Source organism: Lithobates pipiens, unplaced genomic scaffold (assembly GCF_037356315.1).
Source record: "Lithobates pipiens isolate NorthernLeopardFrog02 unplaced genomic scaffold, aLitPip1_a1.2 Scaffold_3, whole genome shotgun sequence".
NCBI classification, from domain to species: Eukaryota; Metazoa; Chordata; class Amphibia; order Anura; family Ranidae; genus Lithobates; species Lithobates pipiens.
Genome location: NW_027507790.1, coordinates 82,586,359 through 82,658,447, shown reverse-complemented (window position 1 = coordinate 82,658,447; position 72,089 = coordinate 82,586,359). Strand labels below are relative to the sequence as shown.

Here is a 72,089-nt window from a genome sequence, read left to right as displayed (position 1 = left end):
CCACAGATGCACCCCAAAGGATTAAAATCAAATGCCTATGTGTCCGATCCCCTGTAACTAAAAAGCATCCTTTCAAATTATGGCAAAATGTAAATCAATCTGATAATTCATTATATATTCCCCATTTTACAATGCATCGTATGAATATAGATGAATATCAAGAAAATGACATGCTTTAATGGTATGAAAAACCTAATTTAAACCATAATTCAAAATCTAATGAAATTCATATATATGATTATGTGAATACACAGCAACACAAGGTGTAGGAAGGTATATGGCAGATGTTTTGGAACTACATTTCCCATGCACTGCACTGCAGAGTGCATGAGCATCATGGGAAATTTAGTTCCAAAACATCTGGGGTACCAAAGTTCACCATCACTGGTATAGGGTATAAAAAACATGCTGAAGTCTATCAGACTAAAAGGACCTGTGTGCATGGGTGTTAAAAGCAGGCGATAAGTCTGTGCCTGTAGTAGAAGTCGTGGAAACATTTCTCAACAACTGCAAGGTGTATAGGAAGCATTTGAAAAGCATCCAGAGGCAATGACTATAGCTAATCATACACAATACAATCTGATTGTACACTCTCCATTAGGCCCCATTCACATTTGCAAATTGGTCATTTTGCGATTACCCATAGGAGACTCAGTGAGGGATCCCTGCGATTAGCTGTGGGCAGTAAGCCCCACTGAAAGCAATGGGAGCCTGACATTGTGCCTGATTTTATGTAATTGCTGGTAATGTGGCAGTTACCCGCAGATAATTGACCCTGGGTGCAAATTGATGCAAGTGTGAATAGGACCTTAGATCTACCATCAACTATGTATTGCATAAAACTGCCTGATTTGATACTAATTGGATTGATAGTTTAGGTTTGTACTATTGGATAGTTTTGGTAACTCTAAAATGAGATTGCACAGAGATCAGATTGTATAGTGTATGGCCAGCTTAACAAAGCTATCCTAAAAGTCTGTTAAGCACTTGCTCAATGCTTTACAAACCTGTTTCAAAACACAAACACATGGGGTGTATAGCAGTGCCAAATGACCATGTGAACTGGCCTTAACCACTTAAGGACCGCCTCACGCCGATTTACCTTGGCAGAATGGCACGGCTGGGCACAAGCACGTACAGGTTCATTGCCCTTTAAGAGCCCAGCCACCAGCGCCACACTCACGACTTGGTCCTGAGCTCCGTGACCGTGGGACAGAGCTGAAGAACGAGGAGAGGTAAGTGTAAACAAACCTCTCCCCATGCTTCCTAGCGAGCTAGTCACTGATCGTCTGTTCCCGGACCTAGGGAAGGATGATCAGTGATGTCACACGCCACGCCACGCCCCCTACAGTAAAAAAAGAACACACATTAGGTCACACTTAACCCCTACACTGCCCCCTAGTGTTAACCCCTTCCCCTGCAGTGACATTGTTACAGTAATCAATGCATTTTTAATTGCACTGATCGCTGTATTAATGCCAATGGTCCCAAAAATGTGTCAAAATTGTCCGTGTCCACCATAATGTCACAGTCACAAAAAAAAATAAAAAATCGCTGATCACTGCCATTACTAGTAAAAAAAAGAAATAAAAATGCCATAAAATTTTGTAGACGCTATAACTTTTGCGCAAACCAAACGCTTATTGCGATTTTTTTTACCAAAAATATGTTGAAGCATACATATTGGCCTAAACTGAGGAAAAAAAAAGTTTTTTTTATATATTTTTTGGGGATATTTATTATAGAAAAAAAAGTAAAAAATATAGAATTTTTTCAAAATTGTCGCTCTATTTTTGTTTATAGCGCAAAAAAATAAAAACCGCAGAGGTGATCAAATACCACCAAAAGAAAGCTCTATTTGTCGGAGAAAAAAAAAAGACGCCAATTTTGTTTGGGAGCCACGTCGCACGACTATGCAATTGTCAGTTAAAGCGACGCAGTGCCGAATCGCAAAAAGGGGCCTGGTCCTTTAGCTGCAAAATGGTCCGGGGCTTAAGTGGTTAAAGTGGCTGTAAAGACAGAAGGTTTTTTTTTTATCTTAGGCCCCTTTTTTTATCTTAGGCCTGAGGCGCTTCTAAACTGCCAGTAAAACATTTGAGCACTTTCCAGGCACTTTTGAAGAACTTTCCATTAATTTCAATGGAGAGGGGCGTTTTTTCACCGCCCTGCCTGTCCACTGCCCCAGTGAGAAAGCATGCATTGATTTTAATGGAAATTGTTTTTCATGATCTTTTCAGGCACTTTTTTTTTTTTGTGTGAAAGCGCCATTGGCTCCCACTGCTGTCAATCAAAGTGAGTGAACCAATGAGAAGAGGCGGGGCCAGGCCACAGACTTGTGTGTGAATAGACATACAAGCTTGGGCGCCCCCATAGAAAGCTGCTTGCTGTGGGGGCACTTGGCATGAGGGAGGGGCCAGGAACCTCGGCAAGGAGCTGAGAAGAGGAGGATCTGGGCTTCTCTGTGCAAAACCACTGCATAGAGCAGGTAAGTATAACCTTTTTTTTTTTGTGTGTAAAAATACCAAAGAGAGACTTTAGTATCACTTTTATGTAATTGAAAGCAACTGCACACAGTAAATAGTCATCCAAAAAGGCAAGTACAGGCAGAACTAAGAGAGGTTGGCTCCTGGGGAATCAGTGTTCTGCCTTCTATTTGAAGGGCCCTTTCACTGTCTGGTAATGTCCTGTAAAGTGGCTAATGGCATTCTTAAGACTTTTTTTTACATCTGTTTCCCTAGTCAACTTCTCCGGGTTATATCTGTTTATATTTCTTGCATTTATTTCATTAATTTTATACATTAAAATGAAGATTGGAAGTAAAAAAAAAAAAAAAAAAAAGGGACCTATGCTGTGGGGATCATATTATATCTTCTTCATGGGCTTAAATCAAATATGTTTTTGTATTGTTTTGAAAATAAAATTTCCTTTTATTTTTTTTCTTTCAAATCTTTTTTTTTATTGGAATTCCCTTTTATTATGCTCCATCAGTGCAGGTGCCTATTCTGACTTCAGTATTAATGGCCTACTTCTTTTGTGCTGTTCACATCTTTCTGTTAACATCTACCTTTGTAAATAGATTACTTTGTCTTTCATAATAATGAACATGCAGTACAGTTATGATTACAGTTCTCTGATCTTCCCCTGTAATTTTTATACTAGTAAGGCTTAGGAATATTCTCCCATGAGTGATTTTATCTCTGAGGACAGAAAAAAAAAAAAGATTTATATCAGTCTCATTTGGTTTTACCTTGTTCAACGGCAGCTCTAGAACTGAGAATTACAGCTGAAAAAAACCTAATTAGGCAAATTAGCCGGTTGCCTAAGGCCTTGCTTGCAGCGGCCTAATTTGCCTAAGAGCCGACTCTGAGGCTGGCTCACAGAGTACCCATGGTCTGGATGAGACTAAGCCGCGCCTGGCACTCTCTGGCTCCTGTCATGTTTCTAAAAACACAGGCGCGCACGGGCATGGATTATCCTCTCTCAGCTCTTTCTGGCGCTCCCGCTCAGTGTACTCCTGCACTTTTAGCAAAAATCTTACCAAGGGAGCAGGCGGAGCTGCAGTTGACAAATGCTGAGATGGGAGTGAATGGGATGCTGAGAGCTCATAGCGCCGAGATTGGAGATCCCACGGGGAGGGATACAACCAGCGCAAGTTCATTCTGCATGGTGTGCGCAGGGTGGTAAGTTGCCGGGGTTTTGCAAGTTTCCGAGAGTTATTACTATGGTTGAGATGCCGGGGGTGAGAGCAATGTCTGCAGGGAGGTGCGAGGCCAGTTCTGGTGCAGTGCGTGTGCAGCTAGCTTCACTTCCTCACTACATACCAGTGGTCACTCTCTGCAGTACTGGAGCAATGCATTAGGATTTGTTCACACCATACACTTTCAACCCATCTGCACCCCCCTCCTGCACATAACACCCACTCCCAGTCACTCCGTGCCCCCCCTCCTGCACATACCACCCACCCCCAGTCGCTCCGTGTCCGCCCCTCCTGCACATACCACCCACCCCCAGTCCCTCCGTGCCCCCCCTCCTGCACATACCACCCACCCCCAGTTGCGCCGTGCCTCCCCTCCTGCACATACCACCCACCCCCAGTCGCGCCGTGCCCCCCCTCCTGCACATACCACCCACCCCCAGTCGCGCTGTGCCCCCCTCCTGCACATACCCCCACCCCTAGTCGTGCCGTGCCCCCTCCTGCACATACCCCCACCCCCAGTCACTGTGTGCTCCCCTCCTGCACATATCACCCACCTCCATTCACTCCGTGCCCCCTCCTGCACATACCACCTACCCCCATTCACTCTATGCCCCCCTCCTGCACATACCACCCACCCCTAGTCCCTCCGTGCTCCTCTCCTGCACATACCACCAACCTCCATACAATCTGTGCCCCTCTCCTGCACATACCACCCACCCCCATTCACTCCATGCCTCACCGCCATACTACCCTTTTCTTTCCCCCCTCCCTGCCAGCCCATTTGCTTGGATTATACTATGGTTATTCCTCACCAACAGTATTTCCCCCCCCCCCCCCCCATGCCAGCACAAATCCTTCTCCTTTTTTATCCGCATACAGACCAGGATCCCCCATTTTCACTTCAGTTCTCCTCTAAGCATTACTCATCTCCTACCCACTCCCCCATTTTTACCCCCTCCTTCTTCAGAGGCTAAGGAAGGACCCTGAGGCAGAGCATCTTACTACTACTGCTGCTGCTTGTGTGGGTGGGATGTGTACTGCGGTAATCCTTGCTGACCCTCCTCTCCATCCCATGTGATTGGCGCAGTACACATCCCACCCACACAAGCAGCAGCAGTCATAAGATGCTCCACCCCGGGGTTCTTCCTTAACCCCTGCAAAGGGTGTGAGTAGGGCCTCATGTCTAAATTTTGCCTAAGGCCTCACAAAGCCTAGAGCTGCCTCTGTGCACAAGCTAAAACCTGTCAGGCTGCTGGGATTCCCGCAGTGTCCCTGGTGGAGACAGGATGCGCTGCGCTGGACCATCGGGAGAGATCACCCATCGTTGGACCCCGGAGAAGAGATCAGCCATCGCTGGATAGCAAGAGTAGATTACCACCACTGGAATCCTTTTTTATATTTTTAATAAAGGACTTTTCCCAACGGTGTCTGTGTGTTTAACAATTTTTTACCCCTTGTTAAAAGGGGCTTCCAGATTCTGATAAGCTCACCGCACTCAGACCCCCACATCCACCGGCCAGGGTTGCGGGATGAGGCCCTTGTCCCCATCCACATGGAAACATGGTGCTTTGAGGGGTCACAGACCCCCAAAGCATCCTCCCAATGTTGAGGGCATGTGGCCTGGTACGGTTCAGGAGGGGGGGGAGGCGCTCTCTCATCCCACCCCTCTTTTCCTGCGGCCTGCCAGGTTGCGTGCTCGGATAAAAGGGTCTGGTATGGATATTTGGGGGGAACACCACGACTTTTTTTTTTTTTTTCTTTGATTTGACGTGGGGTTCCTCTTAATATCCATACCAGACATGAAGGGCCTGGTAATTGAATTTGGGGGGAACCCCACGCTTTAAAAAAAAAAATATATATATATATATATATATATATATATATATATATATATATATATATGACTTTCAATGACTGTTCTCTGTATTACGGGGAGCCGACAATTCATTATAGCCGCGAGTGCTTTTAAATGACTTTTTTTCGTGCAGAAATGACACTTTGTGCAGGGACAGTTCTAAGCATGGGAAACATGCGCCCCTTTACAGGCATACTATAGACACCCCCCAGGAACGAAATTTAAAGGAATATTACACTTTTATTGTTTCACTTTAAGCATTATTAAAATAACTGTTCCTGAAAAAACAGCCGTTTTTAAAACTTTTTTTGCATTGATACATGTCCCCTGGGGTAGGACCCAGGTCCCCAAACACTTTTTAGGACAATAACTTGCATACAAGGCTTTAAAATTAGCACTTTTGATTTTGAACGTTCGAGTCCCATAGACTTTAATAGGGTTCTAAAGTTCACAAGAAGTTTACGTCTGTTCGCAGGTTCTGGTGCGAACCGAACCGGGGGGGGGGGGTGTTCGGCTCATCCTTACCCTCCACCTGTCACCTTTGCAGCCCTATCTACAGCTCCCCTTAATCCATACCTCTCCCCACAGCTCTCACTGTGCCCAATCTAAATCCCCCCCCCCCCCAATCTTCATCCCTAGCTATGACAACTGCAGAACAACCTCAGCATCTCCACAGCTGTCTCTCTGCACAGCCACCCCTCCCCGCTCTCACCGCTTCAGTTTATAGCACACAGGTTATCTTCACGGCAATAGAACAGTACAGCCAGCTCCGTTCTGTTAGGTAGAACATTCTATTGTGCAGTCTTTTCTGTGCAGCGTCTCCTGTCAGATCATCAGTGTACACAGAGCCAAGGAGGGCTTTCACAGTGCTTCACTCAGATTGTGCTACACAGAATTGACAGGCAGCAGGCGGGGACAGAAGATAACTCTGGAAGCCACAGAAGACAAAACTTTCGGCATCTGGACCCGGGGCACCTATTAACAAGTGCCAGGAAGGTGCCCTGGGCGCCCTAATCACAGATGGTGGAGGAAGCAATATAGAAAACTTCCTCTACCAGCTTCAGTGTTGAGTGACAGCCTAGAAAGAAGAGGGCTATCATAGGTGGCGGAACACCGTTCCGGCTGAAAAAAAAAGCTGCTGAAAAGAATGGTTTGTGCACCAATTATGTGCGACAGTGTAGTGCAGGATACCACACACTAAAAACCAAGAGATGACACCTCCCAGTCAAATAGTTTCATCTGAAATGAAAATTATTATGTAATAAACAAACAAACTGACCCTAACCCATAAAAAAAAAAAAAAAAAAGGAGGACTGCTGAAAGAAAATCAGAACTACCAATAATAGGGCTCAACTATAAATGTCCACTGTGAGATTGCTGTGATAACTGTAACTGGACCTGAACGCTGAAAGGCCCAAACACTCTTTAAAGTGAAAGTAAATCTGGACATTAGCTTTACCTCCGTCTTTGGACTTCCATCATCCATTCGAGAGCAATCAAAAATGCTGTTTTTTTTTTCCCCTTGCACCCGATTGTAAAAAGTACACAAAGTGAAGCTTCACCACATTCACGAAGCTCTGGGGAAAATGAGTTACTAAACTTTGCAAGCACACTTTCAATCAACCCCATTGTTATCAATAATTGTAGATAAGTCCTTCAGCCTGGGTTCACACTACAGCGAACACAGACATCACTGCAGATCTGTGCAATGCGAGTTCAGCCATACATTTGTATGAATGAGCTCGCATTGGTCTTGCAAGGGAGGATTTCATCACTTTTGGAGCTGATCGACACAAACTTGTGTGAACTACACAGTGCAAATTTCTTTCCTGAAAATGTGCATGATTCTCCCATCAACACAGACATTGCTGACAGGGGAATCAGCAAATGTCTTCTCCCAGCAGCAGAAGATAGCAATAACTGCAAGAGAATCTGGCAGGCTGGTTGTACCTAAGCTGATCGATCACCTTGGTACATTCAGCCTGCCCATTAATGGCTTGAATCTCGGCTGGCTCCTGCTAAACCGGCCAAGTTTCAAACTGTGTATGGCTAACCTAAGTGGCACAGGACAGACACTTGCAAAAAAAAAACAAAAAACAAAGGGGTTTAATACAAAATGTCACTGCAACACTCCACTCAAGAGTTTTTTTTTTTTTTTTTGGTTTTAACCTAAAAGTTTGGAGAGAAGGAGAGAAGTTTGTCATTAAACACTTAAGGAGGCAGACTGAAGTTCCACTTTATGTGGCCCATCCCCACAGATGCCACCATGGCATTCACGTGGCCTTCGGTTCCTGGCAGAATTGATCAGTGCATCTGTGTAGGCTCAGTGGAATTTCTACACCCTTGCAAAGACAGGAAAGGTTTCACTCAAGAAGGAAATTCCCACAAGTGTAAAAATGGCTGGGTCCCCCAGTAATTCCGCAGATGTGTTACAGGGGGGTCTCTCGGGAGCTGTGGCCTATTTGCACATGCGCAGGGGACAGGCAACAATCTCGCCTAGTTAAGAAATACGGAAGAACAAATAAAAAGGTAATACATACATTTGAGGGGACAAAATTAGTTCTTTTTTGGAAATACTGTCTTGTAAAAAATAGGATTTTTATATGGCTTTGGACCACGTTTCATCAAGTGGGTTCAACTGCTGTATCAGGCGCCCACGGCCAGGGTGGTGGCCAATGGCTGGCCATCTCGAATGTTTGACCTCAGCAGAAGCACGAGACAAGGCTGCCCTCTTTCACCACTATTATACGCCCTGGCCGCGGAACCCTTGGCCATATCCATCCGAGCTAACCAAGAGATCAGGGGACTGAGCCATGGCGCCCTAACCGAAAAGATCAGCATGTATGCTGATGACACACTGCTATACCCTCTCTACAGGTGGCTCTTCAGACAATCGAGGGGTTTGGGACTTTTTCTGGGCTAAAAATCAACTGGAGGAAGTCCCAAATTCTTCCACTTGACAGCTTTCCACCAACCGAATTTCAGGACAGTCTGCCATTACAACGAGTCAGTGTTATTAAGTACCTGGGGATGTGTGTCTCCGGATCACCGGTGGACTATACACATTTAAATTTAAGCCCTCTAATTTCCCATGTTCAATCCAAACTACGGGCCTGGGCCCGTCTTCTGCTGAGGATTTGGGGTCGGCTAAATCTCATTAAAATGGTCCTTTTACCCAAGATACTCTATATCCTCTGGCACTCCCCGGTGTACTTACCCCTGAAGCATTTTAAATCCCTCGAGGCCCTGCTCAAACCCTTTGTGTGGGGAACCAACAGACAAAAATTAGCTTGGCAGGCACTTAAAAACCCCACGGACCTGGGGGGCACTGCCCTTCCCAATTTTAATCTCTATTATATTGCGTCACAATTATCCCAACTGTATCATATTGACAAGATGGACAGGGAGCAGTTTCTCCAACTGCTCTGCCCGAGATGGACTTGACACACTGAAGACTCAATTTACACGCTGGCGATGGGCTCAAGCCGTGCGGGTCGGGGGACAACAGACAGACCTTGCTATACCATTACAGACGCATATGGGACTTAGCTTCCGCCAAGCTAGGGATACCACTCTATAATGATTATACTCCATTATGGTACAATAAAACTTTGCTGGAATTTCTACGATTTCCTTATACAGACCTTTGGTTTACTTATGGTATTCTCTATATGCACCAACTGTTTGTCGACAGAACCTTTAAAACCTTTGCCACGCTTAGAGAAGAATTTTCACTTCCCAGATCCATGCTCTTTTGATTTTTACAGGTGAGACACGCGGCCCGGGCTCAGTTTTCGGAATCCACCCCACAGTCTACCCCTAATGCACTTATGGCCCCCAGTTTCCACCAAATTGGCATATAAACTCAAACCTCGTTGGGAAAGGGCGATAGGCCCTCTGGAGGATGTGGAACGGGAGTCGGCTTTGGAATCCTGTAAGGTTGTCTCACCCAAACTCGCTGACAGACTGACTCAAATTTATAGTATCCACCAGGCATATCTGACCCCCCTGCGGGTTGCCAAATATAGAAGCTCTCAATCTACCCTCTGTCAGATGTGTGGGAAGGAGGTGGGTACATTCTTTAATTTAATATGGTCATGTCCCAAAATACAAGGCCTCTGGACGCAAGTTGTAACCTTTCTACATGATCACATGGGCTCTCCGGTCACATTGGACCCAAAACAATGCTTACTTGGGGTGCTGCCAGATACCACAGACAAATACACAAAGACATTCCTGCATGAGACATTGTTCTCAGTGTGGAAGGTTATTGCCCGGAGTTAGATGCGTCCCATACTCCCCTAGGCTGGTGGAGTGGAAGGTGGAGGTCAATAATAATTTACCATATAAAAAAGGTTATGTATATTAACAGTGAATGCCCGACCAAATGTGACAAAATATGGGATCGTTGGTTACAAGACTCCGACTCCTGCACGTAAGGCGCCTTGAATCTATGTTGCCAGATGAGTAGTTTGCCCCTCGCTAGGTGTATAGTTAGAGGTCTGGAAGAGCCACATGGTCGGCACCAGATATCACCCTTTCCCTATTCTTGTCCTCTTCTACATATGTTGTTACTCACGACTCTGGTTTTGAAATTTCTGTACATCCTTCTGATATCAGTGACACGTTGGATGTATGTAATATGTATGCACTTCTTGCCTGTTTTTCTATTTTTTTTTTATATATCTACATATACACACACACACACATTTTTTTTTTTAAATTTATAATAAAATTGGTTAAAAAAAAAAAAAAAAAAAATATTATATATATATATATATATATATATATATATATATAAAGATGTACTTATAAGCTGTTGTACCCTACCCCGCCTTGTACTTATTGTACTCTTGGTGCCTATACATCTTGTATTTTTTGTTATACCTCAATAACACCTTTGTAAAACGAAAAAAAAAAAAAATAGGATTTTTTGTACTCACCGTAAAATCCTTCTCTCTGTAATTCACAGACCGACACAGCTCCTCTTAGTCATTGGGTTGTTATTCCCACCACTAGGAGAATACTAGACATTACTTGTTATGCAAGACTCAGAACTTTTCAGTTCCGCCCAGGGGGCGGTCCCTTGGGCAACAACCCTCGAGCCTGCCATGCAGTCATCAGTACATCAACAAGCAGTATAACGTAAAAGAGAAAAAGGGAGGGGCGGGTGCTGTGTTGGTCAGTGAATTACAGAGAAAAGGATTTTACAGCGAGTACAAAAAAATTCAATTTTCTCTTATATTCACCGACCGACACAGCTCCTAGCCATTGGGACGTCCCCAACCAGTGCCAACGAGGGATGGGAAAAACGGCATAGAAAACTTCATCCACCATGGCAAGTGGGAACTAGTGAAACTTTACCCACAAAAAAAACAGTGCGTGGCAAAAATCCACCACAAAAGCAGGGTACCCTCAACAGGAGTGACTACCCATAACCGCACCAAAAACTGCAGAATGTAATGCAACAGCACATTAACTCAACGGTACTGTGTTTTTAATCGAAAAACTAGGAAAAAAAGAAAATATATTGCATATTCAATTGCAACTATACGGCCACCTGCAAGACTTTGCGGCCAAAACAAGCATCAGCCGATGCACTGACATCTACCTTGTAGAACTTGGTAAACGTGTGGACAGACGACCAGGTCACCGCTTTACACACCTGAGCGACAGACGCTTGGTGTCGGAAGGCCCAAGACGTTCCCGATTTCCCTTGTGGAGTGGGCAGTGACCGGAAAGGGGGGCACCTGCCCCTTCAAGGCGTAGGCTTGCACTACAATTTGTCTGATCCACCTGGAAATGGTGGTGACGAGACCGCCATGCCTTTCTTTGGACCAGCCACCGAAACAAACCGCGAGTCTGACATCCGAAAGGGAGCAGTGGCAGACAAATACACATTTAGAGCCCAAACCACGTCCAGAGCGTGAAGGGCCACTTCCTTAGGGTATTTCGGCATAGGACACAGATGGTAATACAATGTCCTCATTGATATGAAAAGCAGAGACCACTTTCGGCAGAAAAGATGGTTGCGGACGCAACACCACCTTATCCTTGTAGATAACCAGATAAGGCGACTTGCAGGACAAAGCCGCCAGTTCCAAAACCCTCCTGGCTGATGTGATGGCCACTAGAAAGACCACTTTGGGAAAGAGTCAACAGGGGAAATCTCCCTGATATTTTCAAATTGAGTTTTTTGAAGCGCTGATAACACCAGATTTAGATCCCACGGCGGTAATGGTGGACGCACCGGAGGGACTACGTGTCACACCCCCTGAACAAAAACAAAACAAACAAAAAAAAGGTACTCACTAATGAGTGAGACGCCAGAGGACGCTGAAAAAAAAATAAAAAAATAAAATAAAAGACAGCCAAGGCTGATATTTGTCCCTTAATGGTGCTTAATGCCAATTTCTGGTCTACTCCTTGAGTGAAGAAATAGCAGGATCCTGGATATAGGAAAGGAGTGCGGATGCCATCCTTTCTCTTCACATGGAGATGTAAGTCTTCCAGGTACGATGATATATCTTCCGAGAACATTTCTATGCCCTCAACATGGTTGAGATTACAGAGTCCGACAGACCCCGGTTCCTCAAAACCTGGCTCTCAATAGCCATGCCGTTAAAGCCAGCGATGGTAAAGCAGGATGGAGAATCGGATCTTCAAACAGAAGGTCCTCTCGTAGCGGCAGTCGCCATGGGGCGTCTGCCACCAGGCGTACTAGGTCTGTGTACCAAGGTCGCTGAGGCCAATCTGGGGCGACCAGAATCACTGGGATCCCCTTGACTTCAAATGGTAACAGTTTCAATGGAGGAAAGGCGTAGATCAGCTGGTACTGATCCCACGGAGCCACCAGCGCGTCTGACCAGGGATATCTTGTCCTGAACACGAATCTCTGCACCTTCCGATTGAGACGGGAGGCCAGAAGATCCACATCTGGTGTGCCCCACCTCAGGCACAGTAGCCTGAATACCTCTGGATGCAACGCGCATACTCCTGGGTCCAGCATCTGGCGACTCGGATAGTCCGGCTGCCAGTTCTCCACTCCCGGGATGTAAATGGCTAACAGGGCTGGTACGTGTTGCTCTGCCCACCGAAGTATGCGAGCGATCTCCCATGCGCGGGCTGAGCTTCTTGCTCCTCCTTGGTGATTGACGTATGCCACCGTGGCGTTGTCTGACTGGATCCTGATCGGATGCCCTCGAAGTCTTATTGACCATGTGGAGAGGCACAGCCTGATCGCTCTTCGCTCGAGCAGATTGATCGGAAAGTTGGATTCTTCTGCCAACCAGAGGCCCTGAGCCGACTGAACCCCCATCACTCCACCCCAGCCGGATAGGCTGGCATCCGTTGTGATCACTGTCCACTTTAGAGGTAGGAACGACTTCCCGGACTGAATCCCCGGGGACCTCAGCCACCAGTTCAGGGAATCTCTGACTGACTGGATCACCTGGATCTGTCAATCCAGTGACAACTGGGATTTGTCCCACTTTGTCAAAATCTCCTTCTGCAGGACTCTGGTATGGAACTGGGCATACGGTACTGCCTCGAAGGAGGCTACCATGAGTCCCAGTACTCGCATGCAGAAGCGGAGCGATGACCACTTGCGGTTCATCAGCAGTTTTACCGCGGATCTGAGAGTCTACAGTTTGTCTGAAGGGAGAAAAACTCACTTCCCTGGAGTCCAGCAGCAAGCCCAGGTACTCCAGACGCTGGGTCAGTACAATCACCGACTTCTTTAGGTTCAACAGCCATCCAGATTCTTGCAGGGTCTGCATGGTGATCGCCACATCCTCCTCTAATTCTGAGGCAGAAGATGCCCTCAGGAAGAGATAGTCTAATTATCCCACGTTGCCGCAGCACTGCCAAAACTGGAGCCAATACCTTGGTAAAGATTCAGGGGCTGATGCCAGACCAAAGGGAAGAGCCACAAACTGGTAGTTGGCTTCCCCGACTGGAAAAATCGCAGAAACATTTGATGCCGAAGGCATGTGGGTATGTGCAGGTACGCGTCCTGGATGTCCAAGGATGCCAGGGAGTCCCCTTGATGGAGTGCAGAGACTACTGAGCGAACTGATTACACTCTGAACCTCTGCACTTTCACAAAGGGATTCAGGGTTTTTAGGTCCAAGATTGTAGTTCCCAAGAAGGAAGGGGTATGTCCAAACAGATTTGAGTAAAATCCCTGGAAACGTTCCGATTCCGGAACCGGTACAACCACCCCGCGACTCAGCAGGTCCCTTACTCCCTCCAAGAGGGCCTCCCGGTGACCTGGGTAATACGGGTATGCTGGGAGGGGAAGAATCTGTTTGGCGGCCAAGAAAGAAAACTATCTTGTAGCCTGTGGAAATCAGATTGCAGACCCATTGGTCGGATAGTCGAGAGGACCACCAGGCTGCAAACTCCCGAAGTCGACCCCCCACCTGAGTCATGGGTGGGGACAAACCTTTATGCGGTAGCACTTTTGTTCGCAGGCTTGTGGTTCCAGGGACGTTTGTCCTTCCGCGGTTGTCCTGTCGGGCTGGGGACGTTTAGCCGAAGCTCCAGGCGAACGAAAAAGCCGCTTGTGAGAGAAAAAGGAGGGCCCTTGCCTACGGCATGGCTCCTTAGCCTTCCTGGCCTGTGGGAGTAGGGTACTCTTACTACCAGTGGCATTCTTAATAACGTCATCCAAAGAGGCTCCAAAGTGCCGGTCGCCAAGGAAGGGAAGATCCGTCAGGGCTTTTGGATGCCTGGTCAGCAGACCAGCATTTTAACCAAATCAGGCGCCTCAGCACCACTGCTGACACTGAAGCCCCGGATAACAGAGGAAGAGTATCCAGGGCCGCATCACAAACGCACTTAAGGCCTTGCACTAGTTGGTCTGCTAGTTCCACGCAGACAGGAGAAGCCTGTTGCTCTCCCAATTCGCGGTGCAACAGTTTTGCCCACTCAGTGTCTGCGACACAAGTGTGGATGCCAATACTGGTCGCACAGCGGACCCTACCACTGTAAACAACGAACGAGCCACTGCCTCAACCTTCCTGTCCGCGGGGATCCTTAAATGCAGGAGTCCCCTCTACTGGGATCGTAGTTACTTTATTTAAGCTGGATACTGGGGGGGTCCACGACCGGAGGAGCCGACCACTTCCTGAGAAGGCTTTCCTCAAAAGGGGTAACGCACCACCATGGATTTGGGGACCGAAAAAGGTCCGTTGCAGGTGACCCCATTCCTTCTAAATGAACTTGTCAAACTAAAACAGATACGGGAACACCTTAGGCGAATGTGCTGGCTTGCGGGACCCAAAAGGGACCGCTACATCAGCAGAGGGATCTGCCGGCTCCTGAATCTTCAGGGTATCACGCACAGCTGTGATAAGTGCTAAAACAAGTGCTTTGTCACGCACGGACCCGGACGGGGACTCATCCTCACTGTCCTGGTCAGAGTCATCTGACAAGACAGAGCAGGGGTCACCAGCCTCAGCAGGACCCGAGTCTGCGTCAGCTCTCCCCAGAGGACGGGGGGCAGGGGCCGCTTTTTTGCACCCTTGCCTCCATCTTGGCAACAACTAATTGAGGACCGCCGTCAGGGTGTCCAGGGACACTGCTCAGTCTGCATGCGACCCGGTTGCAATTGCCTGGATTTTGGGGGAAGAAACACCAGTTTCTGAAGCCATGCTGACCCTACTCTGTCTGCCACCCAAAGAGGACTTAGGACAGCGACAGTCCCACCCTCCTTACTGCCACTAGCTGAGGGGCTATTTCCCACAGGACTCACCACCCTGAGGGGTTCTGCGCTATCCAGCAGGTAGTACCTGTAGTCCCTGTTGGCTCCCAGGTGTAGAGGAAACAATGCTGTGTCGGTGGAAGCAGCTGCAAATGGCGCTAAAACCGCTCTGAAGTGTGCTCAGGCTTCAAGAAAATGGCCGCCCAGCGTCCAGCACAAGGACATAAAATACAGGAAAAATGGCCATTAGAGCACAGGAGCACATGCTGCCGCTAGAGAACACTAAAAAAAAAAAAAATTAAAAAAAAAAAAAAAAAAAGTGTTCAGGTTTCAAGAAAATGGCCACCAGCGCCCTTTATAGGGACAATCACAAGGAAAATGGCCACTGAAGTCCAGGAGAGCATGCTTGCCCACACCTAAAATGGCCATCGAATGAAGATCCATGAGGTACAGGGAGAAAACAATGGCGGTGAGCACAGCGTTGCGCAGGACACCAGCATGGCCTCACAGACACCTTCCAGGGGCATGGAAAACAGGACCCAGGACAGAGCTAACCAGCTCAACCCCCCCCCCAGGTGAGAGCCCACACCAGAGAGCCCCTGCATAGACACACACACACACACCGCTCAGCAGCATCCCCCATATGGAAAGGGGGGGGGGGACAAGGAGAGAAGAGAGGGAAGTGTGGGACTCCCAAATCGATCTCCCAGGGATTGTCCAGCTGCTCAGCCCCGCTGAGGCAGGGAGAGCTGTACTTACCAGTCCTGAAGACCTGGGAGACATTCCATCACAGACCCACTCACTGATCAGTACAGGGTTGCTGCTGGCCCAGCATACTGTGACGCAGACATCAGTAGCCAGGTCATATGTATGCCCCGAAGCATAAAAGCTCACGACCACCTCTGAAGCTGAGGTTTCGTCGTGGCCTGCCCAGCGCGGAGCTGCGGCCAGCACACACTCGATGGCCGGACTGGGGAGACTACAAGGATAAGAGTATCCAGCCTGTCACCCAGCCGGCTGTTGATAGCAGATCACAGGATCAATCACCTTGTGTAAAAAGTCACACTTCTGCAGAAAAAAAGTCACCGACCGATGGGCCCGCAGGGTTCCTAGGTCCTTCTACTTCACTAGGCAAAATAAAACCGATGGCTGCATGGCAGGCTGGAGGGTTGTTGCCCAAGGGACCGCCCCCTGGGCGGAACTGAAAAGTTCTGCGTGTTACATAACAAGTAATACCTAGTATTCTCCTAGTGGTGGGCATAACAACCCAATGGCCAAGAGAGGAGCTGTGTCGGTCGGTGAATATAGAAATGTTACTCTCTATGGAGTCTGTAGATGAAAACATTGATCTACATATAAATTAAACGAACTACAGAGCACAATATATTGTTAAAATGTATTACTCAATGGCACTTGCAGACAACCTGCAAGTGTCCTTTTACAAAAGAATGACTGCATTTTGACAGACATTGCTGTGTGTAATGTTGACAGCTGGTAATTGTAGCAACAGGAGAAGTCAGGTGTGTCCTAGAAAAAATTAGATTTTTTTTTTTTTTTTTAAAGGACATCTCTTATGTTGAAAATTCCAAAGTTAAACAAGGCAAGCTTAAGTATTTGAATGCTTTACTTGAGCCCCTAGGGGGAGACGTTTCAGCTATGTGGCCCCCCTTTATATAGAGAGCATTCTTCGTGAATTCTTATGATACAGTCAGGCTTTATTATGCCATCTGCATCAAAGTGAGATTTCCTTCACTGTCAGGCCTGGTTCACACCTATGCAAGGTGCAGTTGATGCATATTCTAGGTGCATTTTGCATTTTTTTAATACACGTTTTTGATCCATTGAAGTCTATGGAACCAAAAAAAAAACCTGCTGGTTCCTGGCTTTTTCCATAATATGCACAGATGTGAATCCATTTTAAATAGACTATAGTGTGTTTCTGAAAAACTGAAAATGCACTAAAAAAGTGCATAGGTGTGAACCAGGTCTTAGTCCTGAACACACAACTGGAAGTGAGAGAAAAACAAAAAGTAAAAGGAGAAATCACTGGAACAAGTAATACCAAAACAAGAATAGGGGGGGGGAATCTTCCAATTGGTACAGCTCATGTTTTTACTTTGCTTTCTGTCCAAATCATAAATGGACACAAATACAAATGAAAAGGGTGAATAGGAACACAGACAGCAATAAACCCTGACAGAATTTTTACCCTTAGGCCCCTTTCACACATGCGGACGATATGTCCGTATTTCATCCATCCGTTTGCGGATGAAATACGGGCATACATTCATCCCTATGGGATAGCGGGTGTCTGCGGATGAACATCCGCAGACACCCGATTTCGTCCGCCTCCGCTACTGTCCGATTCTGCAGACGGAAGAAAATCCTATTTTTCTATCCGTCTGCAGAGCGGATCGGATGAGCATGGACAGACGGTCCGTGCGCATCCGATCCCCATAGAGGAATAGCGGAGAGCTGACAGGGCGGTCCTCGCACAGTGTGCGGAGACCGCCCTGTCCGCAGCCAGCTCAGCGGGGACAACGGAGCGATCCCCGCTGAGCGAGCGGATCATCACGGGGCGGATCATTACTGATCCGTCCCATGTGAAAGGGGCCTTAAAGTAGAAGTCCATGCAAAAATTAAAATCCCTGCATATGTAGACATCACAGATCTAACACTAACCTCTCTATCCCTGTAAAGAAAAAAGGAGTACACATACCTTTTTTGGAAGCCAATCTGACCCGCTCTGACCTACTATATTAATAAATAGTTTGAAATTTTGATACACTTCAATATACAAAAAAAGATTTTTGAGTTCCACTTTAATAATTTTCATTTATAACTGCAAAAGAGCCAACTGTTTAAAGATAAAGAATACATTAACAATATTGGTACAATGCTAATTTTATTAAAACTGTCAAAAATACAAAATCAGTGGTTGCCTGCCAAGTCCATTAATGTGTCTATTCTTTCTAAAGCCATTTAATGGGGTCTGACATCACATACAAAAGTTCTTTTCCACAACATGATTAAATAGAAAGCTTCCATTGCTCAAGGGATATATGGATAAAGTTCAGTGCATGTTTGTTCTTCATGTTCCAGCAGGTCAAAACCACTAACACAATACTGTACCATGGGATCTGAAGCAGGAGGAAAGTCTACTGTCCATTACAAGAATGACAACAAGCAATATTTTCTGCTAAACCAGCAGGAAAAAAAAAAAAAAAAAAGGCATATTTTGTATAGTCATTGTGCTGAATGTTTAACATTTTCACAGTCAGGGACTGCTTTTTATATATATATATATATATAATTTTTTTTTAGATTACACACAGAGTGTGTGTGCGCTCGTGTGTATTAGTTCCTCTTTGAAGTATTTTAATGGTCTTTCAGCATTGGCTCTGTACTATGATCAGCAGTACATGTCAGGCAGTAGTGCCCTGTGTTGTTGGTTGCGCCAGGCAAAAGGCATACGAAAACCAAATATAAAAAAAAAATAAAAAATTATTCAGTCTTCTCGCAAGTAAGCTTCTGGAACCTCTTCGTCTGACAAGCTGCTTCTTGGACTGTCCTCGCTTCTTGGACTGTCCCCATCAGGGGGATTGTCTTTGTTTTCTTTCTTGATTTCCTCCGATTGAAAGGCAGCTAGCAAGGCTTCTGCCTTGAGAGCAAGTTCACGTGTCTCTTTTATTTGTGTCTGGACCAGCTGAATATGATTCCGCACTGTCACAGAAGCTTGATCAGCACCTGTTTAGTAATAGTACATTTAACCATAGAAACTACAAGAAAAAACAAAACGGTCATGGATAGGGACAATTGTAGACACTCACTCAGGTTGAACTGGATGGACTGGTGTCTTTATTCAACCTTACTAACTATGTAACTATGTCAAATGAAAAATATTATGCCACCTGAATCTCTCCTCCTAAGCAAGCTTGTTGCCTGGTGTTTACACAGATATAATGACTTCTGTACAGTTTAAGTCACTGACATGGAACATGTGTAAAGATCAGGTATTGACACAAGCTGCATACTGGTCCTAAATCTAGTTAGCAATTAGACTTTTCAGAAGTAAGTCAGAAATATCTGGTAAGGACATCAGAAATAGCAGTCTATACTAGATATCGACCGATATGGGTTTTTCTCTGGCTGATGCCGATATTTAGAAATCATGGCGGCCGATGGCCGATATAATGATGCCAATTTTTTTGGCCCGATATGTTAGGCCGATTTTTTTTTTCCCTTTTTTTTTATCCCCCTTCATCTCATAAAATTTAACAGACACCTTTCCCACTGGGGCATTTTTCAGGCGCTTTTGGGCTTAAAATAGCGCCTGAAAAATGGCTCCCCTACAGTCTGTGTGAAAGACAGAGTGCTTTCACACTGAGGCGATGCGCTGGCAGGATGTTAAAAAAAAAGTCCTGTAAGCAGCACGTTTGGAGTGGTGTATACCGCTCCTCCACCACTCCTGCCCATTGATTTTAATGGGCACCATTGCCTAAGTGCATGCAATGCGAATTGGCAGCGGTGCTTCATGGGCGCATTTAACCTCTTCCTCGGCCGCTAGCTGAGTTATATGCGCCCCACTAGCAGCCGAATAGCACTGCTAAGATGATGGTAAAGCACCGCTAAAACTAGCAGCGTTTTACCATCAACGCCTGCCCGCTCCAGTGTGAAAGCAGCCTTCATAAGTGATACAGAAAATTTCTTACATTTAAACATTTATTACACAAAACAAACCTCCAATCAGTTTACTAGTATGTATGATTCAACAACCCCTATTTTATTCCCTAGGATCTCTGCTAAAAAATATATATATATCATTTTTTGGGGGTCTAAATGATTTTCTGGCAGAAAATGCAGGATTTTTACTTGTAAGCAACAAGTGTCAGAAAAGATTTAGTCTGTAAATGGTTAAACTGAGAACTCTACAGACAGAGTTGAGTTCATTCATTCAAGTGTAAACATTGTATCTCTTTGTTCTTTTCTTGGCAGACTGCCCAGAGAGGAGGACAGTCGCTTCTATGAAGACTCAGGCAACTTGCATTGACTTCTATTACAGAAGTCATTTGCAAGTCGTGCTGTAGTTCTAAATCTGCCTTTTTATCCTTTTAAAAAACGGAAAATATCGGCCGGCCGATATATCAGTCGACCTCTAGTCTATACATTTATAAAGTGGCATATTCCATTTACAGATGGATAGTTAACCGTTAGATAATTTAATAATCAAGGGAAAAACAAGTGCATACAAATAAATTACGGCCCTGGCAAACACAGGTGTCAACACTGTAAAATGGCTCTCAGGGTGCCTCTTGAATTAGGCATGCATTCTGTCACAGTAAGGGAACCAACCATCTTCTATAGGGCAGTATGCAGCCTTGGAATGGATCAATTGGGCACAATGTGAAATAACCTGTTTAATTGGTAAAACTTCAAAAGGGCTTTAAGTTCACCTTTTGGAGCATGTTACTCGTTACACACGTATTTCAGTCACTGAGCAGAAGCAGTTCAATGTGATCACAATTTGAAAGTCGATTATAAAAAAAATAAAATGTATAGAAACATGATACATTATAGTTTAGGAATAAAAATCTGTACTGTTTTAATACTTCACCAATTCAAATTTCAAATACGTTTACTGCAAGTCTTGTCACACATACATCTTTATCAAGCACACAGAAGTATTGGAGAAAGAACAGAGTCATTCAGAAAGTCCTTTAGCAAGCACAGCAGTATATCAGTGTAATTCTGTACAGAGCTCTTACCAGCAAGATAAGCTGCTTCAGCAGCCATCTCAGATATTTTTACAGCCCGCGTCCAGTTAGCCTCGTACTTCAGATATTCATCCTGTAAATTCTTCATCTAAAAACAAAAAGTAACATCCGACTGCCATGAGACAGCACAAGCAAGTACAGTGTCACAGTGCAAAGCACGCAACTTAATGAGAGAAAACTATAATGGCTTTGGGTCAATCTTAAAATCGGTTTTATTTAAAAATGTTTAAACTGCATTTTTATTGGTTGTATTAAGTCTTAGTTTTAAAATAAACATTTAATAACTGACAGAGGATTCCCAGAGCACTGTAGGTTAGTTATAGAGGCAGGACACTGGGGCTATTTAACAAAGTTGGAACATGCAAAATCTGGTGCAGCTCTGCATAGAAACCAACCAGCTTCCAGGTTTCATGGTAAAAGCTTATATGAACAAGCTGAAGTTAGAAGCCGATTGGCTACAATGCACAGCTGCACCCGATTCTGAGTGCTCAAGATTTAGTACCTCCCCCACTGCTTGTGTTGCAGCTTCTAAGGTTCGATTGAAACCTCTGACCTAGAACTCAGGTAAGGTATGAATCTTTTTGCTATAAAAACTCATTGAGGAGGATTTAATAAAACTGGATCAGACAGAATCTGGAGCAGCCGTGCATGGTAAAGTGTTAGCTTCCAGCATTAATTTTCAAAGCTTAACTGAACAAGCAGTAACTTCTTAACTATTTATATTGTAAACGACTGTATAAATACAGCCACTCCAGTTCTAGTAAATTGCTCACACTGCCCTCTATAAACTGATGCTCAATGTACCGCATTTATCAGCGTATAACATGGGCCAGTATACAACATGCACCCCGAGTTTAGGAGGGAATTTTAAGGAGAAAAAACAACAAAAAACAAAACAAAACAAAAACTTACATTTAAATGCCCATCAATGCAGCCTTATCAATTTTCTTTTTTTTATCAATTAACTTTTTATTGTTTCCAACAATGCATTACACATGCTGTATTACATCACATCAGCTCCACAAGAAAGAAAATGAGCAAACATTAGGGGCCTCCCGCCCGTTGACCCACAAGGAGCCCTCTGGAACAGGTACAGACCAGGCCAAAAAGACTCCTCCGCGATCAACCGGGCCAACACTGGATATAGATATATAGCGCCATCCTGCATATTGTCCAGCGAGATAGCTCAATAGCTAGGTACTGATATCTACAAGTGCTACTAACTGCTCGCTCCAGTCGTTATCAAAGCATCTTTCTAAAGGAACCATAGGGCACATGGAAACAAGAACAAAGGAGATTGGAGAATCAAGAAGAAAAAGAAAAGGAAAGAGAAATTAAGCGAAAAAGAAAAGAGGGGAGAGCAAAAGCGAGAGAATAGAAGATAGAAGGGATAAGAGAAAGGAGAGAGAACTTTTAAGAAATAGAAGAGGGACGAGGGGTGAGAGGGAGGGTGGGGGAAGGAAGAGGGGGGTAAACACCGTGTGTGGTCTCCGCATCAAATCACAGCCGGTCCTCCCGAAGATTCCATGGGCTCCAAACCACATCGTGGGCCTCAATCCGGTCCTGTATCCTGGCGGTCATCCTCTCCATCAGTTCCACGTCCCTAATTCTAGTATGGAGCGCGCCGAGGGTGGGGGGCTGTACTTTTTTCCAATGTAGGGCAATTAGACACCTCGCCACTGTCAAGATATGTCTTGACAGTTTCTTTCGGGACTTCGTCAATTTAGGAAAGGGGATGCCCAACAAGAAAGTCCTGGGGTCCAGTGCCACCTGCTGATCTAGGATAGTAGTCAAGAGGCGCTGGACCTCTTCCCAAAAGGGAACTACGGAGGGGGCATTGCCAGAAGATGTGGAACAGTGTACCCCTGTGGGCCAAGCATCTCCAGCACCTGTCGGAGGAGGTGGGGTAGATGGCGTGTAGAACGTCCGGGGTCATGTACCAGAAAAATAAAATTTTATACGCATTCTCCCTGTAGAGCGTGCACATGGAGCTTTTCAAGGCCTGGGACCATATCAGCTGCCACTGCTCCTCCGTAATCTCCCCACCCAACGCCTCCTCCCACTTGAGCATGTAGGTATGCTTGCCTTTCAAAGCTTTAGGGGGGAGCGTTGATTGTTTTATAAATGGCAGATATTAATCCCCTTTGGGCTATGCCCGCTAGGATTACACAGTCTCAAAAGCGGAGGGCGGGGAGAAACGCAGGTCAGAGGATATGGTCTGGGCATAGTGTCGTATCTGTAAATAACTGTAAAAACTCTGTCGTGGGAGGTCAAATTTAGATTGAAGGTCGGCGTATGACAGCAGTCTCCGCGACCTAGGGTCCACCAGGGTTCCCAGATGGAAAAGATTCCGGGATGACCACGGATGTGACATCAGGTATGTCAGGCTATCTGGCACCTTGGGATGATATAAAAAGGACGTCAGGAGCGACTTATCTGAGGATAAATCATAGAACTTAGAGAGCTTACGCCATAGGCCCTGCAGGTGAGACATAGTTCCCAGTAATTGGGCCCGAGGGATCAATGCTGCCGCGCTCCAGAGCATACTATTAGGGTGAGCTGGGGCCAGCCAAAGTTTCTCGATTTCCGTCCATCTATTATATGACCGCTGGGTGAACCAGGAGGTCACTGCTCGGAGCTGGGCTGCCTGATAATACTTAATGAGGTCCGGAAACGCCAGACCCCCCTTATCAATTTTCATTGCAGCCTTATCAGTGCAGCCTTGCCCCCAGTGTCCATCGCTTGGACAATTTAAAATTTGGCGCCGCCGAGACTTGCCGGAGCGGAGCGAACGCCGCCAAGATCGCACATAGCCAAGTGTACTCGGCTCCGCTCAGTCACGTCCAGTCCCACCCTATGATGGACATAACACAGGTCCAATGGCGGGACTGTAAGCGGAGTCGAGAAGAGCAGAGTACACTCGGCTATGTGTATCTCGGCGGCGATCGCTCTGCTCACAGTCAGCGGAGATCGGCGTATCACACGCACCCACGACTTTCCCCCGATTTTAAGGGAAAAAAAGGTGTGTGTTATATGCCGATAAATACGGTAGATCACCACCGGCTGGATAGGTGTGTGTTTTAGACATTTTAGTCTAGCCTCTTCCCGCCCATATGACATCCTTGATTTTGTGTGGGTATATCTGAATGATGCATGCAGCTACAGGTGTCATTCAGATATTGGCTTGTAGGACCCCCTTTTTTCCCCCGAAGGTCTGATCCTTAGCGATCCACAGATCCAACCTGTAGATTTTGGCAAAGGTGCTACAACCTTTTAACAACCAACTTATGTTCACCCACAGTATTTAAACCTAAAGTTGGCAAAATAATTCCTTGGCCTCTGTGAAACTTTGAGGCTACCCTCTTAAAAACATCTGGTATGGAAATATTTGTAGAAAAAGGGGGCCCCTGATCGGGAATGCCCTCTGCGTACCAGCTGTTGAAAATGTCTCCGGTAGAGCAAGGTCCATGCCAGAACGTAGTGACTAGGGAACCACAGCCTCCTGGGCAAGGAGAATGAGGGCCCCCCCCCCCCCCCCGAATTTAGGGAAGTCCCCAAGTCAGGAATTATGTTTACCAGAGGAAGAACCAACCTTCTCCATATGAAGTGGCACGTTTGGGGTGCATAGCCAGAAACTCAGTGCTGGTAGGCAGAAATGCTAACCCATTAGCCACTGTCCTGCCACTTTAAACCCTCTGGTCATGGAGCGATAACAGCTTCTACTCCTAGATTCCCAGAGTGGCATGGATGGCTCCCAAGAGATCCTCCACCTCCCCCAGGGAAGGCTTGTAGTGAGAGGGTCTAAAGGACTCACCGTCCAACCCCTCTACCTCCACCAAGGAGCCTGAGGAAGTGATAACTGGCTCCTCTGCCTCCCCTTGAAAATAAGTATTTCCTCACTGGGTCTTGCCATCCTTTGACAGCTTGCACTCAAACTTCCAAGATCCTGTTAAAACAAAATACTGATGTGGCATTGGTAACTAGGCCCTTGCCTATTTGCAGATAGTCTGCCATTTACTATTCAAGCCCCAAGCAGGTAATACCCTGTCTGAGACTGAATCTATGCTTTGAGTGCTGCTAGTCCGGAGTGCCAGCCACTAAGCCACTGTTGATACAATACAATGTTTATGATTTTTCAGGGGGGTAGTAAGGGTGACGCTTTTCCGTACAGTTTAGTAAACTGGTGGCGAGCAGCCAGGGTGGGGGGGTGGTAGGTCTGCAAAATCAAGTCGGTGACCCCCCCCCCCCCCCCCCAGAAGAAATGATTGGAGGAGACCACTACCTTCTATGGGAGGAAGGCCCCCAATCATCTTTTGGACTGTTCGGGAGGACAAACCCCCCCCCCCCCATTTTGTCCCACCTCTCTGACACCAAAGACCTCTTTGGAGCGTCGATCTTTGGGACACCGAATTCTGAGGGCCAGACTTATTCCTTGTTTGCTTCCCCATACTACACCAGATGGGAAAGGACTCTCACCCATCAGCCATCTGATCTAAATGGTTTACAGACCAGGACCTAATCAAAACAAGCCCTCCATGAGAACTCTGCAGAGCTTGGCCTTAGACACACTGTCCTACTGCCAAGCTTTAGCTGAGGTGACTAGGGCTGAGGATCTGGCAGACCTGCAGTGAATCAGACGAGGCATTCGCACTACATGCCACCCTCTGCAAGAGCATGGACGACAAGGTGGTCTCCGTCTCTGCCCCTATGTGTGTCCAAGGTAGAGTCCCAGGTGTCCTTCAAGAGCGGATCCATCCTCTTGTCCATGGGATCTCTCCCAAGTAAGGTCTGTATGCCTGGAAACATGATAGAAGGCCGTGTCCAGTCCTGGTACCCTACCGACTGATGTTCTCCATGAAATTAAAACCTAGGCTTCAGGACCGTTGAAAGAAAGTGTTTCCTCCCCAGATCTATCTGGTCACGGAGCAATAGCAGCTTCTTCTCCTGGATTCCCAGGATGGTACGGATGTCTCCCAAGAGATCCTCTACCCTCTCAAGGGAAAGCTTGTAGTGAGAGGGTCTAGAGGGTTCACCACCCAACCCCTCTACCTATGACTTCACCTGGGAGCCTGAAGAAGCGCTAACTGGCTCCTCCTCAGCTTGTCACTAGTGACCCCTGTGGCTGAACCGGGGGGGAAAGAAGAAGGAGGAGGGGGGCATGCTGTGTATTGCAGTTCCTCAGGCTCACCGCCCACAGAGGGCATTCTGGGCCTTGCAGTTCCTCAGGCTCACCGCCCACAGAGGGCATGCTGCACAAAGGGCATCCTGGGCATTGCAGTTCCTCAGTCTTACTGCACAAAAGGCATGCTGGGCACTGCAGTTCATCAGGCCTACTGCACAAAGGGCATGCTGGGCAATGCAGTTCCAGAGGCTTACTGCACAAAGGGCATGCTGGGCAATGTAGTCCTCACTTTTTAAAACAAAATGCAAGGCCATACTCCTAAGCAGAGTGCCACAAGGAGTGTCCCTAGGACCAACCACCGCCAAGGTCCCAGTACCACCTCCCAAGCCCTCAACCACCAGAGGGGTCTACATCCGTGGAGCTATCAGGTAAAAGGGAAATTGAATACCCAACCCTGGGTTCCACTCACTTTAGTGGCTGGTGCTCGCATTACCAGGAGTAGCCTGGGCCACCTCTGCCCCGGACATCTCCCACTGAGGATCGTGGTGGTCCCGCCTTCCTGAGCCGCTTGTTAACTCGCTAACGGCAATAGTGCGCCGCTGTCTACGGCGCATGCGCCATAGACAGCTTTGACTGTCTTAGTAAATATCTCCTAAACCGTGTAGGTTTAGGTGATATTTCTTGGACCTACAGATAAGCCTTAATATAGGCTTACCTGTAGGTCAAAGTGGTTTGTAAGGGTTTACAACCACTTTAAACCCCCTTCCTAACCAGACCAATTTTCAGCTTTCGGTGCTCTCTGGATGACAATTATCCAGTCATGCAACACTGTACCCAAATGAAATTTTGTCTTTTTATTCCCACACAAATAGAGCTTTCTTTTGGTGGTATTTAATCACCACTGGGGTTTTTTTTTTTTTGCACCATTATTCAAAAAATAAATAAATAATTCTTTGTTTCTTTTAAAATTTATTGCCGAGTATTGCACAATATGGGCAGAGTACTGAAAATTACTGGCACTGAGCAGCGCTGTGGGCACTACGCATCCAGCCCACAGCACTGCTGCCATCTCTCCCCCTCTCACTGTACCGATCGGTACAGAGAGGGGAGGGAGGAACCGGCGTCATAACGAGACACCGGTTTGTTTACAAGTGATCGCTCCGTCAAATCACATGGTAAACGCCCGCTATCGGACCCGGCGGTCACGGATGTTCCCGGGTGCGTGTCCCAGAGGGCACGTAGGAACAAGATTCTGGGAGGACGTACGGACGTCCACCCGGAATAAGCCGACAGTGCTGTAGTCGTCTTTCGGCTATGGCCCAGTCGGCATGTGGTTAAGACAAAAGGCGGTTCACAGATTTAGCCCTGGTTCACATTGGATCGATTTGACATGTCAAATCACATGCCAAAATCGGTTGCAATAGCCCTGTCTGAATCATTTGCGGTGCTGCACCGATTCAAAAAAGTCATTTCTGTACTCCTTTTTGTTGACGTCAGGGTGTGATTTCCATTGACATCTTTGCAGCAACCCACACAGATGTCTCTGAAATCTCCCCCGAAATCATGACTGACATGTGGGAATGAAATCGTGAGAGTGCAGCTGAACTTGCACGATTTCATTCCCGCTGTCAGCATGAACCAAGACTAACACACTTCCTTCTCTAACAATTTAAAGAGGAGCTAAACTCTTCCCTTCATTCTACATAGCTAGTGAAAACAGATAACAGGCTTAGAGCATACAAAAAACTTATTTCTTTTATATTTAACCACTTCAGCCCTGAAAGATTTACCCCCCTAATGACCAGGCCATTTTTTGCTATGCGGCACTACGTTACTTTAGCTGACAATTGCGCGCTTGTGTGATGTTGTACCATGTGGCATTTGATCACCTCTGCGTTTTTATTTTTTTCAATATAAACAAACAAAAATAAAAAACCCTGACAATTTTGAAAAAAATAAATATTTTTTCTTTTCCCGATATAAAACATACCCAATGAAAAAAAAAAATTCTTCATCAATTTAGGCCAGTTTGCATTGTGCTACATATTTATTTTTTAACCAAAAATACCTGTATATTGATTGAATTGCACAAAAGTTATATAGATTTATGTCATTTTAATTTTTTTATACTATTAATGGCGGTGTTCTGCGATTTTTAGTGGGACTGCGACACTGCGGCAGACAGATCGGACACCTAACATTTGACACTTTTTTGGGAACCAGTGGCAATATTACAGTGATTGGTGCTAAAAATATGCATTGACATTGTACTAATGGCACTGGCAGGGAAGGGGTTAACATCAGGGGCGATCGAGGGGTTAAATGTGTTCCCTGGGTGTTTACTAACTGTGGGATGGGCTGCCTGGGACAACATACAGATCTGTTGTCCTCCATAGCTCTGTGTCATCCCCTGACAGAACAGGGATCTGCCTTGTTTACTTTGGCAGATCCCCATTCTGTCTCTGCGGGGGAACAATCACAGGCGGTCGTTTTTCTCCTGCGCACGCCCACAGAATGCCATGTACGAGCTCGACGTACACCTATGGCAATTCGCTCAGCCCAGCCAACCTGCTGCAGAATAACTGTGGCGGCTGGTCAACAAGCAGTTAGTATATATGCCAACAAGGGAAGGAAATGCATATATACTAAATTTACAAAAGGTTTAACTTAAAAACACTCCAATCATACTTCAGGGGTCATTGGTCCCATACTAAGCTTTTTCCATATACGTGTAGACCAAGACCAAACACATGTAGCAAAATTCCTATCGCCCCAAATTAACAAAAAACTTCCAATATACCCAGGCTGCCAATGCATAATTTACACTCCTCTTTCTATCAGACAGTTTTCTGTAATGATTATCATAAGTGTGTAATATTAATGACCTCCAATAATTTTTTCAACTTTCCATCTATTAAATCTTCTGCCCTTGTCATTTTAACTTTGGATAGTAAAACTTTTTTTCTGGCAGTAAATACATTATACAGCCCACTTCCTATGTGTCTGGTCATTAGCCTAGGTCAGTGATGGCGAACCTCGGCACCCCAGATGTTTTGGAACTACATTTACCACAATGCTCAACTACACTTCAGAGTGTATGAGCATCATGGGAAACGTAGTTCCAAAACATCTGGGGTGCCAAGGTTCGCCATCACTGGCCTAGGTATATGACAGGCACAGCTCAATCTCTCTCACTCTCCTGAGAGTTTGTCAAGAAGGGGGGGTGAGGCATAAAAGAGGGCCAATGAGAGCTGTAGGGGTGCAGAGCTGGAGGTGTGTCTGTATAAATCCAGGAAGTGAACAGGCAGCAGTACAGAATCACAGTATATATAAAATAATATGCAAAGTGGTTGGAGGGAAGCTTCAGAATGGCAAACGTTTTTATCATTACAAATTATGTGAGCAGACTGCAGTTCCTCTAAAAGGTATTTTTTACCTTAATGCATTCTGGGAAAGTGTACAGCGCATGCAAGGTCTTGTCCAACAATATTCTGTTACTAGGCTCAGTGGGAAAAGCTTGCTTGTGGGATTGGATGCAGGCTAAATGACAATACAAGCACAACTGCACCAAAATGAGCAAAAACAGCAGCAGGTAGGTAAACGCCAGCGTACCATGAACAATGCAGTCTTAGCGTGCATAAAAGATTACTGGACCAAATCTTTTGGGGGGGGGGGGGAGGGTTATGTGCCCAAAAATGTTCAGTAAACATTTCCCATTCTTGGAGCCTACATACCTTGTAAAAGAGGACTCAAAGCAGGTGCTATGTATGACTACTTCAAAGCCATGATATCTTTTCCCCAGCATGTGAAAATGTTATTGCTACAGCATGTTGGGACACCAATTTTACATGCGAATCCAATCTGGCAAAATTAAAGACGAATCAGGATTACCTGCACACGTGCCCCAATGATCACCTGCCAAATGGCACTTTCTTCATTAGAGTTCAATTTGTTCACAAGAGAAGTATATTTTTGCTGAAGTGAGACAAGTGTATACACAGTCTGTATTAAACGAAAAGAGAAAAAAAAAAAAAAAAGAAGAAGAGATGTTTAAATCATTTGTTACCAGTACAGATGCTCCTGACATTTCCAGATGCAATCATAAAACACTATAAAGTGAAATTAAAGTTTTTATTTTGTTTTTTTTTAATGTTGTTATACTTACCTGCTCTGTGCAGTGGTTTTGCACAAAGCATCCAAGAGCCTCCTCTCCTCGTGCCCCTACCTCCTGCCAAATACCCCCACAGCAAGCAGCTTGCTATGGGGGCACCCAAGCCACGGCTCTGTGTGTCCATTCAGACCCCCCCAATTGGCTCACTGACTTTGACCGCAGTGGGAGCCAATGGCACCCGCTACTGTGACTCAGCCAATCAGGAGGGAAAGTCTTGGACTGCACATAGGTTTTTTTTTTATATTATTGCATAGAATAAAAACAAACATTCTACCTTTAGAACCATTTTAAAAGATCACCTTTCACAACTGACACACACACTTTTTAGGGCACATGTATATAGCTTCAGAAAACCAGCAAACCTAACCACAATCATCAGTGAACAAAAGTGAAAGATTCTGCCCAAACAAATGCTCTTGTGCTTTTAGGAAGAACTGTTGCAAATTTTGGCATACTATAAGGCGCAACTGCATGAAAATTGTGCAAATCTTGGGAAGGTTTGTTCCTGTAACTCATACCACTTCTCTAATTCAGAGTTGCCTACCACTGTTGCATTTAAGAAAATTACACACAGTAATCAAACTACTAAACAACAAACAGCACTGTATAATGTATATAGCTGATGCCAATACAGTTTATACAGCACTGACAGCAGCTAACCCCTTAGTAAGGCAAATAGTCCGTTTAGGGTGTGTTTGGCCCAAACAAACTATTTAAAGTGATTATAAAGTTTCTTTCTTTTTTTTTTTTTTAAAACATGTTATACTTACTTTCCCTGTGCAGTGGATTTGCACAGAGCAGCTGCTGTTCGGCCACACCCCCTCTCTCACCTGATCAGCTAATGGACTTTGACTGACAGCAGCGGGAAGGGAAAAAAATAAATAAAAAAAATAAAATAAAAATAATACACCTTCTGACTTTAAAACTCCTTTAAATTGAAAGTAAACCTGGTGGTTTGCTTCAAAGCATAGCCAATATCCCAAACAACCTCTCTTTCCTTTTTACGTCACCCTGTTCACATGGTATGTTAACAAGCCAATTGCATGGTGCTTGGCCCAAAGTTTATAAAAAGTAATATATTAACACATGAGCATTAATATTATAGCAGAGGTTGACAAATTTGCTTTGAATTTAGGAGCCAGTTAAAGTTAGGAGCCAGTTTTTTTCCAGATCCCGGGGTAAGGCCACTCATTTTCACCCCCTATCCCTAACTCACAATGGAGCACCCAGTCAATAACTCCATTGAAACGCTGTTACATCAGGGGTATGGGCTGACCAGAAAGAGTAAGGCTGGCAACAGATGGAACTGGCTGGCACTGGCAGGTGGCACTGGTTTGAAACTGGCAGGTGACACAGGTGGCCCTGGTTTGAAACTGGCAGGTGGCCCTGGTTTGAAACTGGCAGGTGGCCCTGGTTTGAAACTGGCAGGTGGCCCTGGTTGGTGATGGCAGGTGGCCCTGGTTGGTGATGGCAGGTGGCCCTGGTTGGCGATGGCAGGTGGCCCTGGTTGGCGATGGCACTAGTTGTCACTGGCAGATGGCACCGATTGGCGGTGGCACTGATGGTGTTGGCAGGTGGCACTGGTTGGCGGTGGCACTGGTTGGTGGTGGCACTGGTTGGCGGTGGCACTGGGTGGTGGTTGCAGGTGGTATTGATTGGCGGTGGCACTGGTTGGCACTAGTAGGTGGCACTGATTTATGGTGGCAGATGGCACTGGTTGCCGCTGGCAGGTGGCACTGGCAGGTGCCACTGGTTGGCACTGGCACTGATTGGCGGTGGCAGGTGGCACTGATTGGCGGTGGCACTGGTTGGTGGTGGCAGGTGGTATTGATTGGCGGTGGCACTGGCAGGTGGCACTGGTTGGCGCTGGCAGGTGGCACTGGTTGGTTGCAGGTGGTATTGATTGAAGGTGGCACTGGTTGGCACTGGCAGGTTTCACACGGAGCACTCTGTTACTGAAATGTAACAGAGGAGCTGGCGGGACCCTGCCGGGGTGTGAAACTGACAAGTAACAGAGAGGTGGATATGTCAGATCTCAGCCTGATGTCGGGGTGGGCGGGACCCAGCAGCTATCAAACACCAGCCAACGATTGGGCTGCTTAAGAAAAGGGGCGGGCCCCATACACGTAGCGGCCCGCCCAGATCCCATTGGCTGGTGTTTGATAGCTTGCTGGGTCCCGCCCCCACCCCGGCCGGGTCCCGCCCACCCCAGCCGGGTCCCGCCCAACCCGACATCAGGCTGACAGATCCTCCTATCTCCACTGCGTGTCAGTTTCACACACAGCGCGGTGCTGCAGAGTGTGAAGGAGGGGGGAGGACGGAAGTCAGTGTTAATGCTGCTGCATGTCTGGGGCATCAATAGTGAGTCTGCTGGTGGCAGCTTAGGCGCCAGGTCGCGATTTCTGGTCGCATTGGCGACCTGGCGCCTGGGGTTTGTCGAGCCCTGTATTATGTTTATCTAGTTATTCAGGTTTTAAAAGTGGTTGTAAAGTCACATGTAATAATTACTTTGATCCTCTCCGTTTTAGATCCCTGTTCAGTACAGTGTGTGCATTTTCCTAAAATTATAATGCTAAATACCTTCTTTGCAGAGCCCTGCTGTCCTGTCATGTGACCTCCCTCTGCTTCCCTTCCCAGTGAGTACAGTGGGAGGGGCTGAGATTTCCCTCTGATGAATGCAAGCTGGCAGAGGGAGGTCAGGTGTCTGCACAGCAAAGCTCTGCAAAGAAGGTATTTAGCATTATACTTTTAGTAAAACACACACACACACACACACACACACACACACACACAATATACTGAACAGGGGCTACAAACAGAGAAGATCAAAGTAATTAACCGCTTAAGAACCAGCCGCCGTCATTATACTGCGGCAGGTTGGCGCTCCTGCATGAATCGATGTAGGTGTATGTCGGCCACTTTAAGAGTGATAGGGGGCACGTGCCCATGGCACGACACCTGAGCCGATGCGGGTGGCCGCGACGTCCGCCAGACACCTGCGATCGCTCCACACAAAGCAACAATGGGGATCTGCCAATGTAAAACAGACAGATCCCTGTTCTGATAGAGAGAGATAGATAGATAGATAGATAGATAGAGAGATAGAGAGAGAGAGAGAGATCTGCTGTTCCTAGTAATCAGGAACAGCAACCTATTTCCTCTTCCAGTCAGTCCCATCCCCCCCAGTTAGAAACACCTCCCAGGGAACACATTTAACCCCTTGATCGCCCCCTAGTGTTAACACCTTCTCTGCCAGTGACATTTACACAGTAATCAGTGCATTTTTTATAACATGGATTGCTGTATAAAAGGTCAATGGTACCAAAAAAGTGTCAAGTGTCCGATCTGTCTGCTGCAATCCTGCAAAAAAATAAATAAAAGGAAAAGAAAAGCAGATCGCTGTCATTACTAGTAAAAAAATAAAGATAAAAATGCCATAAATCTATCACCTATTTTGTAGACTTTATAACTTTTGCGCAGACCAATCAATTTAAGCTTATTGTGATTTTTGTTTACCAATAATATGTAGAATACATATTGGCCTACAGTGATGAAGAAATCAGTTTTTTTGGATATTATAGAAAAAAGTAAAAAAAAAATAAGTAAATATTTTTTTCCCCAAAATTGCCACTTTTTATGTGCATAGAGCAAAAAATAAAAGACACAGAGGTGATCAAATACTACCAAAAGAAAGCGCTATTTGTGGGAAAAAAATGGACCTCATAGAATTACACAGGCATTAGAGGAGAGGGGTGAGGCAGAGGTCAGCTCTCACACAGACTACAGAAGAGACATGGAGAGATGCTGAGGAGAGCTAGATGACAGAGGCACATTAACTGACCACCCTAACAGAGATCCACAGCCATGATCTACATAGTCAGTTACAGAGGGGAAGACAGGAACAGGCCGAATCAGCCAGGTATTGTACAACATTGAAAGGGACAATTGGCATGGCAAAAGCACGGGGCTATATCTTGTGCCTTAAAAAGGGACAGGGGTTTTTTTTTTTTTTTGGGTTACAACCACTTTAACTGAAGTACGAATTATAATATCCAAGCATGCACACTGTGGGGACTTCACTTACCTTGGTATATTCTGTAAGAGATTCAATAAGTGCGTATGTAGTCTGAGACAGGAAAGTCTGGGTGCTGTCTGTTACCAGAGATGCAGCCCTTTTTATGAGGGATTCATTTGATAATCCTGGCTCTGACCTCTGCAAGGGAACACAAAAATACAATTATTGTAGCATACGTGGACTATTCACATTAGAAATAGATATGCAACATAAAATATTTCACTGAAGCAGTGTTAAATTTAGTTGACTAAAATATTTTCATCTACTAAATATGGACTAAAACGATTGAGATGACTAAAATGGCATTTTAGTCAAAAGACTATGTGACTAAACCGAAATTGAAATTTGACGTCAAAAACACTGCGCTACCACATAAGAATATGGTGGGAGCATCTACCAAGCTGCTAAAAATAAAAATTTAATCGGGAAGAAGGGGAAAAGAAGAGAAGGAGAGAAGCAGGAGAAAAGAAGAGAAGGAGGAGAAAAGAAGAGAAGAAGAGAAGAAGAGAAGAAGGAAGGCTTTTCTTATTTATTTTTTAGAGCTTACAGGTTTTAATTTTTTATTTTATTTTTTTTAATACTTTCAAGTTGTACTTTCGTTTGTATAAAAGCAATATATTGGTTCATGAAACTTGGATTTAACCACTTTAGCCCCGGACCATATGGCTGGTCAAAGACCACAGCACTTTTTTGCGATTCGGCACTGCATCGCTTTAACTGACAATTGCGTGGTCGTGCGACGTGACTCCCAAACAAAAGTGACTTATTTTTTTTCCCAACAAATAGAGCTTTCTTTTGGTGGCATTTGATCACATATGCAGTTTTTATTTTTTGCGCTATAAACAAAAAAAATTGTGACAATTTTGAAAAAAAAAAAATGCATTCTTTTTTACTTTTTGCTATAATAAAATATCCTCAAAAAAAAAAAAAAAATATATATATATATATATATATATATATATATATATATTTTTTTTTGCATAATGTGAAAGATGAAGCTATGCCAAGTAAATAGATACCCAACATGCTTCAAAATTGCACACGCTCGTGGAATGGCGCTAAACTTTGGTGCTTAAAAATCCCCACAGGCGACGCTTTAAAATGTTTTACTGGTTACATATTTTGAGTTACAGAGGAGGTCTAGGGCTAGAATTATTGCTCTTGCGCCAACATTTACGGAGATACCGTTTTCATATGGGGGCGGGACTTACATATGCGTACAGTTCTGCGTGCGAGCACACGGGGCCTGGGGCGCTTTCAAAAAAAAAAATTTATATTATATATATATTTATATATATTTTTTTTTTTAAAAGAACAAGTGTCAATGTGATCACTTTTCTTTACAGTGAGATACAGGGTCAATAAGTAGAGATTGGCCGATATTTGCCGTTTTTTAATTAATCGGCATCGAGTCTTCAGTGAAGCGACTTTCCTCCTCTCTGAGCAGTCTGCCAAGAAAAGAGCAAACTAAAACAGTAAAGTTAGCCCATTTTTTTTTCATCCAAAAGTTTTGATTACCTGTTTTTATTTAATATATAGTTTTGTTTTTTTAATCTAAATTATACATACTAGTAAACTGATTGGAGGTTTGTTTTGTTTAATAAATGTTTAAATGTAAGAAATCTTCTGTATCACTTATTAAGGCTGCTTCCACACTGGAGCGGGCAGGCGTTGACGGTAAAACGCTGCTAGTTTTAGCGACGCTTTACCGTCATTTTAGCGGTGCTATTCGGCTGCTAGTGGGGCGCATATAACCCAGCTAACGGCCAAGGAAGAGGTTAAATGCAAAAAAAAACTCCTGCATATCAATGGGCAGGAGTGGTGGAGGAGAGGTATACACCACTCCAAATGTGCTGCTTGCAGGACTTTTATTTTTTTTATTTTTATTTTTTAACATCCTGCCAGTGCATCGCCTCAGGCTTTCACACAGATGGCAGGGAAGCCGTTTTGCAGGCATTTTACAGGCGCTATTTTTAGCCCAAAAGCGCCTGAAAAACGACCCAATCAAATCTGTTAGATTTTATGAGATGAAGGGGGGGGGGAAATAAATAAAATCGGCATCATATATCGGACAGAGAAAAGCCCATATCGGTCGACCTCTATCAATAAGACCCCACATCTCACCTCTAGGCTAGGAAGGCTTAAATAAAAAACACACACCACACAAACACAATCTTGGCTTCCCAGCCAAGGTGGCGCGGTTTGTTTGAATGCAGAGGCCGGGCATGACGTCATAACATCGCACCTGGCCTCCGAATGATCATAGAGACTCCGGCAACCATCTGGCCTGCCAAAAATCTCTATGGTAAACATCCGGGGGGCAGATCCTGTCTATGACTCACCAATGGAAGCGGTGAGTCGGTAGAAGCATCGGAGTATGGCGGGAGGGGGTGGGGGGAATGTCCCCTCTCGCCATCCGTAAGAACAATCAAAACAGTGGAACAAATATAAAGTGATCAGCGCAACTATGATGGGCTAAATGTAAAATAGGTGAGTGAATGGCACTAAAATAGACTAGTGTGAAAGGGGAGTATATGTATAAGTTCCTCTATGAACTGTTATGGTGTCACAATGACTTGTGCAATGAGTAAAATGGAGCTATTTATGTTAATATGTAAAAAAAAATATATATATATATCACATATACATACAACAACACTTAGCAAATATATATATATCCTGTGTAAAAAGAAAATGTGTGCAAAAATGCGATTCCGTGCAATCAATCCTGTGCAAAAAGGCATAATGTGCAAAATAGCAGTTCTGTGCTGGATTCTATAATCCACTGAAAAAAAAAAAAAAACAGATTGCATAAGTCCTGTGCAAAAAAAACAATGCTGAAATCCTGTGCTAGAGAGCACTACTGTGCAAAATGTCTATAATCCTGTGCAAAAAGCAAATGGCATTCCATATAAAAACATAAAATATATGTCACTTGATGGCCAATATAATTGACTATAAAAATTCTAATCATGCGCTATTCACGGCACACAATGATGAATTGCTTATATTGACCCAATAGTCCATAAAGTGTAGCTGATAAAACCGGAATGGGGTAAAAAGTGCAGCTGTGCTTCACCCAGAGTCTTCAATAGGGTTTCTCCAGTGTGAAATCTTCGTGTGCGTCACTTAAAGAAGAAGTAATCCCTGATGAGTTTACTTCCTCTTTCATTCCCTGCAAAGGCAAAGCATAATGGATTACTATGCATCGCATAGTAGCCCATTATGTGTCACTTACCTGACACAGGAGCCAGCGAAGTCGCCGCTGTCCCCTGTAGTCTGCCGCATCCATCTTGTTGGTGGGGTCTCGCAGCTCCGCCGCTGTCATTCGGCGAAGCCGCGATGACGTCACTCCCGCGCATGCGCCCTGGAGCCGACACACGCGGCAGCTCTGTCGCTGAGAATGCCGCGCTCGGTGTGCCTGCGCGCCGCTGTCTACGGCGCATGCGCCGTAGACAGCGGTGCCTGTTTTTGGGCAAATATCTCCTAAACCATATAGGTTTAGGAGATATTGCTTGGACCTACAGGTAAGCCTTAATCTAGGCTTACCTGTAGGTCAAAGTGGTTTGTAAGGGTTTACAACCACTTTAATGCTCTCTATGCTCTTGCCTCTATTCAGATGATAACCGGCTTAATAAATTTAGTATGGTTGTGGAGTCTTCCACAGTCCTTGTTCATTATGGATATTCCTTCTAGTCTTGTGTCTCTAATGTGTGCTTTCAATGGGTCAGCGTGATTCCGATATTCATATACACCAGGCATATGTGGGGAATAAAGGATAAATTCCCATAGCGTGATAGGTTTAAAACACACTATAAATTTTATTAAAGGAACGCCCAAATGGGCAATTACAATGATAAAAGAAAATGAATGGCAAATTTGTAAAATAAATCGGCGTTACAAACTCTCTATGCATTACAATGTCTTCATCAGGAGAACCGGATTGATTTTAAGACCAGTCAATTTATGAGAGTAAACAGGAAGCGAGTTAGCGGCCATCTTGTTGGAGACATGTCTCCAACATGGATGCGGCCATTTTTGCACAGGACTATTGCAATCTGTTTTTTTCCGTGGATTATAGAATCCAGCACAGAACTGCTATTTTGCCCATTATTGCTTTTTGCACAGGATAGATATCTATCTATAATTTTTTTATTTTTTTTTGCCGAGTATTGTTGTATGTATATGTGATTTTTTTTAACATATTAACATAAGTAGTTCCATTTTACTCATTGCACAAGTGACACCATCACAGTTCATAGAGGAACTTATACATATACTTCCCTTTTCACACTGTAGTCTATTTTGCTGGCATTCACTCACCCATTTTAAATTTAGCCCATCATAGTTGCGCTCATCACTTTATATTTGTTATCACTTTAGTGCATTATATACACTATAGATTGAGTGGCAATTGAAGGAGAAAAGAGATTTATATTTTAAAATGCCATTTATATTGAGGTGTCTCTGGAGATGTACATATTTTTGAATATGTTGGTTTCTTAATGTATAAATTTGTATATGCATATACTGTATACACACAGTCCATCCACACCTGCACTCACCATGTGAATGTGTCTGGTGAACTCGCCACAGTAAATAGCATTTACACCTCCCAAGCATTACCATAGGAGATGAATGAATCACTAATCTCTCACTGGTTCTCTAGTGGCTTTCTATTGTCTATTTGTTTTATGTTTTAATACTTCAACTACTTAAACATTTCTATTTAATTAGAACGCCACTGTCCTTTCAACATTTTGCTCCATATACTTGATACTATACACACACACACACACACACACACACCTTTTTGGTGTCCATTCCATTTAGGGTGCTGGGACATGGATAGCTGCAAAGCTAAGGAGTAATCATCATGTAACATGTGACATCTCCCTACTAACCACTCCCCTTTCATGTTGGTCCACGCTAGATCGATCTATCTATATCTCTCTATATATATATATATCGTGCAGGCTTATTATTGATACTCAAGGCTATGATGAAGAGGACATCCTCGAAACCCGTTAGCCCGCCTTTTGAATGCTTGTTCCTGTATGGGCATGCCTGTTTTTAATGTGAATATGTTGTTAACCTGCTTTTATGAATACGTAGATACTTTGCATATGCTTTTATCATTTTTTATGTGAATAAACTGTATACATCTTTTGATCAAAGGATCAGATCATGTGCCTTCCATCTTTTCTCCTTCACTTGGCTCTTTTTGGACCACCCCTGGTCAGATTAGGCAGCGGGACACGCACGATCATTTGTTAAATTCACTGCCTTTGAAAGTACTGCCACCCTATACCAGCAGCACCTTCGCAGGAGTAATTCATTCTTTTATTCATATTGAGCAGCAATTACCTATCCATATTCTATTTACAAACGTAGATAGAGTGAGGGGCATTCATTATTTCAAGCAGTGGAACAGCCGCTATGATCATTCTTATGGTGTAGGGAATCACTGGCTGAAAAAGCTGATATCTGAATCATGCCTTTAGCTGCAGGCATCAATCAGATATACCCGCACAAAATCAAGGACGTCATATGACGGCCGGTGGGCGGGAAGTGGTTATTAATGACAGGGTATTAGATTTTTACGCCAGGGGTATATAACGAGTTTGAAAATTCTAAAGAAATGCATTAAAAGTTTAACTAAACCCATTACATTTTAATCGATTAAAATATACTGGAGATTTTAAACTATATACTAAAGTGGCATTTTAGTCGAAAGATTGTGTACACACACATATATATATATATATATATATACACACATACACCTTCCCTCTGGCTTCCATGGCACAAGAGTGACATCCTCCTCCTGCTGACAAGATCCCAAGAATGGGGAGTACGCCAAATCTCATAGTAATACACTGCAGTAAAGTGCTAGAAGCATCTTCTCAGCGAGATTTAGATGTTGCCAGAAGGAGGAGGACATCAATCCATCCTGGGCACTGTGGACAAACCTGCAGGAAAGGTACATCTAATATTTAACTTTGTTCCCCCTCTACAGGGTTCTTTTTTCAGATAATGATCCTTTTAGAAAGGGTTAGAACCGTTAGACACTTAAAAAAGCAAACATTGTATTTTAGATGCAAGGTCTGCTTTAAAAAGTGGATAAACCAATTCAGCAGGGAGAGTGATCTATACTGGTAAAAATGATTATCTTACAACCTTGCCTCCTGTAACATCATGAGCACTTCATTCTACCTACCTCCAAATGCTTACACCAAAGTAATGGGACTGCCATTGCTAATCTGTTGCAGCTTCCAGGGCTTTCATCCTTGTTTCACTATGCATCCAGATGCTGCCTTCACGTGCTATGTTGCATGTTCTAGGTTAATGACCCATTAGGTGGCAAGCCAAGATCAGGATGACTTAAAACAAAGTAGTCTCTCCATTTCTATCCCCACAGGATCTCTTTAAATGATTTATTAATGTCTTTTTTTTTGTTGGCCTGGAGTTACATCATGTATGCTCTTGCACTTCCCCTGTGGTTTATTTATTATTCTTATGTATTGTTGGTTATTCCTGTACACAAATTGTCACACCATCTGAGTGGTTGAACAGAAAAGTATAGAAAGAGGAAGAATAAAGTAATCTTGTGCAAGCTGCACAAGTGTTCTTATAATGTGTGACTGACCACAGCTCAGATTTAGGCTGGGTTCACACTGGTACGTACAACACTACGGTTATCTTACTTTGCCCTGCGACATCGGTCCGAGTTCCAATCAACCTGAGTGAACAGGATAAGATTTTGCTCTGACTTTGAGAAAGTGGACTTGTCCTTTGACCAATCAAAACAATCCCAGTGTGACATAAATTTATTTTCCTGCTGCTGTAACCACCAAGTTGGATGTCACAAGTCAGATGGTTAGGACGAGGATTAGACTTTGATCAGATTTCAATGATATAGAATGGTCTGAAAATGGACCAAATTCAGGAATCTTTTCTAAAGTCAGACCAGTTAAGATGGCTCTCATAGGGAACCATTGATTTGTACACATCATGCGACATAAGTCGCAACAGGGTGAACCGGGCCTTAAAGTGAAATACAGCAACTTAGCTAAAACTATGCACAACATGGTCCTATAAAAGACAATGACCAGAATAACTTCAGGGCATTGTGTTACAGTTCTAACTAGCTGCAGTGAGAACGTCCTTAGAAGTAACAATTAGCCATTGCTGATCTCTGCTCAGACATGGCAACAACAAACTGTTGAATAGAATTGGAAATCTTACCATGCTCCTCATAAAAATTAGATTGTCCTGGCAAAAAAAGGTAATACCTCTACTGCTGTCCAAGCTTTGGAATGTCATTCTACCGACCAACACTTCTGAGTGTGATGATCTTCTGGGTTTCCAGCTGCACAGAGTGGTTGCTCCTGCCAAACTCAACATCAGTGCAAGACACAGGAAAGAACTACTCAACAGTGGGACACCAGAAGACAATGGGAAAAAAAAAAATCATCCACCGTCTTTTAGATTTCTTGAGAACATCTAGTTCCTGATTCTGCCACCCCTCAATATGATTTTCTGTACTGCACGCTACATTGCAAAATAAATTAAACCAACTTTTCAAAGCGTGAGACATTACAGTAAGGTCAGGACAGACGTCCGACAAACATTTTCCGGCAGACACTTTTAGTGCTATACAAACAATTATTTTTTTATGCATTTGAACCTGGTATATACATATACAGTATCGGAAATCATCTTGTGCAGACACATTAAGGGAAACTTGTCTGACTATAGAGGCTGCCATTGTTGAACCCTCCCTAGGAAATAGGCTTCAACCTGGCATAATGCTCACCTGTCATGAGTAAAACAAGGAGGCTGCCACTGCTGACCTCTCCTGAAAATGCTAAATGCCTGGATGTCATGCTCACCCTTCTCTTTTAATACTTTGAGTGGCGTGGAACAAGTAAACAAAGACTTGCAAGTCTGACATCTGCACATTTGTTCTGGGTCAGAAAGTATCAAAACTAACAATTTCATGTAACAGCCAGACAATTGGCACATTTTCAAGGAGGTCAGTAATAGCAGCTCCTATATTTTTCATTTGACAGGCTTATCTGTCGCAACAACATGTTTTCAGAAGGGAGCTGGCTAGAGCTGCACGATTCTGGCTAAAATGAGCATCACAATTTTTTTGCTTAGAAGATAGATCACGATTCTCGTGGCGTAACATCATCATTCACATAAAAAAAAAATATGGGCTAACTTTACGTTTTTTTTTTTATTCATTCAAGTGCATTTTTTCCCAAAAAATTGTGTTTGAAAGACTGCTGGGCAAATACAGTGTGACATAAAATATTGCAGCAATTGATATTTTATTCCCTAGGGTCTCTGCTAAAATATATATAAATGTTTGTAGGTTCCAAGTAATTTTCTATCAAAAAAATATTGATTTTAACTTAAGAAATAAGTGTTTAAAGCAGGAGTCCGCCGGGACTCCGCGTTTTTTTTTTTTTTTTTTAAAGCCAGCAGCTACAAATACTGCAGCTGCTGACTTTTAAAATAGTGACACTTACCTGTCCAGCGCGCCCGCGATGTCAGCACCCGAAGCCGATCTCTCGATCATCTCTCGGGTGCTGCCACCGCCATATTGGGTATGGGAATCAGGAAGTGGAGCATTCGGCTTCATTTCCCGGTTCCCTACTGCGCATGCGCGAGTCGCGCTGCGCAATAGGATGGACCCGCTGCCTCTGGGATCTGTGCGTTTCCCAGCAGGCAGCGGGGGACTTTCGGAAAGGGGCGTAATCTACGCCCCTTTCCACAGAGAGCTATCCAGGAAGTGGGTGCAGATACCTGTACTGTACAGGTACCTGCACCCCCCTCCCCCCTGAAAGGTGCCAATTGTGGCGCCGGAGGGGGGGAGGATTCCAATGAGCGGAAGGTCCACTTTAGGGTGGACCTCCGCTTTAAGAACTTGGCAGACTGCCTGGATTTTTTTTCTTTACACACAGAAGTTTTCATTTGATCTAAGAAGGAAGAGTTGGTTACAAGGTTTCATTTTAAAAATAAGAAAGAAGAAGCAGCTAGCATCTTTAAGGCTGGGTTCACATGAGCACACAGCGGCTCACAGCAGGAGTCCGGCGTGTCCTCGATTACCGTATCAGGTCTGATTTCAGCCCAAATATTAGGCTAAATTCGGACCAGAAATGGACCAAAAGACGCACAGGACTCCTGTGCAAATCGCACTGAAGCCGCTGCAGAGATATGTGAACCAGCTCCATAGAGAGCTGATCACAATCTCCTGATGTGCGGATTGAATGTGGGGAAACCCGCATCCAATTTGCACTAGTGTGAACCCGGCCTAAAAAAGTATGTAATTTACGCAAAACATACAGTCACCTAGGTCAATGCAGCTTCTGTCCCCCACTACCTCTAAACTGAGAGCTGAGCAAAGACCCCTATTTGTTCAGTTCTCAGTCTTAAGTTAGCAGAAAGCCAGTGACTGTCAGTCACCATCTCTCTGCTCTGCCCCTTCAGCGCTCACTGGAGCACCAGGCTGTGGAGGCAGAAGCAGCTGGCTTAGGATTTCAGCAGTGCACCGAGAGGCTGAGCCAGCTGCCAGTCAGGCTTCTGAGTGGATCCCGACATTAAAGTCAGGATATCTCATAGCCTGTACTGGCTGAGTGATGTCAGTTGACAGTGGACATTAGCCCGCTGTCGGCTGAATATGGGTCACAGAAGTGTAGAGGTGCATTCCTGGGACCCACACAAAAAGTAGGCCCAAATGAACCTTGGCCCTACTTCTTTAATAACTTTAAATTATATTACTTATTATAGGTCAAACTTTCCACATTAATTGATAACCAACACTGCACAATACTACTATTGCTATAGTTTATTTTGTTTTCTTTACCTGCCCCACAGGAATAGCACAAAGACTTGCCCCAACTCCAACAGAAAGTACCCGACGCCATGAACCTTTAAAAAGGCCCAAAAAAGATCTGTTTTGGACAACTGGAATGGTCTGCCTGAAAAATAAAAAATATATTCTTCAAAACAAATACACATTTTTTGGGGAAAAACCCCCCCCACAATATTTAAATTGGTTGTAAATCTCAGACATGAAATATGAACAAAGCATATCCCTGTATAGTGTGTACTTATCTCAATTAAGAGCATCAAGTGTAATTTCTGTCTACTGCTTCGTTCCTCTGCTTATAGCATGAATCACTTCTGACAAGTTTTCCTGACACCAAGAGAAAAGTGGTGACAGGGTAGGGAGCTCCAACTGATTTACAGCCTTAATTCTGTTCCTGTATGCTGTATGAAGAGTGCAATTTCTGCTCTCCGCCCCCTTTTTTCTGAACTCTCAGACAAGCTTACCAATTCAACACTTTGAAAGCATGTAGAGGGAAGACTGCAGATAAAGCCTCGTATACACAATCTGACTTCCATCTGACTTTTCCGTGGATTTTGGTTCAAATGGGCTTTGTCCGTGAACTTGTTCTGCATACACACGATAGAACATTTTCAGCCAACTTTCACCAAATCACGTGTTTTTTCAGCTCTTTACGCCAACTTCTGCTATTGCTGGCTGATGTTTAGCATTGGTTCTGAGTATGCGTGTTTGTACTTTGGACTTTAGTCTGATGGACTTGTGTACACACGATCGGATTATCTTCCATAGGACATTTGTTGTTGAAAAGTTTGAGAGCATGCACAGCAAACATTTATCCGTTGAAAAAGCAACAATTGTCCGATGGTCCGATAAAACGGGGAAAAAATAAAAAAAATCTAACAATGAATGTTCTTGTCAGCAAATCATATATGTCCCTTACTATAGTCATAGCATTAAAGCCTAACTCCAGATTTCATTTAACTTTAACTGCCTTCCCACAGTACATTTACTGAGGGTGGGTGGAACTGGTAGGCTGGATCACGGCGCCAGGAAGACATCACATATGACGAAACGTGTTGAGCAGAACTATGAGCTGATGTCATTATGTCCCACGTGACGCTGGAAGCACGGGTGATTTTGATTTTCGTTTGCCTACAAACGCCTGAAATGTTATATGTTTGAGTACCCATCTTTCTGGCTTTTATCAATAACTTGTTTCTGCATGCGCATGTGACCTCCCTAGCGATAGAAGGTCCCCATTATCTGGTAAGAGTCCCTAATTACAGAGTGATTGCCACAGGAGGATCTGCATGCTTCTTGATGGAGGAACTCCTTGTATTACATCTTGTTGGATTTTTATATTTTGGGAATTTTCACAACTTTATTTTCAATTTTTCATTTTTATATTTTTGATATTTACACACTTTTCCTCTTGTTTTTCACAATTGTTTCAATATGCACTAGGTTATTTTCATGGTATATAATCTTGTTTCTATTTGGCCAAGCGTGACTTTTTTTGTTTCTAGGCTGGATCACGTACATGTACCTCATCCAGCCGGTTCCATGTTAGGGGCGTGCATGCACAAGACCTCTGCTAACCCACACCGTTACTGGTTACAGTGCAATTTTGTTAGCAGATCCCAGTCAATGATTTTGGCTGTGGACCTGCTGCTCAGCTGTAGCCAATCATAGTCATGTGTTTAAAAACACACAGCACCCTGTACACAGAGCAGTGATCTGGCTGTTTATTCTCCATGCAAATCAGAAACACAGCCAGAACTGGAAGTAAAAGCCACATGGGCTAGTGGCGTTAAGTGTGGATGCGAAGCCAGGTGACATCAGTCCTGGACCCAGCGTTATTGGAACCTTACTTGTGAGCGCCATGTTGACACTTTTTAAATGCTTTTTATACATGAATAAAATGTGAGCATTTTACCTTGGGTGTGGCCGAGTAATATGCGATTGCTAGAACATACTACACTACATGCGGTAGAGCTGATTTTGGCTAAAATTTGAATCTTTTTTTGCTCAGAATAAAGATAACGATTCTCATGGTGTAACATCATCTTTCACATAATACAAAAAAAAAATAAAAAATTGGACTACCATTTTTTTTTATTAAAGTGTATTGTTTTTCTTTTTTTAAATTGCGTTTAAAAGACTGTTGCGCAAATACAGTATGACATAAAATATTGCAACAACCACCATTTTATTCTCTAGGCTCTCTGCTAAAAAAATAAAATATATATATAATTTTATTTTTTTAGCAGAGAGCCTAGAGAATAAAATGGTGGTTGTTGCAATATTTTATGTCATACTGTATTTGCGCAACAGTCTTTTATATTGTAAACTCTAACGAGCAGGGCCCTCTGATTCCTCTTGTACCAAATTGTAATGTCAGCCCTCATGTTGTAAAGCGCTGAGCAAACTGTTGGCGCTATACTTGTAAGCAGCAAGTGGCAGAAAGAAAGGTTTAGCTGATAAACGAGTTGAATTTCGAAATTCATTTTCTTTTGAAAATCTTATCCAAGATTTTTTGTTCATATTTCGCACCATTAATAGGCTGCAGCAACAGATGATTTTCGTGCGGTCATTGAATTTGAGCAAATCAGACATGTCGTGCAAGAAATGTAATCGAAAAAGAAATGCGCATGTGCAAGAATAGAAAATTCCCGGAAAGAAAAGATTCCCAGCCACAAAAATTATTTTCTGTAGCAACGAGGTGAAATTGAAGGCTTGGTTGGCCGAATTTCAAAATCAATGGTGGCATCATCGGATTTACAAAAATGTATGGTCAGCCTTAGTGTTTAAATGGTTAAACTTCCCTCACCTACAGGTGAGTTAATTTCTTTGATCTAAGAAGAAAAGTTACTTTGTGCTGTTGTGATAAAACTTGGCAGGCTGCCTGGATTTCTTTTTTTTTTTCAGCTGTGAGAACTCTCTGCACTTGTTGGATTCTTAACGATTAATTGAGCAGCTCTAATATTTTTATTTATAAAATTCCTTCTACATGTACGGCAGAGTGTATGGAGATACAGCCAGCTGAGGTCCGCACATACATCTAGGAGCCATACTTTGGGGATGAGACCAGATGATCGTTATACCCATAAAAGGTTTGTTTTCCTAAAAGCCCATTTGATCTGCATTAAATTACAGATCCACTTGCAAGGTGAGCGAGCATTTTAGCTGGTGGAGGAGCACCTGCGTGGCAGTGGAGTACATCGTTTATAAGGGTGAAGACACCTTAAAACTTGCACTTTTTTTTCCTTTTTGGATATATAAAAAAATAAATAAAAAACAATTTGAACTATCAGGAAGCTTTTTCCAGTGAAGCACATTGTTTTTAACCACTTAACAACCGGCCCATAGCCGAATGACGGCTACAGGGCGGTTGTTTAACTCTGGGAGGACGTCATATGACGTCCTCTCAGAATTTCGCTCTCGCGCGCCCCCTGGGGCGCGCATTATGCCGCGTACACACGATCAAACAAGCGGGTGGAAAAGTCCGGCAAACTCAAGTCCGCCGGACAATCCCCCCCGTGTGTAGCCTCCGGCATACTTTTTTGACCCGAAAGTACGGCGGACTTAGAATGTAGTTTTACACTCCAATCTTCCCGCCGGACTCGCATTTCGGCGGACAATCCGGCCGTGTGTGAAGAAGAAGAACGGAAGGCGGCGGCGGCGACAGAAGACCGGGCCACCGCCTGTAAAAGAGCTATAAGAAGGAGCGGTGGCCCGGCAGAAGAACCGAAGAGGGGGACAAGACCCCCGAAGTCGGAAGAAGAGGCTGCGGTGACGAAGAAGAATGCCAGGCTCCTCCGCTAGTAAAAGAGCTACAAGAAGATAGCGGAGGAGTCCAGCGAGAAGACCCCGGAAGACCCCCAGAGCTGTGCAATAAATTATTTTATCTTGTGTGTTGTGTTTTTTTTTGTACTTTATTTTACAGGTGAATGGGTAGGAGTACATTGTACCCCATACTCATTCACATAGGGTGGGGGGCCGGTATCCGGGGGCCCCTTTATTAAAGGGGGCTCCCGGATTCCGATAAGCCCCCCGCCCGCAGACCCCGACAACCAACGGCCAGGGTTGTCGGGAAGAGGCCCTTGTCCTCATCAACATGGGGACAAGGTGCTTTGGGGTGGGGGGGCCGCGCGCCCCCCCCTTCCCCAAGGCACCCCCCCATGTTGAGGGCACACGGCCTGGTACGGCCCAGGAGAGGGGGCGCTCGCTCGCCCCTCCTTTCCTGGCCGACCGGGTAGCATGCTCGGACAAGGGTCTGTTGTGGACTTGGGGGGGGGGGGCCCCACGCCGATTTTTTTCGGCGTTGGGGTTCCCCTTTAAGTCCATACCAGGCGGCAGGGCCAGCGACGTATCCTTCGCGGGCCCCGCCTACCTGGAGACGCGCTCGAAATGAGCGGACTTTCCCCTGCGTGTGTGGGCGAGTCCGTTCATTTCAAAAGTAGGGCGGATAGTACGGCGGACTTAGTACGCCGTATTAGTCTGCTGAAAAAGTGCCGTGTGTGGGCAAGTAGCCCGTTCGGAAAGTCCGACAGACAGTCTGGCGGGAAGTCCGCCAGACTAAGTACGTCGGACAGACGGCTACGTGTGTACGCGGCTTTAGAGAGCATCCGTCACGGATCACGGTAAACGGCCGCTCATCGCTGACGTTTACCACGTGATCGCTCCGTCAAATGACGGAGTGATCACTTGTAAACAAACCGGTGTCATGTTACGACGCCGGTTCCTCCCTCCCCCTCTCTGTACCGTTCGGTACAGCGGAGGGGGAAGAGATCGGTGTCAGCAGCGCTGTGGGCTGCATCTGCAGTGCCCACATCACTGCTCACCGAAAATTAACCCTGCAGCACCCGCCAATACCCTGCAGCACCCGCCCATACCCTGCAACGCCATACCCTGCAACGCCATACTCTGAGATACCCAGCCATACTTGGAGATACCCAGCCATAGTCAGTGATACCCTGCAATACCCAGCCATCGACATCCCCCCCTCCCGCCGCCCTCCGGTGCTTCTACCGACTCGCCAATACGATCAAAGCCAGAATCTTTTTCTTTTTTTTTTTTCCTTCAGGCTTCCCAGCTTAGAGGTGAGATGTGCTGTCTTATTGACCCCATATCTCACTGTAGAGAGGACCTGTCATGCCATATTCCTATTACAAGGGATGTTTACATTCCTTGTAAAAGGAATAAAAGTGATCAAAAAATTTATTTTTGGGGAAAAAAAAATGTCAAACTAAAATAAATAAAGCAAAATGAACAATAATTTTTTTTTTTTTTTTTTTAAAGCGCCCCTGTCCCCATGTGCTCGCATGCAGAAGTGAACGCATACGTAAGTCCCGCCCACATATGAAAACGGTGTTCAAACCACACATGTGAGGTATCACTGCAAACGTTAGAGCGAGAGCAATAATGCTAGACCTCCTCTGTAACTCAAAACATACAACCAGTAAAAAAAAATTTAAATCGTTGCCTTTGGGGATTTTTAAGTAGCGATGTTTGGTGCCATTCCACGAGCGTGTGCAATTTTGAAGAGTGACATGTTAGGTATCTATTTACTCAGCGTAACTTCATCTTTCACATTATGCAAAAATTGGGCTAACTTTACTGTGTTTTTTTTTTTTAAGCACAAAACTGTTTTTTTTCCCAAAAAAAAAGCACTCGAAAAAATTGCTGCGCAAATACCGTGCAAGATAAAAAGTTGCAACGAACACCATTGTATTCTCCAGGGTGTTTGCTAAAAAAACATATATAATGTTTTGGGACTCTATGTAATTTTCTAGCAAATAAATGATGATTTTTACATGTAGGAGAGAAATGTCAGAATTGTCCTGGGTGCTCCAGAACGCCTGATGGGGCTCCCTGCATGTTAGGCCTCTGTATGTGGCCACACTGTGTAAAAGTCTCACACATGTGGTATCACCGTACTCGGGAGTAATAGCAGAATGTGTTTTGGGGTGTAATTTGTGGTATGCATATGCTGTGTGTGAGAAATAAACTGATAACATGACAATTTTGTGAAGAAAAAAAAAAAATCTTGATTTTGCAAAGAATTGTGGGAAAAAAACGACAACTTCAAAAAACTCATCATGCCTCTTACTAATGGAATGTCTTCTTTCCAAAAAGGGGTCATTTGTACTTTTCTGGCATGTTAGGGTCTCAAGAATTGAAATAGGCCGTCAGTACTTCAGGTGTGATCAATTTTCAGATATTGGCGCCATAGCTTGTGGACTCTATAACTTTCACAAAGACCAAATAATATCCACCAATTTGTACTTATTTTTACCAAAGATATGTAGTAGTATAAATTTTGGCCAAAATTTATGAAGAAAAAATTACTAATCTGCTAAATTTTATAACAGAAACAAAGAAAAATTCTTTTTTTTTTTTTTTTTTTTTTACAGAATTTTCTGTATTTTTTCTTTTATAGCACAAAAAATAAAAAACCGAGCGGTGATTAAATACCACCAAAAGAAAGCTCCATTTGTGTGAAAAAAAGGACAAAAATTTCATATAGGTCCAGTGTTGCATGACTGAGTAATTGTCATTCAAAATGTGAGAGCACCGAAAGCTGAAAATTGGTCTGGTTATTAAGGGTGTTTAAGTGCCCAGTGGTCAAGTGGTTAAAGGGTGAAGGGCCCTAAACATTGACACGTGTTTGAATTGTAGCACATGAGGGAGTGCTACTTTCACTTTATTGCTGTTTTTTTTCAATGTTTGGAATTTTTTTATGTCATAAAGTGTATAAGGGGTTGCTGTCATCCGATTATGATTTTCTGCAATATTTAAGCACCTAGGATTATGTTTACTTAATACCAGGAGGTTGGTCATATAATTAGGCAATCTGTTTTAAGCAGCGCAAACCTCCCCCACATACCACCCCCCCCCCCCCCAATATTATATCTGATCAATGTATTAGTGTCACTAGTTATGTCAGACCCCTTCCCTCACTGAAGACCACCCCACGCTAGTGGTAAAGTGCTGCTCGGTTGCACAGCACTGTGCGGGTGAGAGCGGGCACTATTAACCCCAAAGAACGGGCTTTGGCATCGCTGCCCATTGATCTCAATAGCAGGGGCAGTTTGGGAGAGCTGTATACACTGCTCCCGTACCGCCCCAAAGATGCTGCTTGCAGGACTTATTTTTTTCCGTCCTGCAATCGGCCTTTCACAATGGGGAGGTAGTTTACAGGTGCTATTTTTAGCGCTACAATGACTGTAAAGCGCCTTCAGTGTGAAAGGGGTCTTCGTGTACCACCCAGCGAGAGTCTGTTAGTGCCAGATTGCCACACTATCACAGTCCCAGTTTAAGTCACTGATCATGGCCACTACAGTATAGTGTCTATAGCTCCATAGATTGTAGACACAAGTCACACAAACGTATTATTCACTTACTGGGGATTTTTTTTTTTTTTTTAACCAGACATGTACCAGAATACATTTTGGCCTAAATTTAAGAAGAAATTACATTTTTGGGGTTTTCTATTGAATACGCTTTATAACAAAGTAAAAAATAGAGGTTTTTATTCAAAATTTTGCGGTCTTTTTTTAAATTTATATAATAAAAATAAAACACCCAGTGGTGATCAAATACCACTAAAAGAAAGCTCTATTTGTGTGAAAAAAAATTATAGAAACTTAAATTTCATTACAGTGTAGCATGTCCACGCAATTGTCAGTTAACCACTTCACCCCTGGAAGGATTTACCCCCCTTAATGACCAGAGCATTTTTTGCGGTACGGCACTGTGCCACTTTAAATGACAATTGCGTGGTCATGCAACGTTGTACACAAACAAAATTGATGTCCTTTTTTTCCACACAAACAGAGCTTTCTTTTGTTGGTATTTGATCACCTCTGCTGCACTATAAACAAAAAATAAAAGACGGACAATTGTGAAAAAAAAACAATATATTTTAACTTTTTGCTATAATAAATATCCCACAAAAATTAAATAATAAAAAAAAGGTCTTTATCAGTTTAGGCCAATATGTATTCTTCTACATATTTCTGGTAAAAAGGAAAAAAAAAAATCACAATAAGCGTATATTGATTGGTTCACGCAAAAGTTATAGCACGGACAAAGTAGGGGATATATTTATGCATTTTTAATATTAATCTTTTTTTTCCTTACTAGTAATGGCGGTGATCAATTTTTAGCAGAACTGTGACATTTCAGCAGACAGATCAGACACTTTTTTGGGATCATTGACATTTATACAGCAATCAATGCTAATAATAGAGACTGATTACTGTATAAATGACACTGGCAGGAAGGGGTGAACACTAGGGGGCAATGGGGGTGGGGGTGGGGAGGTTAAGTGTTCCCTAGGTAGTTGTTTCTAGCTGTGGGTGGAGTGTACTGACTAGGAACAGACAGTCTCTCTCTCTCTCTCTTTACTCCCCTGACAGAAAAGGAATCCGTTTACATTGACAGATCCCTGTTCTGGCTCTCTGTGGCGCGATCACAGGTGGCCTGCGGACATCATGGCCGCTGGCCACACGCATCGGCTCCAGCGACGCCCACCTACTATTGCTCTTAAAGCACCCAACGTACACCTACGGCGATGTACCAACCTGCCGCGGTATAATGATGGCGGCTGGTCAGAAAGCAGTTAAAATAGCTCAGTACTAAATAGCAAAAAATACCCTGGCCATGAAGGGGTTAAAACCTTCAGGAGGTCGAGTTATATAGTTAATATAGTTACCTTGGACCAAGCTGACAAATTATTTTCTTGACTAATACATGTGGCCACGGTCAGCGCTGTATAAACTATATGTAGAATCAGCTACATACAGTATGCAGTGCAACATTCCAGGAGTGGGACAGAAACTTCTTTACCCATTACTGGAACAAAACTCGCAGCAGTCAGGCTGAGCAAAGGTTCCTGTGACTGGCCCGACTCAAATAAGTTCCCTTATTGCTACCGGAACACAGCACTGTATGTAGCTGATGCTAAATACACTTTATGCAACACAGGCCAGCAACACCCCTCCTGAATAAGTGTCCCCACTGGGGGGGGGGGGGGAGTGTTTGATGTACTAGCAGATTTAAGTACACTAACAAATTTATGCCAAACTCCAGGTAACACTTTATAAGCAGGTACAGCAGCGTTTTTTTTTTCCTTTCTGGAAAAAAATACCTAAATAAAAGCTGATCATTGTAAGTACCCCTATCAGTGCAAATGGTTTGTCTCTACCCTTTAACTGCTACATCTGCAGGACAGCTTGTTCTGTTGAAGAACGCCACAGACTTGCTAGCTGTATCAAAAGAAAGAAAGCCTCAAAAAATAAAAATGCAGTCATCACATCTAAGAACTAGTAAGTTGCTATATAATAAATAATTAGCTTATGGGTATAATACTGCTTTAGAGCAGAGCTCCACCCAAAAGGGGAAGCTCCACTTTAGATCTCCTCTCCAGCTCTTGTTTGTGAAATGGAGCTTTTGGGAAGGGGAGGGGGAAGTGGGTACCCGGTTTTGACAGGTACCCGGCCCACTCCCACTTCGATTGCCTTAGGCCAGTATTTCTCAACTCCAGTCCTCAAGGCACCTAAAACAGGTCATGTTTTCAGGCTTTCCATTATTTTGCACAGATGATTTGATCAGTTTCACTGCCTTATTAATTACCATAGCCATTTCATTTGAGGGAAATCCTGAAAGCATGACCTGTTGGAGCGCCTTGAGGACTGGGGTTGAGAAACACTGCCTTCGGCGATCAAAAGTTCCCCTCCTAAAGTCTTCTGGGACACATGACAGGTCCCAGAAGACTATGAGATCAGTCACGGACTGCAGCAGGCACCTGGTTGTGAAGCTGCAAGCTGTCACAGCCGGGTGCCCATAGTGAAGATAGCTAGGGTTAGCACAGTGCTGGACCATGAGACTGGTGAGTGTCTGTTTATTAAAAGTCAGCAGCACTAGATAGTAGTGTAGTGCAAGTGCCTGACAGATTGGACAGGTCCTACTAATACATGGTTTATGTAGATCTCATTGTATATAGAGACTGTAGAGTCAGATTAGAACAAGGTGTGTAGGGCTTTCCTTTGCCTAGTTGAGTCCAGTAGGACCAGACAACAGTGATGTCTGATCACTCTCCCCTCCTCCACAGCTGTCAGGGAGGATCACATGGTACCTGTGACATCACTGTGTGCTCCTAGTCATTAGCACAGCCAGTGAGACAGGTCAGCCTCCTCCACACAATCACTGACTACGTGTCTCACCACACCTCTGCAATGTATACAGCAGCTGTACAGTGTCAGTGTGTGATCCTCTTCTAACATACAGAAAACCCCCAACACACTCCTACTTCCTGAAAGCACTCACACAGGAAGCTCAGTGCCCGGACAGGACCACCTAGAACAATGACAAGCCCCGGAAACCCCGGTCCGGTCTAGATAAAGCTGACATGGCTCAGTAATATATTACCACACGCTATCTATATACCTTTGGAGGCGAAAGACATTCCACACAAGCCTTCTACTGAGAGACGCCATCTTACAGGTGGCAGCCGGATGTGACGAACAGGCCTGTACAGGAAGTAGACCTCGTCCCCGATGTCTGCTGCCCTCTGCCGGAGAAAGGCGATATTATATAAGGCATAGTGCAGGTACATTATGGAGCCAAGCTGAATTTACCGCTTGTGCTCGCATGATGGGAACAGTAATAACACCGGCCGTCAGAGTCACTTCCAAAAATATCACCTCCTATAGAACATGTGTGTTGTACAATATTATACTGTGACTCCCTTTCTCAAAATTTACTGTGACCCCTATTTGAAAATATACCGTGACCCCCATCCGAAAATTTACTGTGACCCCCATCTGAAAATGTACTGTGACCCCCTATCAGAAAATATACCGTGACCCTCGTCTGAAAATATACCGTGACCCCCATCTGAGAATATACCGTGACCCTCATCTGAAAATATACCGTGACCCCCATCTGAAAATATACCGTGACCCTCATCTGAAAATATACCGTGACCCTCATCTGAAAATATACCGTGAACCCCTATCAGAAAATATACCGTGACCCTCATCTGAAAATGTACCGTGACCCCCATCTGAGAATATATTGTGACCCTCATCTGAAAATATGCCATGACCCTCATCTGAAAATATACCGTGACCCTCATCTGAGAATATACCGTGACCCCCATCTGAAAATATACCATGACCCTTATCTGAAAATATACTGTGACCCCCTATTAAAAAATATACCGTGACCCCCTATCAGAAAATATACCATGCCCCCCATCTGAAAATATACTGTGACCCCCTATCAGAAAATATACCATGACCCCCTATCAGAAAATATACCGTGACCCTCATCTGAAAATATATGAAAATGTACCGTGACCCCCATCTGAGAATATATTGTGACCCTCATCTGAAAATATGCCATGACCCTCATCTGAAAATATACCGTGACCCTCATCTGAGAATATACCGTGACCCCCATCTGAAAATATACCATGACCCTCATCTGAAAATATACCAGGACCCCCTATTAAAAAATATACCGTGACCCCCTATCAGAAAATATACCATGCCCCCCATCTGAAAATATACTGTGACCCCCTATCAGAAAATATACCATGACCCCCTATCAGAAAATATACCGTGACCCTCATCTAAAAATATACCGTGACCCTCATCTGAAAATATACCATGACCCCCTATCAGAAAATATATCATGACCCCCATCTGAGAATATATCGTGATCCTCATCTGAAAATATACCATGACCCCCATCTGAAAATATACCGTGACCCCCATCCGAAAATTTACTGTGACCCCCCATCTGAAAATGTACTGTGACCCCCTATCAGAAAATATACCGTGACCCTCGTCTGAAAATATCCTGTGACCCCCATCTGAGAATATACCGCGACCCTCATCTGAAAATATACCGTGATCCCCATCTGAAAATATACCGTGACCCTCATCTGAAAATATACCGTGACCCTCATCTGAAAATATACCGTGAACCCCTATCAGAAAATATACCGTGACCCTCATCTGAAAATGTACCGTGACCCCCATCTGAGAATATATTGTGACCCTCGTCTGAAAATATGCCATGACCCTCATCTGAGAATATATTGTGACCCTCATCTGAAAATATGCCATGACCCTCATATGAAAATATATCGTGACCCTCATCTGAAAATATACCGTGACCCTCATCTGAAAATATACCCTGAACCCCTATCAGAAAATATACCGTGACCCTCATCTGAAAATGTACCATGACCCCCATCTGAGAATATATTGTGACCCTCGTCTGAAAATATGCCATGACCCTCATCTGAAAATATACCGTGACCCTCATCTGAGAATATACCGTGACCCTCATCTGAGAATATACCGTGACCCCCATCTGAAAATATACCAGGACCCTCATCTGAAAATATACCGTGACCCTCATCTGAAAATATACCGTGACCCTCATCTGAAAATATACCGTGACCCTCATCTGAAAATATACCGTGACCCTCATCTGAAAATGTACCGTGACCCCCATCTGAGAATATATTGTGACCCTCGTCTGAAAATATGCCATGACCCTCATCTGAAAATATACCGTGACCCTCATCTGAGAATATACCGTGACCCTCATCTGAGAATATACTGTGACCCCCATCTGAAAATATACCAGGACCCTCATCTGAAAATATACTGTGACCCCCTATTAAAAAATATACCGTGACCCCCTATCAGAAAATATACCATGCCCCCCATCTGAAAATATACTGTGACCCCCTATCAGAAAATATACCATGACCCCCTATCAGAAAATATACCGTGACCCTCATCTGAAAATATACCGTGACCCCCATCTGAAAATATACCATGACCCCCTATCAGAAAATATATCATGACCCCCATCTGAGAATATATCGTGACCCCCATCCGAAAATTTACTGTGACCCCCATCTGAAAATGTACTGTGACCCCCTATCAGAAAATATACCGTGACCCTCGTCTGAAAATATACCGTGACCCCCATCTGAGAATATACCGTGACCCTCATCTGAAAATATACCGTGACCCCCCATCTGAAAATATACCGTGACCCCCATCTGAAAATATACCGTGACCCTCATCTGAAAATATACCGTGAACCCCTATCAGAAAATATACCGTGACCCTCATCTGAAAATGTACCGTGACCCCCATCTGAGAATATATTGTGACCCTCATCTGAAAATATGCCATGACCCTCATCTGAAAATATACCGTGACCCTCATCTGAGAATATACCGTGACCCCCATCTGAAAATATACCATGACCCTTATCTGAAAATATACTGTGACCCCCTATTAAAAAATATACCGTGACCCCCTATCAGAAAATATACCATGCCCCCCATCTGAAAATATACTGTGACCCCCTATCAGAAAATATACCATGACCCCCTATCAGAAAATATACCGTGACCCTCATCTGAAAATATATGAAAATGTACCGTGACCCCCATCTGAGAATATATTGTGACCCTCATCTGAAAATATGCCATGACCCTCATCTGAAAATATACCGTGACCCTCATCTGAGAATATACCGTGACCCCCATCTGAAAATATACCATGACCCTCATCTGAAAATATACTGTGACCCCCTATTAAAAAATATACTGTGACCCCCTATCAGAAAATATACCATGCCCCCCATCTGAAAATATACTGTGACCCCCTATCAGAAAATATACCATGACCCCCTATCAGAAAATATACCGTGACCCTCATCTGAAAATATACCGTGACCCTCATCTGAAAATATACCATGACCCCCTATCAGAAAATATATCATGACCCCCATCTGAGAATATATATCGTGATCCTCATCTGAAAATATACCATGACCCCCATCTGAAAATATACCGTGACCCCCATCCGAAAATTTACTGTGACCCCCCATCTGAAAATGTACTGTGACCCCCTATCAGAAAATATACCGTGACCCTCGTCTGAAAATATACCGTGACCCCCATCTGAGAATATACCGCGACCCTCATCTGAAAATATACCGTGATCCCCATCTGAAAATATACCGTGACCCTCATCTGAAAATATACCGTGACCCTCATCTGAAAATATACCGTGAACCCCTATCAGAAAATATACCGTGACCCTCATCTGAAAATGTACCGTGACCCCCATCTGAGAATATATTGTGACCCTCGTCTGAAAATATGCCATGACCCTCATCTGAGAATATATTGTGACCCTCATCTGAAAATATGCCATGACCCTCATCTGAAAATATATCGTGACCCTCATCTGAAAATACACCGTGACCCTCATCTGAAAATATACCGTGAACCCCTATCAGAAAATATACCGTGACCCTCATCTGAAAATGTACCGTGACCCCCATCTGAGAATATATTGTGACCCTCGTCTGAAAATATGCCATGACCCTCATCTGAAAATATACCGTGACCCTCATCTGAGAATATACCGTGACCCTCATCTGAGAATATACCGTGACCCCCATCTGAAAATATACCAGGACCCTCATCTGAAAATATACCGTGACCCTCATCTGAAAATATACCGTGACCCTCATCTGAAAATATACCGTGACCCTCATCTGAAAATATACCGTGACCCTCATCTGAAAATATACCGTGACCCTCATCTGAAAATATACCGTGAACCCCTATCAGAAAATATACCGTGACCCTCATCTGAAAATGTACCGTGACCCCCATCTGAGAATATATTGTGACCCTCGTCTGAAAATATGCCATGACCCTCATCTGAAAATATACCGTGACCCTCATCTGAGAATATACCGTGACCCTCATCTGAGAATATACCGTGACCCCCATCTGAAAATATACCAGGACCCTCATCTGAAAATATACTGTGACCCCCTATTAAAAAATATACCGTGACCCCCTATCAGAAAATATACCATGCCCCCCATCTGAAAATATACTGTGACCCCCTATCAGAAAATATACCATGACCCCCTATCAGAAAATATACCGTGACCCTCATCTGAAAATATACCGTGACCCCCATCTGAAAATATACCATGACCCCCTATCAGAAAATATATCATGACCCCCATCTGAGAATATATCGTGATCCTCATCTGAAAATATACCATGACCCCCATCTGAAAATATACCGTGACCCCCATCCGAAAATTTACTGTGACCCCCATCTGAAAATGTACTGTGACCCCCTATCAGAAAATATACCGTGACCCTCGTCTGAAAATATACCGTGACCCCCATCTGAGAATATACCGTGACCCTCATCTGAAAATATACCGTGACCCCCATCTGAAAATATACCGTGACCCTCATCTGAAAATATACCGTGACCCTCATCTGAAAATATACCGTGAACCCCTATCAGAAAATATACCGTGACCCTCATCTGAAAATGTACCGTGACCCCCATCTGAGAATATATTGTGACCCTCATCTGAAAATATGCCATGACCCTCATCTGAAAATATACCGTGACCCTCATCTGAGAATATACCGTGACCCCCATCTGAAAATATACCATGACCCTTATCTGAAAATATACTGTGACCCCCTATTAAAAAATATACCGTGACCCCCTATCAGAAAATATACCATGCCCCCCATCTGAAAATATACTGTGACCCCCTATCAGAAAATATACCATGACCCCCTATCAGAAAATATACCGTGACCCTCATCTGAAAATATACCGTGACCCTCATCTGAAAATATACCATGACCCCCTATCAGAAAATATATCATGACCCCCATCTGAGAATATATCGTGATCCTCATCTGAAAATATACCATGACCCCCATCTGAAAATATACCGTGACCCCCATCCGAAAATTTACTGTGACCCCCATCTGAAAATGTACTGTGACCCCCATCTGAAAATGTACTGTGACCCCCTATCAGAAAATATACCGTGACCGTGACCCTCGTCTGAAAATATACCGTGACCCCCATCTGAGAATATACCGCGACCCTCATCTGAAAATATACCGTGACCCCCATCTGAAAATATACCGTGACCCTCATCTGAAAATATACCGTGACCCTCATCTGAAAATATACCGTGACCCTCATCTGAAAATATACCGTGAACCCCTATCAGAAAATATACCGTGACCCTCATCTGAAAATGTACCGTGACCCCCATCTGAGAATATATTGTGACCCTCGTCTGAAAATATGCCATGACCCTCATCTGAGAATATATTGTGACCCTCATCTGAAAATATGCCATGACCCTCATCTGAAAATATATCGTGACCCTCATCTGAAAATACACCGTGACCCTCATCTGAAAATATACCGTGAACCCCTATCAGAAAATATACCGTGACCCTCATCTGAAAATGTACCGTGACCCCCATCTGAGAATATATTGTGACCCTCGTCTGAAAATATGCCATGACCCTCATCTGAAAATATACCGTGACCCTCATCTGAGAATATACCGTGACCCTCATCTGAGAATATACCGTGACCCCCATCTGAAAATATACCAGGACCCTCATCTGAAAATATACCGTGACCCTCATCTGAAAATATACCGTGACCCTCATCTGAAAATATACCGTGACCCTCATCTGAAAATATACCGTGACTCTCATCTGAAAATATACCGTGAACCCCTATCAGAAAATATACCGTGACCCTCATCTGAAAATGTACCGTGACCCCCATCTGAGAATATATTGTGACCCTCGTCTGAAAATATGCCATGACCCTCATCTGAAAATATACCGTGACCCTCATCTGAGAATATACCGTGACCCTCATCTGAGAATATACCGTGACCCCCATCTGAAAATATACCAGGACCCTCATCTGAAAATATACTGTGACCCCCTATTAAAAAATATACCGTGACCCCCTATCAGAAAATATACCATGCCCCCCATCTGAAAATATACTGTGACCCCCTATCAGAAAATATACCATGACCCCCTATCAGAAAATATACCGTGACCCTCATCTGAAAATATACCGTGACCCCCATCTGAAAATATACCATGACCCCCTATCAGAAAATATATCATGACCCCCATCTGAGAATATATCGTGATCCTCATCTGAAAATATACCATGACCCCCATCTGAAAATATACCGTGACCCCCATCCGAAAATTTACTGTGACCCCCATCTGAAAATGTACTGTGACCCCCTATCAGAAAATATACCGTGACCCTCGTCTGAAAATATACCGTGACCCCCATCTGAGAATATACCGTGACCCTCATCTGAAAATATACCGTGACCCCCATCTGAAAATATACCGTGACCCTCATCTGAAAATATACCGTGACCCTCATCTGAAAATATACCGTGAACCCCTATCAGAAAATATACCGTGACCCTCATCTGAAAATGTACCGTGACCCCCATCTGAGAATATATTGTGACCCTCATCTGAAAATATGCCATGACCCTCATCTGAAAATATACCGTGACCCTCATCTGAGAATATACCGTGACCCCCATCTGAAAATATACCATGACCCTTATCTGAAAATATACTGTGACCCCCTATTAAAAAATATACCGTGACCCCCTATCAGAAAATATACCATGCCCCCCATCTGAAAATATACTGTGACCCCCTATCAGAAAATATACCATGACCCCCTATCAGAAAATATACCGTGACCCTCATCTGAAAATATACCGTGACCCCCATCTGAAAATATACCATGACCCCCTATCAGAAAATATATCATGACCCCCATCTGAGAATATATCGTGATCCTCATCTGAAAATATACCATGACCCCCATCTGAAAATATACCGTGACCCCCATCCGAAAATTTACTGTGACCCCCATCTGAAAATGTACTGTGACCCCCTATCAGAAAATATACCGTGACCCTCGTCTGAAAATATACCGTGACCCCCATCTGAGAATATACCGTGACCCTCATCTGAAAATATACCGTGACCCCCATCTGAAAATATACCGTGACCCTCATCTGAAAATATACTGTGACCCTCATCTGAAAATATACCGTGAACCCCTATCAGAAAATATACTGTGACCCTCATCTGAAAATGTACCGTGACCCCCATCTGAGAATAAATTGTGACCCTCATCTGAAAATATGCCATGACCCTCATCTGAAAATATACCGTGACCCTCATCTGAGAATATACCGTGACCCCCATCTGAAAATATACCATGACCCTTATCTGAAAATATACTGTGACCCCCTATTAAAAAATATACCGTGACCCCCTATCAGAAAATATACCATGCCCCCCATCTGAAAATATACTGTGACCCCCTATCAGAAAATATACCATGACCCCCTATCAGAAAATATACCGTGACCCTCATCTGAAAATATACCGTGACCCTCATCTGAAAATATACCATGACCCCCTATCAGAAAATATATCATGACCCCCATCTGAGAATATATCGTGATCCTCATCTGAAAATATACCATGACCCCCATCTGAAAATATACCGTGACCCCCATCCGAAAATTTACTGTGACCCCCATCTGAAAATGTACTGTGACCCCCATCTGAAAATGTACTGTGACCCCCTATCAGAAAATATACCGTGACCGTGACCCTCGTCTGAAAATATACCGTGACCCCCATCTGAGAATATACCGCGACCCTCATCTGAAAATATACCGTGACCCCCATCTGAAAATATACCGTGACCCTCATCTGAAAATATACCGTGACCCTCATCTGAAAATATACCGTGAACCCCTATCAGAAAATATACCGTGACCCTCATCTGAAAATGTACCATGACCCCCATCTGAGAATATATTGTGACCCTCGTCTGAAAATATGCCATGACCCTCATCTGAGAATATATTGTGACCCTCATCTGAAAATATGCCATGACCCTCATCTGAAAATATATCGTGACCCTCATCTGAAAATATACCGTGACCCTCATCTGAAAATATACCGTGAACCCCTATCAGAAAATATACCGTGACCCTCATCTGAAAATGTACCGTGACCCCCATCTGAGAATATATTGTGACCCTCGTCTGAAAATATGCCATGACCCTCATCTGAAAATATACCGTGACCCTCATCTGAGAATATACCGTGACCCTCATCTGAGCATATACCGTGACCCCCATCTGAAAATATACCAGGACCCTCATCTGAAAATATACTGTGACCCCCTATTAAAAAATATACCGTGACCCCCTATCAGAAAATATACCATGCCCCCCATCTGAAAATATACTGTGACCCCCTATCAGAAAATATACCATGACCCCCTATCAGAAAATATACCGTGACCCTCATCTGAAAATATACCGTGACCCCCATCTGAAAATATACCATGACCCCCTATCAGAAAATATATCATGACCCCCATCTTAGAATATATCGTGATCCTCATCTGAAAATATACCATGACCCCCATCTGAAAATATACCGTGACCCCCATCCGAAAATTTACTGTGACCCCCATCTGAAAATGTACTGTGACCCCCTATCAGAAAATATACCGTGACCCTCGTCTGAAAATATACCGTGACCCCCATCTGAGAATATACCGTGACCCTCATCTGAAAATATACCGTGACCCCCATCTGAAAATATACCGTGACCCTCATCTGAAAATATACCGTGACCCTCATCTGAAAATATACCGTGAACCCCTATCAGAAAATATACCGTAACCCCCATCTGAGAATATATTGTGACCCTCATCTGAAAATATGCCATGACCCTCATCTGAGAATATACCGTGACCTCCATCTAAAAATATACCATGGCCCTCATCTGAAAATATACCGTGACCCTCATCTGAAAATATACCGTGACCCCCATACAGAAAATATACCGTGACCCCCTATCAGAAAATATACCGTGACCCCCTATCAGAAAATATACCGTGCCCCTCATCTGAAAATATACCGTGACCCCCTATCAGAAAATATACCGTGACCCTCATCTGAGAATATACCGTGACCCTCATCTGAAAATATACTGTGACCCCCTATCAGAAAATATGCCATTACCCCCTATCAGAAAATATACCGTGACCCCCCATCTGAAAATATACCGTGACCCCCATCTGAAAATATACTGTGACCATCATCTGAAAATGTACCGTGATCCCCATCTGAGAATATACCGTGACCCTCATCTGAAAATATACCATGACCCCCATCTGAAAATATACCGTGACCCTTATCTGAAAATATACCGTGACCCTTATCTGAAAATATACCATGACCCTCATCTGAAAATATACCGTGACCCCCTATCAGAAAATATACCGTGACCCTCATCTGAAAATATACCGTGACCCGCATCTAAAAATATACCGTGACCCTCATCTGAAAATATACCGTGACCCGCTATCAGAAAATATACCGTGACCCTCATCTGAAAATATACCGTGACCCTCATCTGAAAATATACCATGACCCTCATCTGAAAATATACTGTGACCCCCTATTAAAAAATATACCGTGACCCCCTATCAGAAAATATACCATGCCCCCATCTGAAAATATACTGTGACCCCCTATCAGAAAATATACCATGACCCCCTATCAGAAAATATACCGTGACCCTCATCTGAAAATATACCGTGACCCTCATCTGAAAATATACCATGACCCCTTATCAGAAAATATATCATGACCCCCATCTGAGAATATATCGTGATCCTCATCTGAAAATATACCATGACCCCCATCTGAAAATATACCGTGACCCCCATCTGAAAATATACTGTGACTAGGGTTGCCACCTTTTCTTCAAGCCCTACCCGAACACTTTAGCGGCGCTGACTCTGGTGTAAAGGGGAACTCTGATGAAAGGGGGTTTATGCTCACCAAATCTCCCACTTACTTTAGAGTTCCCAGCATTCCCCCTTAAATCAGGGTTCCCAAATCCCCCTTACATCAGAGTGCCCAGAGCACCCCTTACATCTGAGTCTCCCTTACCTTGGTGAACTATCTCGCTCAGAGGCAGGAGACAGAAGGGAGGAATGGGGAAGAATTCAGTCACAGACAATGGAGGGTGAGCTCACTCACCTGAGGATGGAGGCTCAGGTACTGACAACTTTCATCCACAATGTATCTGCCGGCTACTGAGCTTCACATTTCTAGCTCATCCATCCCTTTCCTGAGGCACAGAACACTGGGGATTGGAGTGTGGGTGGGCAGACAGAGGGGTAAGGGTGTGAGGAGGAGAAGCAGATTGAGCCCCCTCTTCTCTCCTGTCTGTGTATGGGGGTGGGGCCTGTGTGCACATCTACAGTATGTACATGGTGGTTATGGTACTCAGTTATTTGGGGAAACTGCAGTCCATTCTGAATAATGTGTCCGGGTTTCGGCGGTCTGAAACCCGGCACACGATTCAAAACCCGGACGGTCCGGGTCAATCCCGGACAGGTGGCAATCCTAATCTGTGACCCCCCATCTGAAGATTTACTGTGACCCCCATCTGAAAATGTACGATGACCCCCTATCTGAAAATATACTGTGTCCTCCTATCTGAAAATGCTGATGTTTGTTCCCCTGACTTCTTGACCTAGAACAGTCATGCAGCAAGTGAAGTCAGAAGTCCTGATCTGCATGTTTGTCCTGGGTCAGGCCGTCAGGGGCTCATCATGTTAATCGGACAGCCGGGTCAATCCTGACAATATTGTCTAGATGCTTCCTGAGGTTGGAGCGGCTCTGCCACAACAGTTCATTCTGGGCAATAGCCTGCTATCAGCTGACTCTGGGTCACAAAAGTAAGTGTACTCCTGTGACCTAGAAGAGAAGTATGGCCAACAAAGTTTTGGACACGTTTCTCTTTTAAGGTGGTGATAAAATGCAACTTCATGAGAAAAAGAATAGGGCTAACACTTCCACCCACTGACACCAAAGATGGGGCACTATTACCACAACTGACACCAATGTTGGGGCACTATTCCTTCCCATTGACACCAATGAAGGGGCACTATTCCCCCCACTGACAACAAAGATGGGGCACTATTCCCACAACTGACACCAATGATGGGGCACTATTCCTTCCCATTGACACCAATGAAGGGGCACTATTCCCCCCCACTGACACCAATGATGGGGCACAATTCCTCCCACTGACACCAAAGATGGGGCACTATTCTCCCCACTGACACCAATGATGGGGCACTATTCCCCCCACTGACACCAATGATGGGGCACTATTCCTCCCACTGACACCAAAGATGTGGCGCTATTCCTCCCATTGACACCAAAGATGGGGCACTATTCCCCCCACTGACACCAATAAAGAGGCACTATTAGTCCCACTCACATTAAAGTGGACCTTTAGTCATTTTTTTCATCTTTCCATCTATTAAATCTTCTGCCCTTGTTGTTTTTACTTTGGATAGTAAAACTTTTTTTCTGCCAGTAAATACCTTATACAGCCACTTCCTGTTTCTTGTCTGGTAATTAGCCTAGGCTTATAACATCATGCACAGCTCTCTCTCTCTCACTCTTGTGAGAGTTTGCCAGGAAGGGAGGGGGGGGGGGTGAGCCATAAAAGTGCCAATGAGAGCTGCCTGGCTGAAGGTTGTGCCTCCATGTGTCTGTGTAAATCCAGGAAGTGAACAGGCAGCAGCTTCAACTGCCGACAGCTAAAATGGTTGCAGCCAGACCGGCTGGTATAGAGGGTGATATAGTGCCCCGAGGGCTGGATAAAGGCAAACAAAGGCATCCAGCCCCAAGGCCACAGTTTGGAGACCACTGATCTATAGGTAGCAAGTACGGAGCTGCTTAAATCACCTAGTTTTAATTGTGTATAAATTCTGCTTAACCACTTCAGCCCCGGCATATAGTCATGGGTGGGCGTCATATGACATCATCTGATTCCTGGCCGTCTAGGGGACGCGTGCACCCGCGGCATCGCTCGGGACCCGGAGCGTGTGCCCGGCGGCCGTGATGTCCGCTGGTCACCCACGATTGCCCGGGAACACAGCAGGTCCGTGGATCTGTGTATGTAAACACACAGATCCACGTCCTGTCAGTGGAGAGGAGAATTTCGGCTGTTCGCGGTCCGCCCGACGGCGGACTATTGCTGCCGTTCGCCCGGCGGACTTCCGTGTTTACTGTGTAAAAGAACTTTGACCTATTTTGACACATCCATCATGGGGTACAGGACAGCCAATTGAGACATTAAAGCACATGGAAACTTGGACATTCCCCCTAACTTATAAATAGACCCGATCCGGTGGCCATTTTACATTCTTTCTTCTGTCACTATAGGGAGAGGTTGCTGTGTGGAGCAGGGAGAGACTGCAGTGACCCAAATCGCTAGCTATTTGGTCCACAAAAGTTCTTTTCAGGACTGGTATAGGTGTTAGGTGTAGTTCAGGGTATAGGTTTGAGGCACTGCTGTGCTAGTGATTGTTGCAGCAGCCTGAGTGTCTTTTGTCAGTGTAGAGAAAGGGACAGGACACTGTGTGCTGCAGGGACAGTCAGTTTAATCATAAGCTGTTACTATTAGGTCCACAAAAGTGCTATTCAAGTTATTGTTCCAGCAGCCTCTGTTTTGTCAGTTTAAATAGGGACAGGCAGGAAGCTGTGTGTGAGGCAGTGAGGGACAGTCAGTTTAATCAGTAGCTGTTACTATTAGGTCCACAAAGGTTCTTCTCAGGACTGGTATGGTAATAGGCTTGTACACGTATAATATTCTTTCTTCCAAATATAGAAAGAATATTATACTTGACTGCTGCCCTTCTGCTGCAGTAGTCCTTTATCAGTATAGGGACTGAGGTACAGTCTGCTAATCATTCACAACCTACTTGTTCCACAAAGGTCCTTATAAGGACTGGTAAGGTCTAGGGTACTACAGTACATAGGGTTGAGTGAGGTACAGTCTGCTATTCCTTAAGGACTGGTATAGGTCCACAATACATAGGGTTGAGGTGCACTACTGCTGACTGCTGCCCTACTGCTGCAGTAGTCCTTTATCAGTATAGGGACTGAGGTACAGTGTGCTAATCATTCACAACCTACTTGTTCCACAAAGGTCCTTATAAGGACTGGTAAGGTCTAGAGTACTACAGTACATAGGGTTGACTGAGGTACAGTCTGCTATTCCTTAAGGACTGGTATATAGGTCCACAATACATAGGGTTGAGGTGCACTACTGCTGACTGCTGCCCTTCTGCTGCAGTAGTCCTTTATCAGTATAAGGACTGAGGTACAGTCTGCTAATCATTCACAACCTACTTGTTCCACAAAGGTCCTTATAAGGACTGGTAAGGTCTAGGGTACTACAGTACATAGGGTTGAGTGAGGTACAGTCTGCTATTCCTTAAGGACTGATATAGGTCCGCAATACATAGGGTTGAGGTGAACTACTGCTGACTGCTGCCCTTCTGCTGCAGTAGTCATTTATCAGTATAGGGACTGAGGTACAGTCTGCTAATCATTCACAACCTACTAGTTCCACAAAGGTCCTTATAAAGACTGGTAAGGTCTAGGGTACTACAGTACATAGGGTTGAGTGAGGTACAGTCTGCTATTCCTTAAGGACTGGTATAGGTCCACAATACATAGGGTTGAGGTGCACTACTGCTGACTGCTGCCCTACTGCTGCAGTAGTACTTTATCAGTATAGGGACTGAGGTACAGTCTGCTAATCATTCACAACCTACTTGTTCCACAAAGGTCCTTATAAGGACTGGTAAGGTCTAGGGTACTACAGTACATAGGGTTAAGTGAGGTACAGTCTGCTATTCCTTAAGGACTGGTATAGGTCGAAAATACATAAGGTTGAGGTGCACTACTGCTGACTGCTGCCCTACTGCTGCCCTACTGCTGCAGTAGTCCTTTATCAGTATAGGGACTGAGGTACAGTCTGCTAATCATTCACAGCCTACTAGTTCCACAAAGGTCCTTATAAGGACTGGTAAGGTCTAGGGTACTACAGTATATAGGGTTGAGTGAGATACAGTCTGCTAATCCTTAAGGACTGGTATATCACGGTGCTGGTGTCAGTGCTTTATGTCACGCTGCTGATGTCAGTGCTCTCTATTACGGTGCTGGTGTCAGATCACTCTATCACGGTGCAGGTGTCAGTGCTCTATATCATGGTGCTGGTGCTGGTGATCATCTCCTGCACCCTCTTCTTTGCCTACCATGACCTTCCCTCGCCTCCATTGTCTCAAGAGTCCTGAATTGTCAGAATTTCACATATAATAAAAGAATGCTTGTAGTTGTCGATCCCAGATTCACCTCATACATGTGTTATGTCATTGGCCATGTGGTGGGACTATGTGTGCACAGCTAGTAATTATTTTGTGGCTGCAAATATGACCTGTAGGTTTGTAAAGTTCACCATCCCTGTGCTGTGCTGACTTCTTCCTGGGGCTGCTTATTATGAGGGGCTCCCACTATCCCTGTGCTATGCTGACTTCCTCCTGGGGCTGCTTATTATGAGGGGCTTCCACCATTCCTGTGCTGACTTCATCCTGGGGCTGCTTATTATGAGGGGCTCCCACCATCCCTGTGCTGTGCTGACTTCCTCCTGGGGTTGTACCTCTGCTGTGCATATTATGAGGGGCTCCCACCATCCCTGTGCTATGCTCATTATGAGGCGCTCCCACCATCCATGTGCTGTGCTGACTTCCTCCTGGGGCTGTACCTCTGCTGTGCATATTATGAGGGGCTCCCACCATCCCTGTGCTATGCTCATTATGAGGGGCTCCCACCATCCCTGTGCTATGCTGACTTCCTCCTGGGGCTGCTTACGGTGCAGGTGTCAGTGCTGTATATCACGGTGCTGGTGTCAGTGCTCTCTATCACGGTGCTGGTGTCAGATCACTCTATCACGGTGCTGGTGTCATTGCTGTATGTCACTCTGCTGATGTCAGTGCTGTATATTACGGTGCTGGTGTCAGTGCTGTATATCACGGTGCTGGTGTCAGTGCTTTATGTCACGCTGCTGATGTCAGTGCTCTCTATCACGGTGCTGGTGTCAGATCACTCTATCATGGTGCAGGTGTCAATGCTGTATGTCACGCTGCTGATGTCAGTGCTCTCTATCACGGTGCTGCTGTCAGTGCTGTATATCACGGTGCTGGTGTCAGTGCTTTATGTCACGCTGCTGATGTCAGTGTTCTCTATCACGGTGCTGGTGTCAGATCACTCTATCACGGTGCAGGTATCATTGCTGTATGTCACGCTGCTGATGCTGTATATCACGGTGCTGGTGTCAGATCACTCTATCACGGTGCAGGTGTCATTGCTATATGTCACGCTGCTGATGTCAGTGCTGTATATCACGGTGCTGGTGTCAGTGCTGTATATCATGGTGCTGGTGTCATTGCTGTATGTCATGCTGCTGGTGATCATCTCCTGCACCCTCTTCTTTCCCTACCCTGACCTTCCCTCTCCTCCATTGCCTTCATGCGCTCCACAGTCCTGAAATTGTCACAACAATTTCCCATATAAAAAAAGAATGCTTGTAGTTGTCGATCCCAGATTCACCTCATACATGTGTTATGTCATTGGCCATGTGGTGGGACTATGTTTGCACAGCTAGTAATTATTTTGTGGCTGCAAATTTGACCTGTAGGTTTGCAAAGTTCGCCTCCCATTGAAGTCAATGGGGCCCGCCGCGAACGTTACGGTTCGCAAACTATCAGCCGCGTTCGCGGTTCGCGTTCGCGAAACGTCCCGTCGGAAGTTCGTCCATCACTAGTTCCCAGTACAGAGGAACACTGATCGGTCTCCTCCCCTTGTGAGTCCCCTCCCCCCACAGTTAGAATCACTCCCATAGGGAACATATTAACCCCTGCAGTGCCCCCTGGTGTTAACCCCTTCCCTGCCAGCTACATTTACACAGTAATCAGTGCAATTTTAAAGTGAATAGATACTATAGGCAATAGTCCTTGTATATATCTGGTGATATAAAAGTGCTCCGTGCAAAACAAAGCTGATGTAATAATATCATAAACAGGAAAATAAGATATTCAAGTCTCCTTCTGATACAGTGCTAGATATTGCTACATATATCTCAAAGTGCTCATGTGCAAAGTATGTGAGAAAAAAAAAATGCTACAGAATATATATATATATATTTATAAGAACCAATATATATATATATATATATATATATATAAATCAAACAATCATGCGAAGTAAGATTTAGTCCATATATATCCACCAATTGATATGGTAATCCAGTGATGCTTATAGTTTGTATTTGGGAAAATTTTTCCAGGATGCAGGATCAATACATATATCTGCCACTAATCCTCATATGAACCAAATTTCCATATGTGCAAAACAACCTATAAAAGTGCAAGTGCTTTCAAGTGCAAAATTGTTTGATGTGCCAAATATTCCACTTGTGCAACCATGTCCTTATCCTCTTCGTGCCACACCACACCAGTAAGCAATGGCCCCTTACCTTGCGGTAAAGAGGTAACCGCATATAAGTATACTGGCTATTCCCCTTCTTTTTCTTCTCCTTGTCCTTGGTAATGAATAAACCTGGACCCTCAGGGTGGGCTACATCCCGTCTTTGTTTCTAAGCAGCAGCAGGAACAGCTCAAAGGAAGGAGGAGTGCCTCATGATGTAGTATGTTTTAGATCCACAAATGCGTTTATTAGTAAAAAAGGTACTCACATAAAAACAAACCAGCAGTGCCTATCTCCGCCGAGCGCCGAGCTTGTATTGCCTGTATCAGTTTAGAACGCCTATCCCGTCCCTACGTGTGACATCACAACCACGTGACTTCATCAGGGGGGGATATATATGGACTAAATATTACTTTGCATGATTGTTTGATTTATTTTTAAATATATATATATATATATATATATATATATAT

The 72,089-nt window shown here is 44.3% G+C and overlaps 1 protein-coding gene across 1 annotated transcript; it reads right to left on the bottom strand.

Moving 5' to 3' along the window:
• Positions 1-18,144: 18,144 nt before the first annotated feature.
• Positions 18,145-54,817, bottom strand: DIABLO (diablo IAP-binding mitochondrial protein). The gene is made up of 6 exons (XM_077461954.1): positions 54,715-54,817; positions 44,278-44,392; positions 34,410-34,538; positions 30,046-30,156; positions 21,024-21,120; positions 18,145-19,005 (listed from the first exon to the last, which is right to left on the bottom strand). Exons 1-6 carry the CDS (start codon positions 54,762-54,764, stop codon positions 18,767-18,769), a joined length of 741 nt encoding a protein of 246 aa, XP_077318080.1. The 5' UTR covers positions 54,765-54,817; the 3' UTR covers positions 18,145-18,766.
• Positions 54,818-72,089: the final 17,272 nt, after the last annotated feature.

Coding starts and splice junctions, on each gene's coding strand:
- DIABLO (XM_077461954.1), bottom strand. CDS start 54,764: ATGGCGTCTCTCAGTAGAAGGCTTGTGTGGAATGTCTTTCGCCTCCAA. Junction 30,157..34,409: donor CTCTTACAGAATATACCAAG/GTAAGTGAAGTC, acceptor CGTTTAATACAG/ACTGTGTATACACTTGTCTC. Junction 19,006..21,023: donor TGAAGCAGCTTATCTTGCTG/GTAAGAGCTCTG, acceptor ATTACTAAACAG/GTGCTGATCAAGCTTCTGTG.